General features: G+C 40.3%; 1 protein-coding gene, 5 non-coding genes and 2 pseudogenes across 6 annotated transcripts; 7 read left to right on the top strand and 1 right to left on the bottom strand.

The window, feature by feature from the left end:
• The first annotated feature begins 30,871 nt into the window (after positions 1 to 30,871).
• LOC121793160 lies at positions 30,872 to 30,988 on the top strand. The gene has a single exon (XR_006049003.1). It is a non-coding gene; the product is annotated as a U5 spliceosomal RNA (small nuclear RNA).
• A 191-nt stretch (positions 30,989 to 31,179) lies between these two features.
• On the top strand, positions 31,180 to 31,296 carry LOC121793168. The gene has a single exon (XR_006049010.1). It is a non-coding gene; the product is annotated as a U5 spliceosomal RNA (small nuclear RNA).
• Positions 31,297 to 31,547: 251 nt separating this feature from the next.
• On the top strand, positions 31,548 to 31,704 carry LOC121793242. Its single transcript, XR_006049076.1, has one exon. It is a non-coding gene; the product is annotated as a U1 spliceosomal RNA (small nuclear RNA).
• Positions 31,705 to 31,987: 283 nt separating this feature from the next.
• Positions 31,988 to 32,107, top strand: LOC121793161. The gene has a single exon (XR_006049004.1). It is a non-coding gene; the product is annotated as a U5 spliceosomal RNA (small nuclear RNA).
• A 1,467-nt stretch (positions 32,108 to 33,574) lies between these two features.
• On the top strand, positions 33,575 to 33,721 carry LOC121793250 (annotated as a pseudogene).
• Positions 33,722 to 34,155: 434 nt separating this feature from the next.
• On the top strand, positions 34,156 to 34,272 carry LOC121793158. The gene has a single exon (XR_006049001.1). It is a non-coding gene; the product is annotated as a U5 spliceosomal RNA (small nuclear RNA).
• A 1,375-nt stretch (positions 34,273 to 35,647) lies between these two features.
• LOC121793260 lies at positions 35,648 to 35,779 on the top strand (annotated as a pseudogene).
• A 21,975-nt stretch (positions 35,780 to 57,754) lies between these two features.
• LOC121775023 lies at positions 57,755 to 58,927 on the bottom strand. Its single transcript, XM_042171974.1, has 3 exons — positions 58,355 to 58,927; positions 57,870 to 58,185; positions 57,755 to 57,759 (listed from the first exon to the last, which is right to left on the bottom strand). The coding sequence occupies exons 1-3, from the start codon at positions 58,925 to 58,927 to the stop codon at positions 57,755 to 57,757; spliced, it is 894 nt and encodes a 297-aa protein (XP_042027908.1).
• Between the last annotated feature and the right edge of the window lie 13,162 nt (positions 58,928 to 72,089).

Here is a 72,089-nt window from a genome sequence, read left to right as displayed (position 1 = left end):
TGGCCAGGATGTTGAACCACAAGTCCCAGAGACCGTAGTGAAGGAGCAAGAGGAAGAGAAAGCCGAGGTGCCGGCAACTGCCGAGGAGCCGGCAAAGGATGATGAGAACCAAGCTGGAATGGAGACAGACCAACCGGAGGACCAACCGATAGAACGACCTGCACCACCTGCCCCACGAAGGAGCAGGAGACTCCGATAGACCCCCCCTACTGACCAAGTTAGTTTTTCTTTTTAAGTTTCAGTTTTTCTTTTAACTTTTCGTATTGTTGTTATGAGTTGGTTTTTGTTTAGGTAGTATAATTTGTGTTTGCGCGCAAACCCCACTTCATAACACTTAGCCTATTCCATAGTCTAAGTGTGAAAAGTTAAGGGTTTGTTTCTTTGGAGCATGTTTTCTTTGTTTTGTTTGTTTTGTTTTCTGTGTCGCATGCATGTTAGCTCACACTTAGCCCATTGCATGGTCTAAGTGTGAGGAGTGTGTATATATGTGTTTGTGGTTATGTTTTGTTGATCTCTGTATAGGTGATAAAACCTCTCTCACTTAGCCTATTCCATAGTCTAAGTGTGAGAAGTTTTTATTTTAGTTTTGCTGTTTGTTGTCTGTGTGCCATCGTACTGGCCATTACCTTTTCCACTTCACAGCCTTATCTGAGGGCAGACACTTGTGAAGTGAGAGGGGGGACGCAATGGCCAGTAGGATGTATGTATATATGTGTAGTCTTTGTGTTTGTGCTTTTGTTTTGTTTTGTTAGGTCTAGTTTTATGTTGTGTGTGATTTGGCTTAAAACTCAACCGTCTTGAGCTGAAGGTGAGGGGAATTGAGGGAGATAGGACATGCTGGAAAACCTAAACCATCCCCGTTAGTACCTCCTAGTCAGGATAGATGAGGTGAGTATGAGAGAAAAGTCCATACTTAGAGCCAAACACGAAAGCCCTCTAAAAATGTGAGTTATAAGCCTTAAAGTGGAACCACTTTCCACATATATTGGAAAGAAAAGAGAGGCTGCCACAATTCGCCTAGGGTGAAGTGATCACGGGTAGCAAATACTGAAGGCAGTAGGAACCCCCCCCCCGCAAAAAAAAAAAAAAAAAAAAAAAAAAAAAAAACCGCCTTTAGAACCCTTTCTTCTTAACCTTTTATATACCCAGATAAACACCCCAGCCGACTGGGACTGTGTAAGGCATGAAACAAATGGAGCTTACTGGCCAGGAAGAAGTGCGGAAAAGCAGAAACCAGCTGGGCGAAAAAGTTAGAAGAAAATCGACCAGGGAGTCATTCCCAGTCCAAAAAAGAGAAGAAGGAATAAGGGTGGCGAAGCCACGAAGGAACGGAAAAAAAAAAAAAGAGGGAACCGAGAAAATGAAGAAAATGGTCAGAAAGATTTGACCACAAAAAAAAAGAGATGAATGAAGGAATAAGGGTGGCGAAGCCACAAGATGCTACTGACCAGTGGAGACCAAAGCCAGAAGCGCCAACTAAAGAAAGCAACTGATCAGAAGCCTAATATACACAGTCCCCCCCGCATAAATAAAAATAGAAATTTTGAACCTTAGAGCCTTAGGAACATCCACCGAAAACATTACAAGCCAACAACCCCGTTACAAGCCTATAAGTCCTTCAGTAGCCGCTCGTGGAATCTAAGTCCGAAGCAATTGTGGTGAGCATAATGAGAGAATGCAGTCCTAACATTCCTGGTGAGGTATGAGTGACTGAGCGAACCTAGTGTTGGGCCGAGAGTGTGGGCGATCTTGACAAACAGATATACTGACTGGAAGAGAAAAGGGGGGTGGCAGAAGTTCAAGGCTGTCTAAGGCCGGATTGCACCTGATCCAGAGGGGAGGGATGGTTGAAAATATAGCCCGATCTATGTGTTTTCAGTCTTTTATGTGTTTTTGTTTCTCTGTGTTTGTTTGTGTTTTTCTTTGCGTCATAGTTTAGAGTCTAAGTTAAGTAGAGTTGGTCAGGGGAGTAACCAGGCTAGAATTCGACTTATTCTTTTCTTTGTTTGTTCTTCACGCTTGAGGACAAGCCTGTGGTAAGTGTGAGCAGTTTGATAAGTCGTATTCTAGGCCTTGGTTACGGGTCAGTATGATGTGCTTAATTGATTATATTTGCAAAACAGTTGTTTAAAGTGTGCAGGTTAAGCATTCTAGCCAGTAGGGAAGTTTCAGAATGTTCAGGTGAAGGAGGCGCCAGCATGATCTCATACTGATCAGTATTCGTGCTAAAACAGCTTGAGATGGAGAAGACGGATAGCTGGGACGGATTACCCACAATTAAGGGCAAAGAAGTCAAATTGCAACGAGGATTTACCCTAAAATCAAGGGTAGCCTCCCTATAAAAGGAAGCCAAATTGGAGAGAGAGAGGGAGATTCACTCATTCACCACCATCTTTAGGTGGAAAGTTTTCTCGGTAGTTTCAGTTTTTCAGCCGTGTCCCGCTTCTTGCCTCGTCGTAGCCATGATCACTTGACGTTCAGATGTCCCCAGAATTCCAGTCATCGTCCATTCCAGCCAGCAAGATCGTAGTTTAGAGTCTCATCGCCCGGAGTGGCAAAACACTTTTACATTGCTTTCGTAGTTGTAAATTTCTCGCTTTCCTTACGTTGGATCTTGTTTGCCTTTGGATATTTTCTGCTTTTGAAGTACTTTATTGAAGATCCGAACGTGTTTATGCTATGAAGTTGATTTCCGTTTCGTTTATTGTGGTGTTTCTTTATTCCCTTGCCTAGTTAGCTTAGATCTAAAGTTTCTCGGTGTTTAAAGTGCTGAATCTCTCAATTCCGTTTACGTAACAAATTTCTTTAGGATAGATAAACAAGTACTGTTTGATCGGAAAGTAGATCGTTGCATGCAAAGCTTAGTTTTAATTTCTGAATCGTTCTTTCATGTTGACCAGTATGCAGAAGTCCAGTTTCAGTGTTTGATTTCAGATTTGATTTCTTAGTTTTGGATCTGTGTTGTGAGTTGTTAATCTGAGTTTTCCGTGTTGAATCTGGAATTGTTATCTGAATTTTGGAAGTGTTTGTTGAAGAAGATGATGTCTATTTCAATTGGAGGGGACCACTTACTTTTCGAGATGCTTTTGCTTTTGTCCTTCACTTTTAGTTAAGCCCTGTCAGCCTAGTCATCAAACTTCCACTACACTCTGAATATTCTGTTTAGCCCAAAATAGAAACCCGTACCTTCCAAATATTTTCTGTTACAAAATTGTCTCCCCATTCCACGTACACAGTTACATTCCAAATGTTTTCCTTACCGTCTGACTAGCAGAACACCTCCTTTAAGTTCCAGCCTAGGTAGAAACTCAACCCAAGCGTGGTAGCTAACCAAATCTTCCAATTGTCACCGCGGTAGTTTAAGAACGCACCATCTCTGTGGGATTCGACCCTTACCACCACTATACTGATCAGTAGAAGTGGGTTGAGGAATCTTTGAAACCAAGGTCTAGGTTAGTTAGGATCTCTATCCTGATCAGTAGGATATATCCTTGCTTGAACGACACCTACGCACCTAGGTCCTTTCACCGACGTATATTTAGTTGTCAGGCATTCGACATGTTGGAGGCTCACAATAAGGTTGATGCTAACAAGAGACGAGGAAACACTATCCAGAGATGGGTTGGGTGGGGGTGGCGCAACACTCGCACTTCCTGCAGTAGTTGTCTTCCTCTTCACTTTTCTCTTCGCTGCTTTACTCCCCTTAGGACGGCTCTAGAGTTGGGCGACAAACTGGAGTTATCGGACTTCTCCTTAGCTTAGTTGAGGTCGACAGAAGCAGCTCCACAGATTGTGGAATAGTCTCCAGTGAACAAAGTTATTGTTCTCTTTGGTGCACCACTTTCGGCCTCAAACTTACCCCTGAATTTAGGGATCCTCTATAGAAGTTGTGATCTGCTTCAATTTTGCATGGTTTTAGAGAATAGTCTCGCATGTTTTGATGAGTTAGTCTGTTTTACGAGCCCGGTGACACGTTGGAGGACCGACGCGAGTCAGAGAGTTCTCGTTGCCTCGCTGAGCTCGCCTCTTAGTCGAACCTGGTGAACCGCCAGAAATGACATCAGCTCCTCTTTCTACGCTAAGTTAAGCCCTATGTATAAAATTTAGGGGTGTCAAAATGGGTATCCACATGTACCCACACCTGGTTTCGGCCCCAATGGATGTCCCGATATGTAACACCCTGATCGTCCAACCCAAAAAAATATAATCCAAATATGTTTACTGGCAACTAGTTAAAAACATTTTCTCATGTCGTTTAGGCCAACACTAAAATATTAATAGCAAACCTTGAATAATATATATCAACAGTTAATAGTATCCTCACAATTATTCATGTGTATCACATCATCATTACACAATATCCTGTCATGTTAATAATCTGTTGCACCACAAAACGTCATCATTCTTTTTAATTACTTAATTTCAAGATACATATTTCCATATAGTAACCTAATTTATTCAATTACCAATTATTATTTATTCACACAAATTTTTATCTAATTAAATTTCTAGTTTAACTTATTTTCATTCAATCAATCCTTACAAAAATCATGACAAACATTATTGCAAGTCTAGAATTCATTTCTATAGTTAGTTTTCACAATTCAATCCGTCCGATATATACACATACGGTATAATTCTTTATTAGTTTTCCAAATTATACTAAATCATTACCAATAATTAAAATAAAATTTCATTTAGCATTATATCTCCCCTAAATCCCGTATATGTATTCAAATTCATCAAATAAAATTCATAACATATAGTTCTTTATACAAATTAATTTTCGGTCATCATGTAATATAATTAATTAAAACATTTTCAGTTCCCAAAACAACCACAAAGCATACTTTTAATATCCTAAAATCACATATAATTCATATCAAGAGACAAATCACATGCTTAATCATTCTTAATATTTTCGAAAATCCTAAAATAGAAGACTCATGAATCCATAAATCACTTTGATATAAAAATAGGTTAGATAGATAGAATTACCTTGATTAACCCTCCGATGCAACGATTTCTTCTACCAAATGATACAAAATTAGTGAGAAAAATGAAGAAAAAACCAAGGAGTTCAAGGGTTGGCTGCCGATTTGTCTCCCGGAAGGTGGTGAAAAAATGTGTTCTTAGGTATTTTAATATGCTGTCTTATGATTATTTTATTTGTTTCCACAATATTGTGCCATTTGGCAACAAATTAATCGTTTAAAAATAATCTAGAATCCTCTACTATTGTCTAGACTTAAATTTCGGTAGATAAATTGGTTTATTTTATGTGATTTTACCATTTTCCAGTCAACATTAAATTTTATATTAACACTAATCTAATCCTTAATTTCTTCTACCATTTTCCCGTCAACATTAAATTTTATATTAACACTAATCTAATCCTTAATTTCTTCTTACTTCTTCTACCCACATTATGCTTGTAATACTTAATTATACTGATATTTCAATCCTCTTTAATTAAAATGAAGACTATATACACCTTAATAAAAAAAATTCTTCTAATTTCTTCAGTTTCAATCTTACATTAAATTCACACACTTAATTCTCATACGATTGTATGTTCATATAGATTAATACTATTTGATTTAATTCCACTACAATATTAAATTAATCGCAGAAAACGTCTTATCAATAACTTAGAAATTCTAACATCTCATCATATTTTTAGACTTATAAAAACTATCAACTATATTTAGTAATTATTGCTATTTTTCGATATCAAATTATTCACAAATATCCCTAATTCTCCAATTTCCGAATTGCAAATTCCGTCTAGGGCAATTTTTGGGATGTTACATGATACCCGTCCTGCACTGTGTCGAGTATAACACGATATCCGAGTCGGGTATCCTGCACCTGACGCTGCGGGTACATGACCTGACCATGGTTTTTTTTTTAATCTTATTTTTTGAATTTGTACTAATATTTTAGTACTCCCTCCGTCCGCGAATAGGAGTTTTGTTTTCCATTTTAGTCCGTCCGTAAATAGGAGTCCAGGTTCACTTTTACCATAAATGGTAATAGGGTCTCATATTTAAGTAGCACATTCCACTCACATTTCATTTAAAACAAATATATACAAGTGAGACCCATATTCCATTAACTTTTTTTCACCCACTTTTTTAACATTTCTTAAAACCGTGCTCCCAATGAATGAGATTCCTAATAACGGACGGAGGGAGTACATGACTTGAACACTTCCAAAATCCAAAATGTAATCTATCTAAGATTATATGATCAATTATAAATCTATAATCAATCGTTTAAATTTTTAACATATTTTTATCAAATAATATGCTTATATGGCAGTATTTAATTTTATCAAATAATATACTTCCTGTGGATGTATTCTTATCCTTTTTGTAAATATGGTTCATTTTCCAACCAAATCTCAGCCCCACGATTTGGAGATCTGATGGCCGAAAATTAAGCTTGTTTTCATTATTTAAATTATTCAATTAATTGGAAAAGGGCATTGTTGAGAGTGTTTTTTTGCGGCGGTTATTTTACTTCCTTAATTTTCTCCTCTAAGTTTGGTAATTATATTTTCTAATTTATTTTCCATATTTAGTTTTTCTCTCCTCCATCTTTACAGTTTACATTGCTGCAAATCACTAAATAATGCCATTCATCTGCCACAATTTTGAGATGTTACTATCGATTTCCTTCATTGGTTTTGGTGTTTTCAATTATGGAAGAAGGTTTTTTAGTTTGATTTTATTTCATAATGATCAAACGTAAGTCGCTAGGATTCATTCCAGTTGAACTTATTTTTTACAGACTCCATGTATTGAATGTTCATTCAGATTTATAATTGTATGTATAAGCACCATGTGATTAGGTTATTGATCAGTTAGTTTAGCTTTTATCGCGATGTATGTTTTATGGCAGAATACATACGAAGTTTACAGTTATAAAGTATGTGCTTGTGTTTATAATGTAGATCTTGTGTTTGCGTAATGTAGATAACATGATTCGTGGACAACTCAAAAGTTTGCAATAAATAATGTACGAATTTAGTGATTTAATGTAGATTTACTTTCTGTAAAGATGTAGATTACTTAGTGTGTTCTGTATTCATGAATCTTAAGGTTCGCTAAGGGCCAAAATTTACATCCATTCCCCAAGGGTTTAGTTGTCCATGGGGCTAGGGTGTAATACCCACACGTAAGATGGTTAAGTAAATAATGTAAGATTCACAGTTGTTGAATGTTTGGTGGAGGTTATATGCTTTCCCCAAGGGTTTATCAATCCTTGGGGCTAGGGGTTTGAGGCCATCTATATCCATGTCTCAATACCGTCTCTTAACCGTCTCATCTCTTAACTATTCATGGGTCCCACTGCACTTTTTACCTCATCTCTTAACTAAGAGACAACATTTGCATCCCTCCATCTCTTAACCATCTCATCCCTTAACTATTCATTCAATTTCATTTTTTATTTTTATTTCCAACAAATTCAATTAATATTTCATTGGAATATTAAATTAACACTAATAATTCAGAAAATTATTTAAAATCACGAAAATTACAACATACGAACATACAAAAAATACATAATTGAAATCTTTATATTATAATTTATTGAAATATGCATAATCATGGAAAGTTATGCGGTGATCGTCTTACGGTTGCAAAATTTTGCCCAAATGTGCTCCATTAGATCCTCCTGGAGTTGAGCGTGGGCGATAGAATCACATATCCTTGCCCGAACACACAGCCACTCTTGTAAAGAAGGATGCACTCCACTGCGAGGCGGACTACTTGCGAAAGAGCTTCCCGGGGTTTCAGGGTCGAACCAATTTCCCGCCTCAGGTCCTTCGTCAGCGACAATCATGTTGTGCAAGATTATGCACGTATACATGATGTCGACCATATTCTCCATAAACCACGTACGAGCAGGAGATTTGATAATGTGGAATCGAGCTTGTAGAACCCTGAACGCTCTCTCCACATCCTTGCGAGCAGCCTCTTGCTTTTGTGGAAAAAGAACCTGTTTGTCATCTATCGGCCTGTTGAACGTCTTCACGAAGGTTGGCCACTTCGGATAGATGCCGTCGGCAAGATAGTACCCCATTTTAAAGTGGCGGTTGTTAGCGGTGAATTTGATGGCCGACATTTTACCATTCAAAACTTCAGTGAAGAGGTCGGATTGGTTGAGCACGTTGATGTCGTTGTTCGATCCGGAGACCATGAAAAACGCATGTCAAATCTATAGCCGGTAGTCGGCAACGGCCTCGAGTATAACGGTGGGGTGGGTGCCTTTGTGGCCGCTCGTGTATGATCCCCTCCATGCCACAAGGCAATTCTTCCATTGCCAATGCATGCAATCGACGCTGTCAAGCATCCCGGGGAATCTGTGCACTTGTTCGTGAAGTCGGAGCAGAAACTGACAATCTGCGGTGCTTGGCTTCCGGAGAAATTTGTCGGTAAAGGCTGCCCGGGCGCCTTTGCAGCAGTTCATCAAACACAATCTTCCAGTGCTATCCCAATGTGCAGGTAGTCGTCGAACAAGTCCGTCGCTTGTCTAATAGCAAGCTGACGGATTGCTGCAGTACATTTCTGGAGCGTCGTGAGACTGGGACGGCCAGTAGCGTCGAAACCTTCTTGGAAGTACTCTTCCCGGGCCGCCAATGTATTTGCGATATGCATAAATAGCTCCCGCCGCATGCGGAAACGACGACGGAAATAGGTATCTCCCCATACCGGGTTCTCACAAAAGTAATCTCGTACCAAGCTTGTGGCAGCTTCCTCCCGGTCACGAAGGATGTATTTCCGGGGACGCTTTTGACGGGCCGCGGCTTCCTCCTCCTCCCTAAGTCGGTCTTCTTCTAGCGATTTTTCCATCATTTGCCGCATTTTCTCAAATGGATCCATGAATGGATTAAATTTGGGAGAAGAAATGGAGATGAAAGAGAGATGATATGATAGTGCTGAGAAGAAGAAAAAAGATGAGAGATAGTGTGTTTGTGTGTAAAATGAAAGAGGTTAATAGGAGTATTTTTTTTAACGTTTGAAACGGTAATATTAACGTTAATATTCTTCAGAAAATCAATTTTTTTTAATATTTATTGCGGCAGCCTGACGACGCCCACTCGAATGCCGGCGAGTGGGCGTCATGCCGCTCGCAAGCGCTCGCCACGTCGCGTTGGCGCTTGGCAAGACAGCCCGCCATCCCCTTCCCCCGGGGCTAAGCGACGAGACGGAGTCTCCACATCGGCGTCTCGATGCGGTCTCGTCTCGCCTGAACGAGATCGAGCCTGCACGCCGATGCGAATACTTTAATACCGTCTCTGTAACACAACCGTAGCATAAAACATGTATATTATTTAATCGTTTATCTACATTACTTAGTTTGTAATTAATCTAATTACGTGTATACATCTTTTTACATGCATAATGTACAAAATCAAGCAATTAATGTATACTAATATGTTAATAATGTAACTAAATTAAGAATTAATGTACACATGAAAAAACAGCAACCATACAATTACAACAAATGGTGAACGACAAAAAATTAATTAAACCCCCTCTGAAGTAGAGGAGGTTCCCTTTCTTTGATTTACTAGGCCCTTCACCTACTTCAGCTTGCACTTTAGCGAGCTCCATTTTTTGTTCTGCCATTCTCTATCGGAAACGCTGCGCAATTGCTATCAGAACAACATCCAACACCTCTTCGTAGTCTACCCTTGGCAACTTTGATGTTGTATAAAAGACGTTTTCAAAAATTTTAGAGTGCTATATATAACAGAATATTGTACATGCAACATCATTTAATGAATATGTCATCACATATAATGTACCAAAGTATGTAATGTACACAACGGTATCAATAATGTATCACATTAATCTAATGTACTGTATACATCCTTTTACATGCATTATGTACGAAATCAAGCAATTAATGTATACTAATCTGTTAATAATGTAACTAAATAAAGAATTAATGTACACATAAAAAACAACCATACAATTACAACAAATGGTGAACGACCAAATAATCAATTAAACCCTACTGAAGTAAAGGAGGTTCCCTTTCTTTGATCTATTGGGCCCTTCACCCACTTCAGCTTGCACTTTAGGGGGCTCCTCTTTTGGTTCTGCCATTCTATGCCAGAAACGCGGGGCAATTGCTATCAGAACAACATCATCTAATACCTCTTAGTAATCTACCCTTGGCAGATTTGATGCTGTGTAAAAGACGGTTTCAAAAATTTTAGTGTGCTATATAACATAATATTGTACACGCAACATCAATTAATGAATATGTCATCACATATAATGTAGTACATCAGTAGCAAAAAATGTAACAATTAACCTGAATAACGTAACCTTATAAGTGTAAGAATACAATAGAGACTGCTACACCAAACAAGAAATAATTGAACCCTACGGGAATGACTCTAACTCCCTGCCCTTAGTGAACGTCTACTTGGTTAGTACTACATTCTAGCCCCATGGAATGCTAAACCTTTGGGGGAATTGATATAACTTCTGCCCCTTGGGAAATGGATAGAACATCATAGTGAAGTAATGTACAAATAAATCGTCATAATGTAGCATTTCCTATCAAATTAATGTGACAGTAACATCTAATGTACATCTTTGGCTAAATAATGTAATAGAATACGATGTACATATCCAGCTACATGATGTAATAGAAATAATATATAACACTAGAGTGAAACAATGTACCAATTTTTGTGAATAATGTATATAGAGCAGTGATGTATGAGCATCAATTAAACAATGTAGCAAACCAAAATCGAAATCCATCCCCAAATCGAAAACTGTAAATTGACAAAAGTGCTGATTTACAGAAAAAACCTAACAACAATGAACAAGAAGTGCTGATTTACAGAAAAACCCACCATAATAACTTTGCTAAAAATGTCGAAGCTTCATCACTTACCCGAAATCACCGGCTTTTGTTCAGTTTTCACCAGATCTGCACTGCCAAAGCAACCGTACAACGACGAAGAAGGATGAAACGACTGAGAAACGTAGAGTTTCACTTGGTCGAAAGGTTTTCACGGAGATAAACGGCGTCGAAAACCATTTTGGTGGTCTCTTTCTGTCGGCTAGGTTTTAGACTGGGAGTGGAATTGGGGGAAAGGATTTTGATCGAAATTGGAAATGGAGGAGGCATTTGGAATGACAGAGAGAGAGTGTGGAACAGAATGTCAATCGGTTTTCCTAAAATTCTAGCTTAATTATCGGACCTGCAGTTATTAAACGTGTGATATAAATGCTTTGTTTACATTTCTACCCCTATAATGTACCAATTCCACCTAATAATGTAACGCGGACCATGATCACTCCTCAGCATCTAGGCCGTCCAACATCTTAATCTAATGGTTAATATTAAATTGAAACTTAACACTGTAGAGGCAAGAGGACCATAATGTTCCCCTACTTCTTGTGCCATAGTATACTGAAAGCTTGTTGTGTTTCACTTGTGTTTCTCCACGATGTGTCGTTATTAATCCCTCACGTAAATTGAATCGCAAATAGGTCGTCGTGGATTGATCCAGTCGAAGTACCGAACGGATCCAGCTATTCGATATCTTTTGTTATCTGCAAATGCCTCGTGAACTGATCCAGTAGTAAACCTTAACTGATCAACTCGATTCAACCTACTCTTGTTCTGTGAGTATGCGAACGGAGGAACTCAAGAGGCTTTCGAAATCTTAACCCACATTACTACTCCCTCCATCCCATAGTAGATGTCACACTTGGGAGATGGCACGGAATTTTAGGATATGCTATTCTGTGTGTTAAGTGGTGAGAGAAAATATAATTTTATAATTAATGTGAGAATGAACTTTTTCCAAAAGAGGAAATGTGACATCTTTAGTGAGATAAACTAAAAAGGAATGTTTGACATCTACTATGGGACAGAGGGTGTATAATTTAGTAAAGAGAAGTAAGGATCGAATCCCACAGAGACGATGTGTTCTACATTTGTTGAGGACAGGATGGAGATCGCTGCTGCCACGCATTCAAGTGGGTTAAGTTAAAACTAATTGATTGGGTAAACAGATGGACTAACTATCTAAACGGAGCTACTCGTGAAACTATGACTGCATTGATAAACTCAAACTGATCATTTTGCTTGAACTAAGAAACTTGTACGGTAATTTCCTGAAAAGACCAAAAATAATAAAAGTGAACCAATTGTCACAACCCTGTAAAACGTACGATAAAGCAAAACTTTACTAACAAACTCATCTTCCTCATACAATCGATACAAAGCATAGTATAATCAGATCTGTAGAGATTTCCATGCTAACTGGAAGGCCTCGAGAGGGGCGCGAATTCGGACCAAGTTATATTGAAGATAACCGAACCGATTAGATCAGTTAGCAAATGTTGTTGCCACTTGATCGATGCAAACTCGCTCTCACTCGATTCCTACCAAAGTAATTTATAACTCCTAATTTGCACTACTTTAACAGTAAAGAGGCAAGTTTGGGGTCGATCCCACAGGGAAGTTGGTGTATCAAGTGTGTGAATAGTGAACAGGGGTTGGCTGCTGCCACGCTTTAACTTGGGAGTTTTTAACTACTGATTTTACTCTAGGCAGGATTAAACTTGCTAACTTGATCAAGGTAACTTTAACTACTGGGTCAAGTGCATCGTAACGAAACTGAAACTAAAGCAGTAAATGCTAGGATGAAAACAAAAACAACTTTGATTAAACTAGAACAGTACAGCGTGAAATTTAAACTAAGCTAGCACTTCGGAAAATAAGAAAGCAAGTAAACCGAGAAGATCCTCGGCGGGAAACTTAAGAATACGCCGACAGATAACAAGTATTCTGCAGGGCTTCTTCAATTGCTCTCTCTAACTAAGCAACACGTTATCTAAGCTAACCTAAGCTATCTAGAAAATTGGACTAAGCTAGAGAACTGAACTAAGCTAAACTAAGACGGAAAGTAAAGGATCCCCCCTCCTTGTGGTGGCACATCCTCCATTTATAGGCGCAGCACGACCTCCAGCTGGATAACGATCTTGGCAGGGAATATTCGCTCACGCTGAGAGTGAGCGACTCATTGATTGCTACGTGCTTTCCTTCTAGAATGACGATACTTTTTCTGTAACAGATTTATGACTCAGCTCGTCCTTGCATCTCATATGTAGGCACGTGTCCCCTTCTAGAACGTCGTCCTTGATAACAGAACGGTGCGCCACATCCAGCTCATTTCCTCACATGTTCTTCTTCTAGAAGCCAGCGGTCCCCTCTTAACTGCTTGATCTCTCCCTTTGATCAACTCCCCCGATATCCGACCTTTTTCGCCTTTTGTACTCACATGATCAGTTTGGCCTTGTTGCCTTGGTCAAGTGGCATTCCTACACATTTAACACTTATTTTGCGCGATAAACCGATCAAGTAGCGTACATTTTACCCTTAAACCGATGCATGAAATGAGCCTTATCAAACTGTTCACACTTAAAACATATTTGTCCCTAAGTATTAAGAAAAAAAGAAAAAAAAAGATAAGGCAAATTTCAGGCACGGTTTGATCATTTCAAGAAAGTAAAAAAAAGAAAACGAAAAGAAGACATACACATATATACATGTATGCATTAGACCGAATAAATTTCCAACAATCATACCCGAGGTCGAGGTCAATCCATTTGTCAGTAGCTAATGTTTCTTCTCTTTCGCGTTTGCTTGATCAAGGTGTCAGTTTGTCAAGATTGCTCAATTTAAACCACTGTTGCATTCACTCAGTCACTCATTTCTCACCAGAGATGTTAGGACTGTTCTCTCGGTATTGCCACAATTTTAATACCTCGAATCGGACTGCATAAGATAGTTCCTTAAGGTCTTTGTTTCGGGTGTAATGGGGCTAAAGGGTAGTAGTGTATTGAGGTAGGGTCCTAGGGGTTCTAAGTTTAAAAATTAAAATTGTAAACTGTAAAAAGAAAATCACATGAGTCAAAAGACCAAAGATTTGACTAAACCCTAAAAATTGAGCGCTTTCATCATACTTGCGTCATTCAAACTGATCAAGTTTTTGCAATCAAGTTTTTACATGTAAGCACACTGAATCATTTTTCTTACTCTTCCACAAAGTAATCAAGTCTTTCACTTATCAAATTTCATGTATACTGCCTATTTTTGTTTGTTTTTACTACGTTAAATTTTGTATTTTTGATATATTTTTACAAGCATGACTTATCTGTAACTAACCCTCCCCCCTCCCCACTGCATATGAACTCGTCCTCGAGGGACTGGATGCAGTGGGAAAAGGGTTAGGTACAGGCAACGACACAACAACAAACAAGGAAAACTTCTCACACTTAGACTAGACACTGGGCTAAGTGTGAGACAGTGCCAACAATCAAACATGCCAAATGATAAAACAATAACCAAAACACACATATGGACAGGCAAGCAACAAAATTCGCAAAAACAGGCATTCATACTTCTCACACTTAAACCCAACATAGGTCTAAGTGTGATGTGGAGCAGAATATCAGTTATACATACCATAAACAAATTAAAACTAAAAGAAGTTTTGAGATTAAAATGAGCTGAGATTGGGGGGGTTGTACTTAGGGTTTCCTGGGGGGTTGACTTGGAGATGCGGAGGGTGGCCTGGAAGATGATGGACGTCGGGTTGGAGGAGAGCTTGTAGAGGGAGATTGTGGTTGCATAGTAAGGGTCAGTTGGCGGATAGCCTCCAGAATCCTGGCTTGAGCAACCAGCTGGGCGTGTGAGTTCTCCACCAGCTGCGTAAGCATCTGCTCCATGCGGAGCCTCCATTCGTTGTTCGTTTGCGCAGCCTCCTCTGGGTCTGTTACTGGCATCATTTCCAACCTTTGCCTCTGTGGCCTTGCTGGGCTCGCCGGGCGATCAGCCGGCCTCCTCCTTTTCTCGCATTTTGCCTCCTGCAAATCTTCCTGCCTGGTCTCCTGCTGCTCTATCTGCTTCTCCTTCTGAGCCTTCGAGTTGAAGCGAAGTCTCCCGTCGCGCAGCCGTTCAAGTTCCTGAATTCTTACAAAGAAATCAATGTTAAACAATTCTGGCTTTGGGCAGCGACTGGGAAGCTCCACACCCTCCTGGAATTCCAGGGTCCAATTTCGCCTTAGGTAGGCTCCGAGAAGGTGGCAGACGTTGAGGTGGCGGGCAGGGCGATTGGCAATCTGACTTATTGAGTGAGCAATCCAGTAGCCCAGGTGCACCCTCCTTTGCTCCTTCATGCTCCACATAAAGTAGAGCTCGACCAGAGTAATGATCGCCAATGTATTGGCTTGGCCAAGGAGATTGCAGGCTAGGTAGACTTGGGCAAGGCGGAGGGCCGGATCAGCAATATGGTCCCCTCTGGACTCAGAAGCTTTAAACTTGGGGGCACGTCCGTTGCACAAGGCCTGCCAGACCGCCTGCTGGTCAAAATCCGGTCTCCTCTGAGGAAGGCCAATGTCTCGCCCGAACCATTCTCCACTAGCGACCTGAGCCTTTGTATAGAATCCCAACCTTACAGAAAACTCATTCAGGCTCATCTTCTGCTGACGCCCGAACACCCGGAATGAGACGCTCCTGGCCTCCAAGTTTGTACTCCCGGTAAACCGGAAGGACGTGAAAAATTCCTTAGCCAGGTTCTTTGGCACGAAGGTCTCCTCAATCTCCAGCAGCCAGTCAAAACCAATTCCAGTAATGTACTGGGTAAACTTCTCCTCAACCCGGATAGTCGCCAGGGCTGGCTGGTGGAGTTTCTTGCCGGCCTTCAGCCGCTTTGTGGGCGTCTCCCTCTGGTGGATCTCCTAGTTCCACTTAGGGTTGTCAAATATCAGCATCTGATTGAGGAGAACCGTGGTCAATACCACAGTTTGTTTGGAATAGTTGGCGGCGGGGGGTGGTGCAGGCCTTCCTTGTTGCCTGCGGGAAGTTCGGGTCCATCGGAGCTCCCTCCCCTCTGTATCGATGCCCTTATCTCCTTCTTGTGGAGGGGCAGGTTGGTATGCATCAGAAATCACAATGCCCCGGGTTGCGGGGCTCATCCTCTTCGGATAAGGAAGAACCGTCTCCTTCCCTTTTCTTTTCTTTTCTTCTCGGCTTTCTGGCGGCTGTCCTCAACAGCCCCTCTCTCTTCCACGGCCTCTCCGGCCCCTTGGTTTATCGCCCCAACGGCTCCTAGGGTCTCTGACTCATCCGGCTCATTCAACAGTCGCCGCGCTACGCGGAGTCTCTCCACCCATTCCTCCTCTGCCCTCTGTATGCTGGCCATCCTAGTCTCCACCTCTTCCACCATTCGGTTGATTTCCATTCTGTGCGACCGGCAGCGCAACGGCTCCTCCTCCCTATCCGGGACCGATTCATCCTCTGCATGAGGTAAGAAGTTCCAGTCCGCCTCCCCTTGTTGTAGTATTTCACTGGAGGGGGGGTAGAAAGTCCTCCGCAGAATCGTCGTCAATGTTCACAACCTCGATTGGTTGTGCCGGCCCTCGGAGAGTAGGGGAGTTGGACCCTCCACCACTTGGTGGTGTAGGAGCGTTGGGAGCTGCCGACCCACTTGGCCGGCTGTGCCCCTTCTTCCTCAGAATCATCCCCACTGTACTGTACCAGGGGAACGACGGGTGTAGGTTCAGTGGTGTGAAGGGGGGCTTGTTTTTGGGAGATAGATAGAGGGTTTCGGAGAGGATTTTGGGATGTGGAGTGTGCGGCCTTCTCCTTTGACTGGGTTATTCCAAGTCGGGCCTTAAGGGTGGCGTAAATGGTGGAAATATCCGTATCGGAGGGCATACTCCGGAGGATTCTTGTCAAGCGCCGTTGGGCTTCTTCGTCCACCTCGGGTAGTGCAGCGGCGTTGCTTGTTTGGAGTGAAGCGGTGGTAGGTATAGGTGGGCTAGGGTTTTCTATTTGGGCTTGGGAGGAGGCTTCTTGGCTATCACTGTCGGCATGGGCACTGGAAGATGAGGATAAAGTTGGGATTTGTTCGATCAACATTTTTACTGATAATGTGGGTAGGTCTTGGTAGAGAAGACGATGTTTTGGAGAGAGAGTTTTGAACTTTGGGAGAATTCTTGATGAGAGCAAAGGAATGTACTGTAGGCGGCTTGGGTGAAAGTGGCATACGGATCTGAAATCTTCCTTTTATAATGATATCGCGATTATTGGGATTCTCGACTGTTGAGATCCCTGTGGCTCTTCACGTACAGGTGCGCCTTTTCAGAGTGCCAGCTGGCTTACCTTCCTCGATACGCTTCGTCCCTCTCTCCAGGGCGTCCTTTCATGTGGCAGTTAGCGTCGTCTGACACCCTTCCAATGACTGCACACGTCCTTTCATCACCTGCCCTGATCAACTCAATCACACTACTACCCATTAAATTCAAATTGCACTGATCAAGTGGACAAGTAATTTTAGATAAAAACCCAAATAGTTCCACTTGATCAGTTTTCTTCCTTCCGTCTAACTTTTAATTAACTAAGAAAATAAAACTATCACACGAAAATCTATTTACACTAACTACTAAGGACTTGATCGGGTTCTTTTAGGATGTCACTTGATCAGTTTAATTGATTAAGAATTTGTTGCTTTGATCAAGCAGATTACCTATGAGTACCCGATCACTCCTTTACCTACTCACTGGAGAGAGTTAGGCATGAGTAGTGGAATGTCGTCCACCATAAATGCCTCCATTCCTTCTCTGTACGGCTTCACCCTGTGACCATTCACCATGAAGGAAGGCGAATCTGGATCGCATCCCTGGAGTTCGATTGCTCCATTCGTTCGGATGGCGATAATGGTATAAGGGCCTATCCACCTTGACCTGAGCTTCCCTGGCATCAATTTCAGTCTGGACTGGAACAGCAGTACCCTCTGGCCCACCTTGAGTTCATTCTTGCGAAGGTTCTTATCATGCCACATCTTAGTCATTTCCTTGTACCACATGGCAGAGTCATAGGCATCCAAGCGGAGCTCTTCAAGTTCTTGTAGCTGCATTCTCCTCTCTACAGCTCCAGCCTCAGTATTCATATTCATTTCCTTGACTGCCCAGTAAGCTTGATGCTCCACTCCCACCGGCATATGGCACATCTTCCCAAATACCAGCCGGTATGGGGACATTCCGATAGGTGTTTTAAATACGGTTCTGTAGGCCCAAAGCGAGTCCTCCAGACGACGGCTCCAGTCTTTACTCGTGGGATTGACCGTTTTCTCTAGAATTGCCTTGATTTCTCTGTTTGACACTTCGGCTTGGCCATTTGACTGTGGGTGGTAGGGTGTAGACAAGCGGTGGTGAACTCCGTACTTTCGCATCAAGGCTTCGATGGTTCTGTTGACGAAGTGAGTTCCTTGGTCCGAGATAATAGCCTGTGGCACCCCATATCGGGTAAAGATGTTCGATTTTAAGAACTTCTCCACTTCTCTGGACTCGCATGTTCTCGTTTCCTTTGCTTCTATCCATTTGGACACGTAGTCCACCGACACCAATATGTAGAGATTGCCTTCAGATGCGGGAAAGGGTCCCATGAAATCCATTCCCCATACATCAAATATTTCACAAACAATAATAGGGATCTGAGGCATCTCATCTCTCGTAGATATCCCTCCAGTAAGTTGGCATCTCGGGCACCTTTTGCAGAATTCATAAGCATCTCTATGGATGGAAGGCCAATAGAATCCGTTGTCCAGTACTTTCATAGCTGTTTTCTTTGGTCCAAAGTGATCACCACAAGCTAGTCCGTGGCAGTGGACCATCACATCTTCCTGTTCCCAGTCTGGTATAGAGCACCGGATCACTTGATCCGCTCCCATCTTCCATAGATATGGATCATCCCAATAGAAGTATCGGGAGTCGCTTTTCAGTTTCAGCTTTTGTGCCCTTGTAATCTCATCACTCCCAGGCAGCTCGCTTGTTACCAAGTAGTTGGCCATGTCAGCAAACCATGGCTCTTTCCGCGTGTGTTGTCCCCTGCTTCCTTGCTCGGCTTGATCAACCTCTTCCTCTTGGTTGTCCCATTGATGTTTAGATGATGACTTGACCTGATATAGATGCTCCTCAGAGAAGGCGTCTGGAATGGCTTCACCGTTATCGTCTTGTAAAATTCGGCTTAGGTGATCCGCCACTCTATTCTCACATCCTTTTTTATCTACTCCTTCCCAATCGAACTCCTGTAGGAGGAATACCCATCTGATCAATCGCGGCTTTGATTCCTTCTTCGCCAAGAGGTATTTGATGGCCACATGATCTGTATACACTGTCACTTTGGACCCCAGCAGGTATGGCCTAAACATCTCAAATGCGAAAACCACCGATAGCATCTCCTTTTCAGTAACGTCGTAATTCTTCTGTGCCTGATTCAGAGTTTTGGAGGCGTAGAAGATGACGTAACTCTTTCCTTCGATCTTCTGACCTAACACTGCCCCCACAGCATAGTCACTAGCATCACACATCACCTCAAAGGGGTGATTCCAGTTAGGGGCACGTATTATCGGAGAGCTTATCAATCGGTTCTTCAAAAATTGGAATGCGGCCTTGCAGGCATTTGAGAATTCAAACTTCACATCGTTCTGGAGAAGTTTCGTCAGAGGCTGGGCTATCTTTGCGAAATCTTTGATGAATCATCTATAGAACCCAGCGTGCCCCAAAAAGTCTCTGATCTTCTTCTGGTTGGTAGGATATGGGAGTTTTGCAATGACCGCTACCTTTGCTGGGTCGACCTCGATTCCCCTGCTTGACACTACATGGCCCAGGACTATTCCTTCAGTTACCATAAAATGACATTTTTCGAAATTTAGAACAAAGTCCTTCTGGCGGCATCTTTCCAGCACCCTGTTCAGGCAATGCAGCCCTTGATCAAAATTGTCTCCATAGACAGTGAAATCATCCATGAAGATCTCAATGCAATATTCCAACAGGTCCGAGAAAATGCTCATCATGCATCTCTGGAAAGTGCCTGGGGCGTTACAGAGGCCAAAGGGCATCCTTCTGTAATCATATGTGCGCCAAAGGGGCAGGTGAATGTTGTTTACTCCTGGTCGTCTGGATTCACAGCGATCTGGAAATAGCCATTATAACCATCCAGGAAGCTGAAGTATTGCTTCCCTGCCAACTTCTCCAACATTTGATCAATGAATGGCAGAGGGAAGTGATCCTTCTTCGTGGCTTGGTTCACCTTTCTGTAATCTATGCACATTCTCCACCTAGTAACAGGCCTTGTCGGGATCAATTCGTTCTTTTCATTTTTCACGACTTGGATTCCTCCTTTCTTCGGCACCATGTGCACTGGACTGACCTAGTTACTGTCAGGGATGGAGTAGATAATTCCAATCGAGACCAACTTAACAATTTCCTTCAGCACCTCTTCCCTCATATTAGGGTTAAGATTTCGTTGTTGGTCGCGGTGTGGCTTGGCTCCTTCTTCCAATCGGATGTGGTGCATACACAAGTCTGGGCTGTTGCCCACCAAATCCGTCAGTTTCCATCCAATCGCCTTCTGATTTCTTTTCAATACTTCCAGCAATCTATCTTCCTGCCCCTGGGTCAACTGGATGGTTATAATAACGGGCATTGTTTCTTCCTCCCCCAGGTAGGCGTACTTAAGATGTGCTGGAAGGGGCTTCAACTCCTTCACGGGCTTTGGCTCTCCAGTGGGCAGAGGGTTTTCTGCCGCTTCTTTTTCCAGTGACTTGCCTTGATCAAGCCGCTTCGCTAGGCTAGATACTTGAGTTGTCCCACTTAAGCCAGCTGGCCTCGGACGCTCGCAAAAATCCGTTATTGCCTTTGTGATGGCTTGGTTGTCCATCTCTCCGACCTTCATGGTCTCAAACCATTCTTCTACTTCTTTTTCGACCTCTTTATGTGCAGCAGAATCAGTGAATTCCCTCTTTAAGAATTCCTCCTCCAGAAATTCCTGCACCAATGGTTCAGTTGCGTCCACAGAGTACACGCTCTCGCCGTCGGCTGGCTTCTTCATGGCTTCATCAATATTGAACGTGTACTGCTCTCCCTTGAAATCCAGGCTTATAGTCCCATTTCGGACGTCTATAATAGTTTTGGCTGTGGACAGGAATGGTCGTCCCAGTAGGACTCCACTCTATTCCTTTGTTGCGGGCTCCGTCATCTTGATTACAAAAAAATCAGCTAGGTACAGAAAGTTATTCACCTTTACAATAACGTCCTCCAGAATTCCTTCTGGGTGAATACACGATCTGTCGGCCAACTGTATCATTATGTCAGTGTTGTCGAGTTTGGCTGCTCCCAGTTTCCGATAGATGGAGTATGACAGAACGTTGATAGATGCCCCCAAATCGCACATGGCGTGCTCCACTTGGATATCTCCGATAGGGAGCGTGAACATTCCAGGGTCAGATTTCTTGGAGGGAAGGTCGCTTCTCTGGATCACGGCAGAGGCGTTCTCATCTGTAATTAGTCTCCCTTCCTCGTTGACTTTCCCCGCCAAGTAGTCTTTGATGAATTTACTAATTGGGGGCATTTTTAACGCCGTCAAGAGTGGCACCTTCATCTCCACGTCCTTGAACATGCTTGCCACATCGATTGTGGCATCTTTCTTCCTTGTTACCATTCCACGATACGGATATGGCTTGACCTTTTCATTTTCCTTTTTCTGACTTTCTTCCGAAGCTTCACCTCCCACCTTTTCCTTGCCTTTTTCTTTCGCCTGATCCACTTTGCTGGATCCTCCCTCTTCTTCACGGTTGGGTCCAGAATCAGTTGCTGGAGACATTGCAAGATAACTGGGGCCTTGGTAAATTTTCCTCACCTCAGGGACACTTCGCTGATGTGTTCACGACTAGGCGTCTGTACACTAGCTAGGATATTTCCTTCATTCCCCCTCAGCTCACCCAGCGACATCGCAACTTGAGAAAGCTATTTTGTTAATATCTCCCACGCTGCCTGCTGCTCTTTCTGAGCCTCCTGGATTTCCCACATCACATCATTAGGATGATGCGGTACTATCATATCACCTTGGTTACCGCTGAGGTGGAGGTTATATCTTTGATACGGCGGCCCAACTCCTTGTTTGGGCTGCGGGTAGTCAGATTGCCCGTGGTGTTCCTGCTGGTACGGCGGCTGGTTGTAGAGTTGATTTCTCGGATACTGGTTTCCTCGTTGATGTGGCGGGACATAACTAACCATCTGGTTGTTTGGCTGCCTTCCCTGGTTGTTTGAGTGAGAGCCTTGCTGTCTATACCCCCAATTTCCATCATGTTGTCGGCTTGACCAGTTAGACTGTCCTCCACTTGACTAGTTCCCTTGAGGTCCACTTGACCACCCTGCCTGTCCTCCTTGCATTCTGTTCCCTCCAGTGTTTGGCCTATCCTGGATTCGAGCAGGCAAGATGGGCTGCCCGTCAGAGGGTTGTATCTGCTGTGTCGAGAGTGGTTGGCTTTGATTCTGATCGGTCCACCTAAAGTTTGGGTGGTCCCTCCATGGACCATCTCTCTGCTTCTCTTCGATCCAGTTGCCATTTGCGTTCCAGTGGCCAATGGCATTCACTTGGGCATGCGGTTCTACCTCAGGGGGAATTCACAGTAATAATAATGATGTTCTTCTGGTGGGGACGGTTGCGGTACATACTTTGTCTCCCTTGGTGCAGGTGGTGGTGGCGGCCTGGCCTTCTCCACTGCTTCCAGCAGCTTCTTCTCCATTTACTCGAATCGAGCCTCCAATTTTTTATCGTTGCGTGCCTCTGCTGCGTCCACAGCTCCTCTCCTATACTACCCTCTAGATATCTCGTACGACCGCTTGGCCTCGATCAGCCTCTCCAGTATATTCTTGGCTTGGCTAAATGCGGTTTTCGAGAAATCCCCTTGAGCTACGAGGTTGAGGTCATTCTTGGTATCTACTGTGAGTCCCAGTACTTCTCCTTAAAAGATCGAGTAGATCTCTCGCCCCCCCCAGCTTATGGTTAGGGCATGCTTGAAGCAGCCCTTGGAATCTGTCTCAGTACTACTGAGGGGCTCATCGTACTCCTGTCTGACTTCTGTAATCTCCCTTTTCAGGGCACTCGTCTTTGATGCTGGAAAGAAACGATCGAGAAATATCATGCGGAACTCGACCCATGTCCTGATGGATCCTTCTGGTAGCCTTGACAGCCAGACACCCACTTCGCCCTTCAAAATGAAGGGAATACCTATGAGCCTGTAATCTTCGGATGTGGATCCAGCCGGTACGGGCTGAATATCACAGTATCGGCAGAACTCCTCCAGAAAAGCGTACGGACACTCCTTCGAAAGACCGTAGAAGTGGGACAAAACGGCCAGTACTCCTGACTTAATCGAGATGGTCCGCATCCCAGGAGTAGCGGCGATGGCATGTGTGGGATCCCTGTCGTCATGAGCGTGTAGAGAACCGATTCCCGAGTTGTTATCAGCGAGGGCCATCTCTGCTTCTGTTCGTTCTGGTGGTGGTGGTTGTGTGTTCTGTTCAGTGGCTACTGCTGCTTCTAATGCTGCTCTGTAACGAGTGGTGACAACGCCGGCTTCCTGGACTCTCCAATGAGTGTTAGCGCCTCTGTATATAAGAGGGTGATTCCAGTGGCCGCCGTGGTGGTACCTTCTCATCAACAGCAGGAAAAATAAATAAGAAAAGAGAGAAATAAAATTATATACACCTATGCACTACGCACAAACATAAAATAACACCATGCTTCCCCGGCAATGGCGCCATTTTGGAAGGCCTCGAGAGGGGCACGAATTCGGACCAAGTTATATTGAAGATAACCGAACCGATTGGATCAGTTAGCAAATGTCGTTGCCACTTGATCGATGCAAACTCGCTCTCACTCGTTTCCTACCAATGTAATTTGTAAACTCCCAATTTTGCACTACTTTACCTGTAAAACGGCAAGTTCGGGGTCGATCCCACAGAGAAGTTGGTGTATCAAGTGTGTGAATAGTAAACAGGGGTTGGTTGTTGCCACGCTTTAACTTGAGAGTTTTTAACTACTGATTTTACTCTAGGCATGATTAAACTTGCTAACTTGATCAATGTAACTTTAACTACTGGTCAAGTGCATCGTAATGAAACTGAAACGAAAACAGTAAATGAGAGGATGAAAACAAAAACAACTTTGATTAAACTAGAACAGTACAGCGTGAAATTTAAAATAAAAAAGCAAGTAAACCAAGAAGATCCTCGGCGGGAAACTTAAGAATACGCCAACAGATAACAAGTATTCTGCAGCGCTTCTCCAATCGCCCTCTCTAACTAAGCAACACTCTATCTAAGCTAACCTAAGCTATCTAGAAAATTGGACTAAGCTAGAGAACTGAACTAAGCTAAACTAAGACGGAAAGTAAAGGATCACCCCTCCTTGTGGTGGCACATCATCCATTTATAGGCGCAACACGACCTCCAGCTGGATAATGATCTTGGCAGGGAATATTCGCTCACGCTGAGAGTGAGTGACTCATTGATTGCTACGTGCTTTCCTTCTAGAAAGACGATGCTTTTTCTATAACAGATTTATGACTCAGTTCGTCCTTGCATCTCATATGTAGGCACGTGTCCTCTTCTAGAACGTCGTCCTTGATAACAGAACGGTGCGCCACATCCAGCTCATTTCCTCACGTGTTCTTCTTGTAGAAGCCTGCGGTCCCCTCCTAACTGCTTGATCTCCCCAATTGATCAACTCCCCCGATATCCGGCCTTTTTCGCCTTTTGTACTCACTTGATCAGTTTGGCCTTATTGCCTTGGTCAAGTGGCATTCATGCACATTTAACACTTGTTTTGCACGATAAACCGATCAAGTAACGTACATTTTACCTTTAAACCGATGCATGAAATGAACCTTATCACTAACGAACTACGCAAAATGGAATAAACTTGCAAAATTGAACTTGAGACTCCAGATCTATGCTAAGAAACCAATTACAATCACGTAAACAAACTGACTACGCCATAATCTGATAGGAGTAAAAGGCTCAAGACTAACGAAAGAGAACATATACTAGGAATAAAGGATTAAAAGAACAAGAACTGTAAATAATTGAATGGAAATAACAAAAGGAATACAAGAAAACTAATCCTCACGACGGAGGTCGATCCTCACACAGGAGGCCAGGGTAAAAGCCGTCCAGAATATTGATCTCCCCAAAGATATCAGCTACTCCTACTGGCCGACCTTATATAGGCGGCTAAATAAATCTACAATAATTCAAATAACAATAAAATCTCTGAAATTGAAATAACTAAGCATGTGAGATAATCTTGGGATTTCCCCACTAACTGCTTCCCTATTATTTTGGCCAAATCACTCCACTCCAACCAGATCTTCTCCTTTCAACAAGATAAAATCTCTGAAATTGAAATAACTAATCATGAGGGATTTTTGCACCTGTGTCGTGTGCACGTGTTCCTCCTTTCAACAAGATCTTCTCCAAACAACCAAGTAAAAACATAGCATGGAACAGAACTTCAACACCATTGACGAAATAAAACAAAGCTTGCTTTAAAACGAGACGTAAACATGAAATTCAAGCTAGAATTCCCAGATCTACTCTCCTGGGTCAAGCAAAAAGCGGAATAAACATAGATTAACCTTGCATGCATCATCTAAACTAACAGATCTCAGAAATCGAGCACGTGAACAACTAGATCTCAACCTCTATACTACTGGAAATCATGTACACAGCATGGATCTAAGCATCTAAGCCACCAATTGTGAAAAGCATCCTAGAAACATGAGTAAATAGCATCATCAACATGAAAATAAACACCAAAGCTTCATAAAACTGGAAATAAGTCGAGATCCAAAGGCGGATTCATCAATTCCTCCGATGAAACTCGAGATCCAACTACATCATCTCAAAAGCGGTAAAGAAAGTAAGGATCCAACGTTGGAGTCGTCAATTCCCCCGTCGAGACCATCGAACTGAGCTAAGAAAGCAGTTAACTATCTAAACTAAGCTAAGAAATCAGCAACTCAACTAAACTAAGCTAAGAAAGTGGTGGCGTTAAGCGCCTATGAGAGTTTCATACCTAAACTACGAGAATGGTAGCGTTAAGCGCTGCCTTCTTCATTCATGTTGGTCCCTTTATATAGGGAGGCTTCAAGCTCAAATCCCTAGGGTATGCTCTTCATGATTTGATGTTTATACCCTTAAAATAGGATCTTTTAAAATTGCTCATTTCTTCACTTTTTCTGCTCCATTTTCCCTGCCCCAGGTAATTTGTGTGCATTCCTAGGTCTGGCAGATTTTTCACGCACCTGCTCTCCTGATAATTCTCCTTGACCTAGCGGATTTTTGACTATTTTTACTCTCTTTCTGCTCATTTTGCATATGCTCCGACAATTTGCAGCATCTACTTGACACAACAAATATCTGCACACTTAAGCTTAAATTTGCGCATTCTCCCCCAAAAAGCATGTAATATCACCCAAAACCAATGCATGAAATGAGCCTTATCAATCCGTATCAATTGCCTTACTCTCGAAATAGCCTTTCCCTCAAGGCTAAGTTAAAATTCGAAACACATCATTGTGTCCGGTGGAGGTTCAAACTCATGCTTTAGGGTAGTAGCCAGAGCATCGAACCATAGAAGATTGCCAACTATATGTAGGAATCGCAGCATGACCAGATAGGAGAATGGAGCGCCCCCTGATGAAAATAGGGAATCCGAAAAGGGAACCACCATGGGTGTGGACTGGTGGTCAGCAACAGGAACTAAACACCGCAGCAAGGCTGGGAACGGAGACCAAGTCTGCATAATATCGGGGCTGGCAGACAGCACGGTGCTGTCACCGTGGTGGTGTAGGCAGTGTGGTAGAATGTGGTAGAGTCCTACGGACTGGAGGTAGAAAGGCATGCTGTATTGGAAGGGGCAGGGGCGCGCTATTGGGTGTGATCCGTTGTTAACTTGCTAACTCATCAACATAATGTATTAAAAATGTCAACACGATGATAATGAAATGTCAACATAAACTTAAGTTGATATTTTAATACATTGTGTTGATATTAATATTTAAATGTCAACACAAAATATGTGTTGACATTTTAATGTGACCGTGTTGACATTTTTAATAAACATATGTTGATGAGTTAGCAAATTAGCAATTTAAGAAAAGTTAGCATTATAACGCACCTCATATAAATAAAATGTACATTACTAGTGAGTAAAATGTACATTATTGACGTTTTACATGTAAGATAGATTTTGACACTAACACACTCCCATTACTATATGTATAGCACATTGCCAAGTTGAGCATAGTATGCTGTATTTATTGGTCTTAAAGGTGGGTCGGTACGGTATATCGTACCGAGAACGCCATACCGCATACCGTACCGAAAACTGCGGTATGACAAAATATCATACCGATACCATACTGAATTTGGTATACCGCTGGTTAATTTTTGATACCGCTATCTTACCGTTATTGCGGTATACCGCACTTATACGGTATATAGAAGTACGGTACGGTATACAGTAATACCGTTATGAAAAAAAATCTATTTTATACATAAAATATTTAAAAGTAGAATTTCGATGATTTTTTCTTTTTAATTCTATTTTGTAGTATATAAATATATTAAACATAATATGATATTTATATAAGTTCAACATATACCGATTTTTGGGCATGCACCAAGGATTCGGTACACCGCAGTATACCGAATCTATGGTATATACCGAATATTCGGTATACCACGGTATAGGAAAATTGAGACCATTACTGTACCAAAAGATTTCGGTATGCTATCATACTATACCAAAAATTGCAGTATATCGAAAAATCGGCATTTTCGGTACTGTAAGTGCAATATTTGGTATTTTCTCCACCCCTAATTGTTCTTTCCCTCGTCTTCCTCAGTTGCTATTTTTGTCGTACTTTATGTAGTGCTGTAACTTAATAATCCTTTATGTAGTGCTATTTTTGTCGTACTTTATGTAGTGCTGTAACTTAGTAATCCTTTATAGAAAGGATGGATGAAACCTGTATCACAAAATTATGAGTATTATAATTTGTATCACAAATTTGTGATATGAATAATTTTATTAGATAATGATGATATTGATAAATAGGGATTGTATTAATATGACAATCCTCTTTATTGTAACGTTATACTATTATTTTAGATCATTAGATCTGAATATCGTGTGATTCTCAAGATGTCATGTGACAGCCTATTTTAATTATTATTTTTTTTGTTTTTAATCAAAAATCGCCCTTTGTGGGCGGGGGGTTAAGGCAGATCCCCAACCCGTAAATGAGATCAAAATATAATATTCCAACAGCATGATCTTAGCCCAAAAGTGACTAAGATCGAAACTGGCAGTGTTACTCTATGAATATTGCATTGTTACGCGCCTGCAACATTCGTTATAGTTTTTTACCTTATCGGGTTGCAGTATTACTCTATGAATATTGTAATTTTACCAAGTAGCATTTGCAGTTTACATATTATATTTTTTGGAATTGACTAAAATACACATGCCTGCAATATCAAATACATAAGACTACAATCCGAACTCTATTTCATCAATTCAATCCTGGACGTCCATCTTATAGATTTAAGAGCTAGGATTAGTGTTATGGTGTCATTCTAAACATGGTGTCACCCTAGTGCTCCACTTGATAAATATGCATAAATGCAGACAAAAATATATAAATGCAGTAAGTTTGAAAAACAATGTCAATGTACAGATCCATGTTTTTAATATATTTTTATATTATATAAATGCAGTAAGTTTGAAAAACAATGTCAATGTACATATCCATGTTTTTAATAAATTTTTTATATTTTCTTCATATGCATTTAACTTGTAATCAGATATGCAATTAACTCGGTAGATTTATAGTTTTCAATCAAACCAACTTTTGGTTAACGTGTACTTCTATAATAGAACTTGGACATTCAATTCCACTTGAAATAAAAAAAATAAAAATGCTCAAACTTGTAATTTTTCAATTTACTTACCATTATTACATTATTAATCATTTTCTCAATTATTTTTGGGAATGTAAAAATTCAAAATAAATATATGTAAGGTAAATATTAATTTGTTAATTAATCACACCAATCTCATTATTAAGAATAAATTGGCACACATTAATCTCGTTAGTCAATCACACAACAATTCATCCTTAATCACTAATTGATATTGTTGAGGGTTTAGAGTTTCTTTTATTTTTAGTTCAGTATGACGTTTTGAATTCAATACTCCATAGACGATTAATTCAGTATGACCCTGCAAATCATGGACGATTAATAAAACCAATCTTAATTAACAAAAAAATTTTAAATTAAAATGGCATTCTTGTAAATTTTTCCAAAACTATGTAACAAATGTTTTTTTAATTTAAAAAATAAGTTATTTAAACTATAAAATTTGATTAAATTCATGTTTATCAAGATTTGAAAGCGGAATATAATATCATGAAAATTCATTTTTTTCTCAATTGTTCGTCTATGTACAAAACAACATCTCTTAGTGATACTCAAAATGTCATTGTTTCATTAAAGAGAAAACTGCCAGAAAAATCATGAATTTTGGATGAAATTCTTATTTGCCTCACAAAATTGAAAAAAAATCATAAAAACTATGAATACTAGTAACATTATTCTCAATTTTCGCATGACAAAAAATCCAAATTTCATATTTTTAACATGTTGATTTGACGAATACATGTTTTAAACTGATGATATTGCTGAGTTATTTGTTAAATATATTGAAAAATATTATAAAACCCACATGTGTTGTTATTCTTCTTGAATTTGTCAGATGTTAAAATAAACACTATTTCACCTAAATTAGATCATGTGTAAAAATAAAAAAATTTATATTAAAATTAATGATTTTTGTTACTGTTTTTAAAGTTCTATTGTTAATACACATATTACTAAAACAAACAAATGATCTCCCACCCACCAATTATAGACATATTCTTACATGTAAAAGAAATGGAAATTTGTTGTGGAATGATGCTTTATTAAACAATGAAGTTGATACCAAAAGATATACTATTATTTCAAGATATTAGAGTTGAATGATTATCTTGATTATATATTTATTAACCAAATTTTTAGCTTAATTACTACTACTACTACTATCTTTCTCCGTCTTTAATGACCATGTATACGGCTATGATGGCATATGAAATAATTCATTGCACCTCAACAATTAGCATGATATCAATTTTGTTGTTGATATAAATTATAAAATCATAACCAAATGGGATACTAGTCAATTCTATTATTATAACGGCATTAACCTAAAAATGCATACATGTTGTTTTTTAATTAATGGCTGATTCTGGGGTCGAGACTCGGTCGACTTCACCGCTGATCCCTATGATTAGGAAATTTCATTAAAAATTCAGCTTTTAGATTTGTTGCTGATGAAACCAGACCAACTTTGGTTCTCCCCATCTCTCTTACTTTATCAATTATGAATCAATTTCTGTGTCATCTCAAATGTCCTTATATTTTTTTGGGATGGATGGAGTAATAAATAATAATAGTGATTTTCACAATTTTGATATATAATAGTACAAATCAAAATAGAGGAAGCTAATAAAAGTGTAAATTTAAGTAAACGGACGAAACATTATAGCTAGTTCTTAAATTTGAATTGGAAGTAATAATATTTAACTCATTACTTTCGAAATTCCTATGCCAAAATAGAAGTACCTCACTTAGCCCGAGAGCGACGGAGAGAGTAGTTGTTACAAATTCCAATTGAGATAACAGGTAGTGAACCACCATTGCTGCACTTGTAAGTGTTAATTTAGGAAAACAAACTTAACTCAAAGTTGTATAGTATGAACCCTACTTGTGCATCTGAGAAAGAATCCCACATCGTTACAATAACAAAATAGTACAAAGGCAGCCTTTATAAATATTGAAATTCTTAAGATTACAGACCATGCAGCTGCGCGTTGAGCACATAACAAACTATTTTTTCGCCTTTTACTAAACAATACTGTGTGCTCGTTGCTTTTCAAGCAGCATACACAACTTTTTGGAGGGTGATTTCATTATTGGAAAAACCCCACTACTTCTAGTTTAATTTTATAATTTTATTATTACACTTGCTAAAAATTATACTAATATTCTAAAATTTTCCATAATTAATTATTTTGTTGTGTGAATGAGAAGGAATCCCGTATCATAGAAATAACCAAACAATATTAAGGCGCATTTATAAAAGCTGAAATTCTCAATCTGATAAATCACGTAGTTGTGAGTTGTGTATATAACGAACTATTCTTCTGTCTTTTACTAAATAATATCGTGTGTACGTCGCTATTCAAACAACATGTGCATATTTGGAAAAACCCATTAATTCTATTTTAATTTCATAATATTCGTATTAGGTAATAAAGATGAAGCCAAATTGGTTTGTTGCGAATGCTCTACAATCCTCGCCATATGACCTAATGATCTTAATAAGTTGGCATCTAGTGCTAGGAAAAAAAAAGGCTAAATATGAAGTTGGCAATCCTCATAATGATTAAAGAAAACATATATATCCCACATCGAAAGCCTAATAGTTCAAGAATTGGAATAGTACAAGCATAAAGGAAAGAAAGGAATTGTAGAAATATACTTACCTGGACGGGTCCATGGGCAATCCATAAGACTCATGGCCTAGTTTGGTGACCTCCATTGCACTTTGGAGGGGCGCTCAACTAAGGTTGGCCCGAGTGGTCGAGCCGGCGTCATAATTTGTGTTAGTGGGGGCCTGCGTTTTCCTCCCCTATCCATTTTTAGTCTAATTCTTATATTATTTTTAAAAAAAATAATATATTAATCATCAAATCCTCTATATTTAGACCAATTTGATGCCACTTTTGGTATTAGAATGGTCATCGAGCTAAAAGAGCTGATAACATATATGTGAGGTGTACAGAAAATCCAAGATATCAAAGACAAGGATGATATACAAAAACTAATACTAACAAGAATCCCAAATCGAAGAGAGACCAAACAAGATTGGCTGTAGTGTAAATAAATAGAAGAATATGCGATAAAACAAAATACACATCTGCGCTTTGAGCACATAGCGAACTATTCTTGCGCCTTTTACTAAAGAGTACCGTGTGCTCGTAGCAATTCAAACAGCATATGCCTCTTTTTGGAAGGTTTTTCCTCATTTGGAAAAACCTAACAATTCATAATAATAAACGTTTTACATACTGTGTGTGTGAGTTGGCCAAGCGATAAAGAGATTAATAATGTTCGAGGCCAAAGGTCTCAGGTTCGAGTCCTCCTTGGCGCGGCCTTTAAATTTATGTTCATTTAACTATTAAAAAAATGTTTTACGTAATTACGTTTTTTTACATACTCCCTCAGTCCCAAGGTAGTTTAATCATTTCTTTTTTGTACTCGTTTTGAAAAAATGATAATAAATAGTTAAAATGTAGAGAGAGTAATGTAAGAGAGAGGATAATATAGAGAAGATGAAGACAGAGAGAGTACTATTTTATGATTCAAGCACCGAGGGGAAAAAATTGTATCAGGACAATATAATACATATAAGTAACATTTAAACTATGAAATGCTAGCACAATTAGCTACAATTCTGGCATTTTAATAGTGAAGACCGTGTTCAAGTGTCACCTGGAGCATTTTGATATTTTAGAATCTATTTCTTCTCTTTTGTATTTATTTGTTTTATTAGGTTTATAATTAGTACTCCCTCCGTCCCAAGATATTATACTCATATACCACATTTGGGGTGTCCCAACATACTATTAGTACTTTTGTATAAATAATATTTAGTTATGATAATAATGTATGTTCTAATAAATAGTATTAGTAAATTTGATTTTAAAGTTATACACATAATTCATTTGTGAATTTTTTTATATTAAATTAGTGTTTTTTTGTTAGTTTTCTCATATTCATTTATATTTTATGGATTTTTCACATTAACTTTTATTGATTTTTTTGACTAGTAATTTTTTACATAAATCATTTTAATATTTAATCATTAAAGAATGATTTTCATAATTTAAGATTATAAAATACTTAATTCTTTGATTTCATAAATATTATAAAAGATTACTATATGATATTAATAAAATCAATTTTAATGTGATGCCCTTAATTATAAAAAATCTATAATAGTAGATAATAAATACTAGGAGTACGAAAATATCATAAATTATTAGTAAAAATATGTGCTATGTTCTAAAAAATCTATTCACTAATTAATTTTCTCATCATCCATTTCTCACGCGCGGCTTTTTATACTGCTCATGTTCGAGTTGTTTCCGCATCGTTAGCACTGAACACACTCAAATTTTAATGGCAATTTGGGCCTCCCATCTTTAAAATTCTGGCTCCGCCACTGGCTATGTTACTTAGGTGATGATATCATTGACAATCTTGCTATAAGACTACACAACCATTTCTATCCAAGTCTTATTTATCACACTGTTATATAGTGATATTCTTGAACATGAATTCTCAAATCCTCCATGTAAAAACAAGAAGGCTTAAACTAAAAATAAAGCAATGAATCCTCATAAAGATTAAAGATAAATAAAATTATCCCATATCCAAAGGCTAATAGCTAAAGTAATGGAAAAGCAAATGCATAAATCAAAGAAAGAAATTAAAGAAACATAATTACCTGAACGGGGTCAATGGGCGATCCATAATACCCATGGCCTAGTTTGGCAATCTCCATTGCACTTCGGAGGGGTGTCAGACTAAGGTCGGCCCAAATGATCAAGCCTGCGTCATAATTTGTGTTAGTGGGGCATGCGTTTGTAAAAATAATTTGTGTGGAGTGTATCTACTAAAGTTTTAGCTCATATTCAACATTGAATCTCGCGTCACAATATTTTACATCTGAGATTCTCCAGAAAATGAGTCGATCTACTTATACAATAACTCAATAAGCCAACTGAATTTGTGTCGTATTAGCACCAAATAATTTATGTCCAAGTTTTTCATGTTTGTCCCATATTGATATAATAATTTAAATTATTCAAATATATAAATGAGTCAACTACATATGTATATTGCCGGGCCTTGTAACATTGGCTTATAACCCACATCGTTACAATAACAAAATAGTACAAGGGCAGCCTTTATAAATACTGAAATTCTTAAGATTAAGGAATCCCACATCGTTACAATAACAAAATAGTACAAGGGCAGCCTTTATAAATACTGAAATTCTTAAGATTACAGACCATGCAGCTGCGCGGTGAGCACATAACAAACTATTTTTTCGCCTTTTACTAAAGAATACTGTGTGCTCGTTGCTTTTAAAGCAGCATACACATCTTTTTGGAGGGTGATTTCATTATTGGAAAAACCCCACTACTTCTAGTTTAATTTTATAATTTATTATTACACTTACTAAAAATTATACTAATATTCTAAAATTTTCCATAATTAATTATTTTGTTGTGTGAATGAGAAGGAATCCCGTATCATAGAAATAACCAAACAATGTTAAGGCGCATTTATGAATGCTGAAATTCTCAATCTGATAAATCACGTAGTTGTGAGTTGTGTATATAACGAACTATTCTTCCGTCATTTACTAAATAGTATCGTGTGTACGTCGCTATTCAAACAACATGCGCCTATTTGGAAAAGAGTAGTGCTAAATGGCCACATTATGGCCAGCCATAAAAATAAAAAAATAATAAAACATAGTGTATTTAATGCTATTTCGTTGAAATCAATACTTCTAAAAAGTATCAATTTTATTTGTACAATTGTACCCTTAGTTATGAAATATAAATATGAAGAGACTAGAATTTATTCAATTGAATCATTAGTTAACTCATGTTGCATGAAATTTATATAAATAAAAATTAATATTTATTAAGGTTACATGATAATTAATTTAATTCTTTCTTATATTTATAATACCAACGCATCGTGGTAATACTTTTATTTTTCATATTTACTTAAAATACTCTAAATGTTTGTATATTTACAAATAAGTAAAATTGAACTTTGATCAATATACTTATTTATATTAATAATCATGGGTTAATATTATAAATGATCACTAAACTGCAGAGCATGTATCAAATTAGTTCCAAATAAAGTTATTTAATAACGATTACAAAACTTTGTTGATTCCACCTTGGTATAATAGGAAAACATTTTTAAAAGGACAAAATTTTAATCTTAAATTAAAAAATAGTGTAAAAATAAATTATTGAAAACATAAAATTAAAAAAATGAATGAATCTAATAAAAGAAATACGTATAAATGTGTAAAATTTGGATTAAAGAAATGAAATAAAAAACAACTAGAATTAAGTAAAAGGGTAATAGTGTAAAATTATTTGAGCAGTAAATGACTTATTTGAAACATTAATAGTCATACTATCTAAATTTAATAAAATGCCATTTTATGGCCAGCCATAATGTGGCTGCATAGCATTTCCCTTTGGAAAAACCCATTAATTGTATTTTAATTTCATAATATTCTTATTAGGTAATAAAGATGGAGCCAAATTGGTAGGTTGCGAATGCTCTACAATCCTCGCCATATAACCTAATGATCTTAATAAGTTGGCATCTAGTGCTAGGGAAAAAAAAGGCTAAATATGAAGTTGGCAATCCTCATAATGATTAAAGAAAACATATATATCCCACATCGAAAGCCTAATAGTTCAAGAATTGGAATAGTACAACCATAAAGGAAAGAAAGAAATTAAAGAAATATAATTACCTGAACGGGGTCAATGGGCGATCCATAACACCCATGGCAATCTCCATTGCACTTCGGAGGGGTGTCAGACTAAGGTCGGCCCAAATGGTCGAGCCTGCATCATAATTTGTGTTAGTGGGGCCTGCGTTTGTAAAAATAATTTGTGTGGAGTGTATCTACTAAAGTTTTAGCTCATATTCAACATTGAATCTCGCGTCACAATATTTTACATCTGAGATTCTCTAGAAAATGAGTCGATCTACTTATACAATAACTCAATAAGCCAACTGAATTTGTGTCGTATTAGCACCAAATAATTTATGTCCAAGTTTTTCATGTTTGTCCCATATTGATATAATAATTTAAATTATTCAAATATATAAATGAGTAAACTACATATGTATATTGCCGGGCCTTGTAACATTGGCTTATAACCCAAGTGGGGGCATTAAATTGGTTGGATGTTGGCCCAAACCAACTGACTGGGCCTTGTGGCGCTAATTCTGGCCTGCCCGTTCCAAGCTGTGAGTTGGGCCGTGGATCTTGTGCGAAGGCATGGGTTTCTTGGCCTATAGTGTGGAGGGCATTGCGTCAGGCTGGTTTCACAGAGCAACGACCACCTCCCGCTCTTGGCAGTGGAAGGTTAACGGGACAGTGTGTCGCTAGCCCACTAAAGTTAGATGTGTTGGCCCAATTATACAACTATTTTTGTCAATACTATCTAGAACTTATTAACTGCAGGACCATGTTAAGCTTTGGCATACACAAATATATATGAATTTTAAACTATGTTTTCTCAAATCTGCCACAGTCCAAATTTTGTTCTGAAGTCTGAAGTCAATTTCAAATATAGCGTTGGAAAGCCTGGATGCTAGCATTCTAATATCACTCATAATTTTGGATTTTGGTGGTCAAAAATGGCTTGAAAGTTATTTCATGAAACTCAAATTTTCTTTTTTTTTTTGGAAATTTGAATTTATTACTACTACAGATGTATAGATAAGAACTTCTTAACAATAATTCAAATTCATTGTGAAAATATAATTTTACCCCACGTTAAAAAAAACATACTCCCTCAGTCCCATAAAAATATGGGCGAATGAGTTGGTACGAGAATTAAGATAAAATTGGTAAAGTAAGAGAGAGAAAGATAATGATATGGTAAAGTAAGAGAGAGGAAGATAATGATAGTTAAAGTAGAGTTAGTGGATAGTGGGACCTATATTATTAAATTGATATTTACTTTCCAAAAATGGAATGCACATATTTTTGTGGGACGGACGAAAATGGTAAGTGCACATATTTTTATGGGACGGAGAGAATATTATGTCAAGTTTTGTGCATTTTTCTTTTACACACAAAAAAAAAGAGAAGTGGTACTCATTGAGTCTCGGTTCATTTTCACTATAAATAGTAATAGGGTCCCACATTCAACTAACTCATTCCACTCACATTTCATTTAAAACTAATATACATAAGTGGAGTTCATATTCCATTAGACCACTCACAATGGAGAGCCGATGGAGGAGCCTTCCCCATCGGCCTCCATCGCCCCACCATTGCGGCTAAAAAGCGCCCTCCCATCTCCCCCAAAAGGTCGATGTATCGGCCTTGGCCGATCCAAATGGGGCGTCGATCGGCTCTATGATCTTCTTTTTTCTTTTTTTTTGCTGAAATAGAAAGAGAGAGGAAGAAACGTTGGAAGAAGAAGAAGAAGATTAAGAAGATGGAACCCTAATTTATTTTTAAACTACAAATTAGTGTGCCAATAATTTTATTAAATTAATGGACTATATTTGAGATGGCCTAATTTAGGTTTTCATTTAATTAATTAATAATTTTCACATATTTTAGATAAATTAAAATTTATTTCATATACTATAATATTTTCACATTTTAATTTAATTAAGTTAATAACGTACTCCCTCCGTCCCCAAAGAATATGCACTTTGGGATCGACACGGGTTTTAATGTAAAATTGGTGAAGTAAGAGAGAGGTAGAGAAGAAAAGTAAATAAAGTATTGTTAGTGGAGAATGAGTCTCACCTCATTAGAGAGAGAAGACTTTCCAAAATCAGAAAATGCATATTATTGTAGGACGGACTAAAAAGGAAAGAGTACACATTCTTGAGGGACAGAGGGAGTATTAAATATAGAAGTGCTAAAAAACTAAAACAAAATAATGATGATGTGGAAATTAAATGGAAAGGAAAGGGCACTCCCCTTCCATTGTGGGGAGATAGGCCATTTCAAAAAATGATGATGTGGAAATAATAAAAAAAAAAAGGGCCCTATGGGAGGACCAACCATTGCTAATGCTCTTAACTTTTTCTCATCCACTTTCTTAACATTTCTTAAAATTCGTACCACCAAGAAATGAGACCTCTAATGGTGGACGGAAGGATTATGATTTTTATGGCTTCTTATCTTTATATAATTGTTCCTAGTTTAATTATGATTGGCAAAGAACTTTGTGTTGCTCTAAACATGTAGATGGATAAATCAATCGTGTGATATATTCTATATTTTTCTCTATCTTATGATCGTCTTTACCACAATTTTATTGTTTGGATCTATTACTTTTGGTGTATCAATTGTAGTATTTACTTAATATTATTTAAATGTCTCTTCAACCTTGAATAAGATGGATCATTGTGATAGTGAATCAATTGCAATTGTTTAGATGATAATTTGACAATGGACATCACGTTTTAATAGTAATTGATCTTTAAGTCTCGCGCATCCGTTTGATTCTTAGATAAACAAAAGTTGATTTATGGAATATGTGTTCGGCTATTCTTGAACTATTGAAATATGTCAAGCATGTTCAACGCTAACATCGAGAGTTGATTTTGTAGTCCCACAATTCATAAGATAGAATTGAATATTAGGATGAATCCCTGTATTATCCCGGAGTGTTTGGAATACATCTCTTAATTCGTCTTGCTCTTTTGTACTCCCTCCATCCCTCTGTAGCTGCGTTGTATTTCTTTTTGGGTTGTCTGACTGTAGTTGTAGTTGAGTTATTTCCTTTTTTGGCAAAAAATCATCACATTTCTTCTTTCCTACTTACTCTCTCTTATTTTATTCTTTCTACATCTCTCTACCTTTTTCTTTCATACTTTATTCCCCCTTACTTAACTTAACATAATTTTTCTTAATTCTCGTGTCGATAAGAAACACCTCTACTACAACAGGACCGATGAAGTATCTTTCATTTGTTATTGCAACATATAAACTGAATTGTCAAACTAAAGTTCTTGTTCTAATGTGCATTCTTTAGTTTGAAGTTAAATAATTGTGAAAACGGAAAGATCCTTAGGATCTAATTATTCCGTTATATTGACAATTTTAAAAAACGGATCATAGTATGAGGGCGGTTGGTCAAAGTGGCTCCCATCGTCTAGTGATTTAGGACATCTCTCATTCAAGGAGGCAAGGGGGATTCGTATTCCCCTGGGGTTAGGGTACTAGGAAAGGAATTTGATCATAGATTACCAATAAGCTGATAAAATAATTTAATGGATTCTTCCTGGGTCAATGCTCGAGCGGCTTATGGAGTCGGACTATAAATTCGTCCTTCCCTATGGATAGATACAGTAAATTACTACTCCCTCCGTTTCAACTAAGTTGACAAAAAACTTTTGGGCACGAAGATTAAGAAATTGTGTTGAAAAGTAAGAGAGAGGAATAAAACAGGAGAAATAAAGAGAGAGTAAAATAGGTGGTGGAATAAAGTAAGAGTGATTAGATGTTTTGTTTTTTTTACAAAAAGGAAAATGACTCAACTTAGTTAGGACATCCCAAAAAAGAATACGACTCAAATTAGTTGAGACGGAAGGAGTACATGCGAAGTTGTATTCATGTAGTGAAGTGGTAATATTAGAGATAACTTAGTGAAATTGAGTATTGATTTGAAAAGACCTAAAATTATACTATCAAGACCCGCCGCCATGCGTGGCTTATGGTGAGGATTGATCTATCCTACATAAACTCCATGGAGTGGCGTGCAATATACGTAAAGCGGGTGTAACTTATTCTATATAGCTCTGATTGAAGCGTGCAAGATATCTACGTAAAGATATTTCGAAAACGAAGAGATTGATATCCTTTAGAGACTAATCAGGAATCAGCATTTTAGGCCCTTTTCCTTCAAAACTTATCAAAATAACCAATTGATATATAATTGATGCAAAAACATGATTCAAGCGTCGTTTTGTGAAGGACTTTTCCACCCACATGTCTTTTGTGGGTTATGTTGTGATTAAAGTCATAATAATGCCTTGTTCCCATGTGTGTGCCCTTGTCTTGAATTTGTTAGAGCAATTGCGATGGGCTTATTTTTATAATTTCCTTATGTTAATTGATGTTATGTTTTACAAAATTCACGTGGTGTTTTACAAGGTTCACATGTCGTGAGCATATCCTACATGTTATGCATGATAGTTTTTTTGTCACATTAATCTCATAATAATGATCACTTCTTCAACGTTTTGGAGCAATTAAGTGAGCATCATGTTGACAACATTGATTCTTTACTTGGTATGATTCCTTGTAAGCTTCAAGAAAATTATCTTAAGAATGAGGTCTACATTGTTCTCATTACTAAATTCGATTTTGAATGTGGTAGTGGAAGTTGTTTTGTTGATTGTGATTGTGATAACCATCTCCTTGTTAGTGAAATATCTTTTGGGTTCCGAAGTGAAATCAACCTCTTGTATGGTACTATGGTTTGGACTCGCTCAATTTTGTAGGTATACTTGATCGGGATTTGAGGACAAATCCTTCAAAAGAAGGAGGGGATGATGAGAATTCGGGTGTCCTAAAGAAGAATCGAAGAACCGGATTTGAGGACAAATCCTTTCACAAAGAAGGAGAGGATGATGTGAATTCCGGTATTCACAATTATAGAATACAACGATGTCGAGGTTCATGGGTTGATTGGGGTCCGAGAAGAAGGTGGAGACATGACAAGGAGCCAAGCCGGATTGGGAGGTCTGATTCAAACTGGAATTTGCCTATGAAGACAAAGTTCAAATTCTCTCTTGAGATCATCATTGTCCTCATCGTCGAAAGAGCTTCGTGTGAGTACCTTGCACGCCTCAAGCGGAGCCCGGATGAGGAAGTTATGATCATTTTAAGAAAGTCGCGCAATGCAGAAAGAAACACGCTGGCGGGTGTGTTTTGCCAACCCGAAATCAACCGGTCGAGTGTTTTTGCTGAGAGGTTAATTTTTGTCCAGAAACTTCACGCGGGCGGGTGAAATGAGCAGTGGGAAACACCCGGTCGGGTATTTTGTCCGGAATGTGACTTTTTTGACCAAGAATTGTTTTATTTTGCTTCTTTTTCACTCCTAGTATAAATAGACATTTTAGGGTTTTATCAAGGCAGCTTTGAATGATATTGTAAGAACAAAGACTCAAATTTGAGCACCCCCTTCATCTTTGAAGGTTTATCCAAAATCCCTTGTGGTTGCATTTCAATCTATTGTCGGGCTTAGATTAAATGTTAAGGTATGCAGTTCTAGTTCTTGTGTTGCTAGTTCTTGTGGAGATTAGATTCTTGTTTTGGTGAAAGTTGTCTTGGGTTGTCTTCATTGTTTTGTAGAAGGTCCATAGGTTCTAAGCATCTATCTAAATCATAACACCTTCATCTTCTCTCTTTTCCACCATTTTTATTGTTTCATTTCTTGTTGAGTTTGTTTGAGTTGTTGAAATATTTACAAGAGCAAGTCTGGAAACAAACATATGTATCTTAAATCATTAAGATTCACCTTAGTAGACCTTTTGTGTGAGAGGAAGTGACTATTTTTAACTCAATGTATTATTGAAGATGATCTAATAATAATTACTTTTGTATATTCAAAACTATTAGTGGACGAGGAACTTTACTCTCACAATATATAGTCAAATTTGATGTAAATGATATGTAAACATTTAATTTAATTAATTCATTTTTGCTTTGACCTATCTACGTTCAACTTTATGGATTCAGATATATCTCTCTTGAGTTCAACCCTTTATGGATAGGCACTTTATGGATTCAGATATATCATTCTTGAGTTCAACCCTTTATGGATAGGCGATGTACTAAGACCTTACCTAGTGGAATGGAATGACATTCCTACCTCCATTTCATTCATTTGTTTGATATTTTTTTTAGGAATCATCGTTCCATTGGGAATGACTATTTTTTTAGGAATCACCATTCCATTTGGAATGGCCATTCCATTCCACATGAAAATAGTCATTCCAACCATTTAGCTAAGGAACGGCCATTCCATTCTCATTCTCTTTTTTTCTTAATTTAAATTTTAGCAAAATACTACAATGCTACATATTATACTATATTTAAATTCAATATCACTCAATTTAATAATTTTTAAATTTTATAATAAAATTAAAATGTTAGAATTTTAAATTATTAAAAAAATCCAACTACACACATTGCGCACACACACTTCACACACTATACACACACTACACAAACCACGCACACTACACATAATTTACCCTCACTACACAATTTCATTCCATTTGTATTCCGTACATTCACCAAGCACAAGAATGGAATGGAATCCACATCCCATTCTCATCTCTATTTCATTTCCTCCTTATTTCATTCCATCATACCAAGAAGCCCTTAAATATCGATATATAGTCGAACCACATGACACTATCTTCATTTGCTTTCCAGTTTTAATTTTTTTATTTTGATTTGTTTTTATTAATTGTTTCATTTTATTTTTATTACTATTGATCTTTTGATAGGATATCCCCACATTCTGCTATCCCATTTACTCATATTATATTATTCTCTTTGTCGCATAATAAATTTCACATTTAAATAATAGCACGAGATATTAGGATACTTTGGAGTATATGTTAAGAGGAGAAAGGAAATTGTATATTTATATTAACGTGAGATGGAACTTTTTTAAAAAATAAATAAATAAAACATCTATATAGAACAAACTAAAAAGAAAGTGTGACATTTAATATGAGATGGATGGAGTATAATACTGTTAAGTAGAAATTTGGGCTTCCACATGACTAATTTAATGTGTATGACTATCTTTCACTTGTCCAATTAAAGTCATCTAATAAAGATTAAGTTTGGGCTTTTAGTTGTCCAATTAAAGTCATCCAATAAAGATTAAGTTTGGGCTAAAAGTGTATTTATTCATTATGGAAATAAGTGTAGATATCATATGAAACTTTCTATTTGATGAGGAATCGAATAGAAAATAAAGGGGTTTATATTTTATATAAATGTATGCTAGGGTTATGGTCCCTAGAGACGTCAGGAGAACGTTTCATATCATTGTATTCTCTCGGCAGACTATTGTGAAGAACGTTTTTAATCATCTAGAAGATCCATAGCCGCAGTAAAACGGTTCTGCCTTTCAACTCGATATGGATCAGGGTACGTTTCCGAAGGTCCATAGCCGCAGCAAAGCAATACTGCCTTTCAATTCGTTATGGATCAAGGTACGCTTTTCGCGCTACAATTTCTGCTCTTTCTCTGTTGTTCTTGGTTAATCATCATAGAGAGTTTTATGTAATTGTTCACTCAATTATTACAACAAATACTAATATATAAAAATAAGACTCACATACCACTAATTTTTTCAGTTCAAATTTCTATATACTCCATCTGTCTCACAAAAGATGTCACACTTGTGGGATGACACAAGATTTTAGGAGGTTTTGTTTTATGTGTTAAGTAGAAAGAGAAAATATAATATTTATGTTATTGTGAGAGAGAAATTTTTTCTAAAAATGGAAGTGTGACATTTTTAGTGGGACAAACTAAAAAGGAAAGTGAGACATCTTTTATGGGACGGATGAAGTATTTTTTAAAACTCATGCAAAATCAATATGGGACACATATTAGAGGACAGGGGTAGTACAATATTTTCATGTTCAATCTGGACAAATAAGATACTAGTTCATTATTCAATACTTCTGATAAGGCTCATTTCATGCATCGGTTTAAGGGAAAAATGTACTCTACTTGATCGGTTTATCACGCAAAGCAAGTGTTAAATGTGCAGGAATGCCGCTTGACCAAGGCAACAAGGCCAAACTGATCAAGCGAGTACAATAGGCGAAAAAGGCCAGATTTCGGGGAAAGTTGATCAAGGGGAGTAATCAAGCAGTTAAGGAGGGGACCACTGGATGTCAGAAGAATGACACGCGAGGCTATGAGCTAGATGGTGCGCAACATTCTGTTATCAAGGACAACGTTCTAGAAGGGGACACGTGCTGAAATATGAGACGCAAGGACGGAGCTGAGTCACGATTCTGTTGCTGAAAAGTGTCGTCATTCTAGAAGAAGAACATGTAGCAATCAATGAGTCGTTCACTCTCAGCATGAGCGAATATTCCCTGCCAAGATCGTTATCCAGCTGGAGGTCGTGTCGGGCCTATAAATAGAGGATGTGCCACCACATGAAAAGGATCTGATCCTTTCCTTTCCATCTTAGTTTAGCTTAGTTTAGCTTAGTTCTCTAGCTTAGTTCAGTTCTCTAGAATACTTGATATATGTCGGCGTTTTCTTAAGTTTCCCGCCGAGGATCTCCTCGGTTTTACTTGCTTTCGTAGTTTCTAGAGTGTTAGCTTAGTTTAAATTTCACGTTGTACTGTTCTATTTTAATCGAAGTTGTTTCCGTTTTCATCCTCGCATTTACTGCTTTAGTTTCAGCTTCGTTACGATGCACTTGACCAGTAGTTAAATTTACATTGTTCAAGTTAGCCAGTTTAATTCTGCCTAGAGTAAAACGCAGTAGTTAAAAACTCCCAAGTTAAAGCGTGGCAGCAGCCAACCCCCTGTTCACTACTCACACACTCGATACACTAGCTTCTCTGTGGGATGGACCCCAAACTTGCCGCTTTACTGTTAAAGTAGTGCAAAATTGGGAGTTATAAATTACTTTGGTAGGAATCGAGTGAGAGCGAGATTGCATTGATCAAGTGGCAACGACATTTGCTAACTGATCCAACCGGTTCGGTTATCTTCCATATAACTTGATCTATTCACGCAACCTCCTGTTCGAGGCCTTCCAAAATGGCGCCGTTGCCGGGGAAGCATGGTGTTATTTTATGTGTGTACGTAGTGCGTAGGTGTATATAATTTTATTTCTTTCTTTTCTCATTTGTTTTTTCCTGCTGTTGATGAGAAGGTACCACCGTGGCGGCCACTGGAATTACCCTCTTATATACAGACGCACTAACGCTCATTGGACAGTCTAGGAAGCCGGCGTTGTCACCACTCGTTACAGAGCAACATTAGAAGCAGCAGCAGCCGCTGAACATAACACACAAGTACCACCACCAGAATGAACAAAAGCAGAGATGGACCTCGTCGACAATGATTCTGGAATCGGTTCTCTGCACGCTCATGATGAGAAGGAGCCCACACATGCCATTGCTGCTACTCCTGGGATGCGGGCCATTGCGATCAAGTCAGGAGTGCTGGCCGTTTTATCCCACTTTTACTGCCTTTCAAAGGAATGTCCGTACGCCTTTCTGGAGGAATTTTACCGATACTGTGATATCCAGCTTGTACCGGCTGGATCTACATCTGAGGATTATAGGCTGAAGGCCATCCCTTTCGTTTTGAAGGGCGAAGCTGGAGTATGGCTGTTGAGACTGCCAGAAGGGTCCATCAAAACATGGGCCGAGTTTCGAATGATCTTCCTAGATCGTTTCTTCCCCGCGTCAAAAACGAGTGCCCTCAAGCGGGAGATCACGGAAGCCAGACAGGAGTACGATGAGCCCCTCGGCCAGTACTGGGACAGATTCCAAGGGCTGCTTCAAGCATGCCCTAACCACAAGCTGGGGGAGCGGGAGGTCTACTCGATCTTCTATGGTGGACTGACAGTTGACAGCAAGAACGACCTCAACCTCGCAGCTCAAGCGGATTTCTCGAAAACCCCATTTAGCCAAGCCAAAAATATACTGGAGAGGCTGATCGAGGCTAAGCGGTCGTATGAGACATCTCGAGGGCAGTATAGGAGAGGGGCAGTGCACGCGGCAGAGGCGCGCAACGATGAAAAATTGGAGGCTCGATTTGAGCAAATGGAGAAGAAACTGCTTGAGGCAGTGGAGAAAGCCATACCGTCTCCACCACCTGCACCGAAGGAGACACAGTATGTGTCGTAACCGTCTCCGCCAGAAGAGCATCACTATTACTATTGCGAGTTTACCCCTGAAGCGAAACCGCAAGCCCAAGTGAATGCCGTCGGCCACTGGAATGCGAATGGCAACTGGATCCAGGGTAAACAGAGAGACGCTCCATGGAGAGACCACCCTAACTTCAGGTGGAGTGATTCAAATCAAAACCAATCACCGCAACCAGCGTAACAGTACTTACAACTCACCGAAGGGCAGCCCAACTGGCCTTCTCGGATCCAGGATAGACCAAACACTGGAAGGAACAGAATGCAGGGAAGTTAGGCAGGGTGGTCAAGTGGACCTCAAGGGAACTGGTCCAGTGGAGGACAACCCAACTGGTCAAGCCAACAACATGATGGAAATTGGGGGTACCAACACCAAGGCCCTCAGCCAAGCAGCCAGGGAAGGCAGCCAAGTAATCAACTGGTGAATCATGTCCCGCAGTACCAAAGAGGAAACCAGTACTTCCAAGGGAACCAACAGAACCAGTTCCCTCAGAACCAGCCAGAGCAGTATGGACCTTCTAGCTACTATCAACAAGGCCATGGGGAGGTCGTTTTAATCAGAGATATAGCAAACAACAAAATGAAGGTCCAGGAGATATGATGGTCCCACATCAGCCCCATGATGCAATGCGAGAAATACAAGAGGCCTAGAAGGAACAGAGGGCTGCACTAGATATGCTTACAAAACAGCTATCTCGGGTCGCCATGTCACTGGGCGAGCTGAGAGGAAATGAAGGAAGGATTCCGGCTATAGTGCAGCCACCACCTGAGCGAGAGAATGTCAATGCAGTATCTCTAAAATCGGAAGGAGTTTATCAAAGCCCATCATGAAGAAGGTCTTGAGTCCAGTACCCTTGAACAAGTCACTGAGAAAGGAAGGATGGTCGAAGCAGAAAATGTAGCCGTGGTAATCCAACCTAGTGATCTTCCACCCAAGAAGACTGACCCAGGGTTATTCACACTCCCAATTTCCATCAGAGACGTCCAAATGGAGCACGCAATGTGCGATCTAGGGGCTTCCATCAATATTATGCCGTATTCTATATACGAGAAGCTGGAAGATGCTATGCTTGTCAAAACCAATATGGTGATACAGCTAGCAGACGGATCTTGCATTTACCCCGAGAGAGTTCTGGAAGATGAAATCATCAAGGTGAACAAATTCATGTACCCCGCCGACTTCTTCGGCATAAAGACGAAAGAACCAGGAGCGGAAAAGTCTGTTGGCGTCCTTTTAGGAAGGCCATTCCTATCCACAGCCAGCACAGTCATCGATGTCCGCCATGGGATGATGAAGCTGGGTTTTAATGGAGAACAACTTACATTTGAAATTGATAAGGTTGTGAGAAAGCCACAGGACAGTGAGAGCATGCAATCGGTGGATACTATCAGACCTTCGGAGCAAAAGTGTCTAGAAAATGAACTCTTTGAAAAACCGCCCTCTGATTCCACTGAAAATGAACAACTTAAGAGGGAACCAACTGAATGGTTTGATTCGACGATAACTGGGGAAATGGATGATCAAGCCATCCAAAGGGCAATTATGGATTTCTGTAAACCACCACAACCAACTGAGTCAGAAGAGATCACTCAACCGGAAGGGGTCGAAAAACCACCTGACCAAGCCGCCCCGTTGAAAGGAATGCTGAAGGAAAATCCCTCGCCTACAAGGCAACTATTGTCTCTACCTACATTGCCAGTTACCCTCAAAAGCCTGCCCAACCAGATGTACCAAGAACCAGTCAAACCAAATCTGCAAGGACAGGGGGTGGTCAATAGGAAAACAGCAGACTTGATAGAAATTTACCCAGATTCGTGCATGCATTCCGCCATAATAGAAGGAGTGACATCCCGCCTTGATCGACAAAGCATACTTGACCCCGCCTCGAGGAAGGAAGAGCTCATGGTGGGGCAGAAAAATCTACTCTTCCAGTATCAACCCAAACTGATATCCAGGAGGCGGAGTTCAAAATGGGCAGACCCTCGTACCATCATGGCAGTACACACACAGGAGGTAGACACACGCCAGGAAGACCCCCCAATTCGTTCTCTTTTGTGGTAAAGGGTAATCAGGTTGAGCCCTACAGAGACAAGACCGAAGCGGGTATGGTGGAAGAAATTCCACTGATCCTGCCCAATTTCAACCAGTGACTAGGTAGAAGGAATGATCGGGTACTCATGGGTAGTCTGCTTGATCAATCAACAAATTCTTAATCTATTAAACTGATCAAGTGATATCCCAGGGGAACTCGGTCAAATCCTTGGTAGATAGTGTAAATAATTTTTCGTGTGTTAGTTTTTTTATTTCTTAGTAAATTAAAAGTCGGAAGTAAGGATGGATGCTGATCAAGTGGAACTATTTGAGTTTTCATCTGAAATTAATTGTCCACTTGATCAGTGCAATTCGAATTTAATTAGTGGTACAATGCTTTCGTTGATCAGGACAGGGGATGATAGGACAAATGCAGTCATTGGAGAGGTGTCAGGCGGCGCCAACTATCGCAATGAAGGGACATTCTAGGGAAAAGGAGGAAGCGTATCACGGAAGCTAGGTCAGCTGGCACTCTGAAAAGGCGCACCTATACGAGAAGAGTCGCAGAGTACGTGAATAGTCGCAGGGATCTCAACCGTCAGAGATCCCAACAGTCGCGATATCAGTATAATAGACAGATCTCAGGGTCGTATTTCACTTTCAACCAAAAGCGACAACAGTGCATTCCTTTTACCCTCCTCATACCACTCCAAGTTACGAACCCTTGCCTAGAACATCTTTTCCACCAGCACTCATCACCTTTACCAGCAAGAATGTTGATCAAGCAAATTCCAACTTCATCTTCATCTTCATCTTCATCCTCAGACGCCGGTGCCGACGAAGGCGACCGGAAAACCTCATCCCAAACCCATAAGAAAACACTAGCCCTCCTAAGCCAACCACTGCTCCACTACAAACCAGTACCGCCACTCCACCTCCAGCAGTAGACGAAGAAACCCTGCGTCGCCTCGATAAAATCCTCCGAAATACCCTCCGAGCTGGACTATGCAGCCTCCTACGCCGAACTCAAAGCTAAACTTAGGATTTCCGGGTGCTTCACACTCTAAAACAAAAATCCTTCCTAGTTCTCCTATATCACCTTCACCACCTACCTTCCAACCTTCGCCATCATCTTTTTCTGAAATCGCATCTACCATTCAACGTCCGCCTACATTCCACCTTCCTAGCTCTCCTATATCACCTTCACCTTCCCCCCACCATCCAGCCAATGCAAACCAGCGAGGATACCTCTGACAAAGAAGGTTGGGGGAGGATTATGGGCAGCCGTTTGCTATTCCGTCACCGGGAAGCGGTGGCACCTCCACTTCGATCCATGAACTGTATTTGGCTAAGGGCGGTGACATTAACGACGATGAAGTAGAGGACTTACGCCCATTGTTTGACTATGGGGAGACGGAGAGAGGAGGGGTCGTTGCGCCGTCAGACGCGGCATATGATAATGGACAGGCTTCTTGAGAAAGCTGAAACCCTGAAAACCCGAGGAGATAAGGAAGTGGTGGTGCAGAGACCCCGCACAGTACAGCGACTGGTGGATGAAGAGGAACCGGAAGAGCCTCAAATCCAGGGGGCTGGAGAGGAGAGAGAGGCTGCCGAGGGCAACCTGGTGAGAGGGGAGAGAGAGAGAAAGAGGAAGGGGAAGGGAAGTGTTCTCCCTACTTCCAAGAGAAGCCGCCCCGCCAACACAGGGGTCGTCATGACAGATGCTTCCGCACCCGCTTCCCCACGGCCAAGAGATGAGGGCAGTGATTCGGAGGGACAGGAGTTGCGCTGGACCCGTACGTCCAGGGGGCAACAAGGAAGGCCTGCAACATCTCTTTCCATCACCTACTCCCCTCAGCATGTGGTATTGACCCCAGCTCTTCGCCAACAGATGTTGGGATTCGATGATTCCAAAATGCAGAAGGAGGTTCACCAAATGGTGACCTCCCAGAAGAAGCTAAAGGTTGGGAAGATGTTGCACCAGCCGTCCCTGGAGAAGATAGAGATGAAGGAGAGGTATGCCGTATACATTGCCGGCATCGGTTTTGAATGGTTATTAGAGGTTGATGAGTCCCCCATACCGGAGGACTTGTCCAAGGAGTTTTTCACGTCCTTCCGCTTCACCGGAGGCTCAGACCTGAACGACAAAAGTGTTTCTTTCAGGGATTTTGGCCAGGACCAACTGATGAGCTTAAACGATTTCTCCATCCGGATGGGCCTCTATACAGAGAGCCAGGTGGCCAATGGGGTTTGGGTTGGGCGCGATATCGGTCTCCCTCAGAGGAAACCTGAATCCGATCAGCAGGCCGTCTGGAAGGCCATATGCGGTGGACGCGCCCCAACTTTCAGAGCCTTTGAATCCAGAGGACATCTTATTGCTGATCCTGCCCTCCGCCTAACCCAGGTCTACCTGGCCTGTAATCTCCTCGGACAAACCAATACGTTGACGATCCTCACTCTGGCCGAGCTATACTTTATGTGGAGCATGAGAGATCAGAGGGAAGTCCACCTTGGGTTCTGGCTGGCCTATTCCATGAACCAAATTGCTACCCGTGCTGCCCGCCATTTAAACGTCTGCCACCTCCTCGGGGCTTATCTAAGGAGAAACTGGACCGTGAAGAATGTCAGACGCCCCATCCTTTGCCCTAGTCCTGAATTGTTTGACCTTGATTTCTTTGTTAGAATTCAGGTCCTACAGAAGACGCAAGGAGGGAATTTCCAGTTTTACGCAGCAGGTAGGCGGGAACAACAAAGAAGCCAGCCCAAGAGGAGAACAAAGCCAGAAGAGACCTCAGAAACCCTTGCCGAAGGAGAAAAAGAAGATACACATCAGGCGCCCACCCAAAGGATGGAGCGAGAGGTGGCTGCAAGTGCTGACGAAGAGTGGAAGCTCCGAATGGAGTAGACGCTGATGCAGCTGGCGGAGAATTCAAATACTCAACTGGTTCTGCTGGCCAGGTTGTTGGGAACCACCCACGACCAAACCCCTGCCAGGCAACCATGTCACGACACTTCTAGTCAAATAAAACATACCTCACTTTCATTGGTTGAGCGTGATGCTGTGGATGTTGAGCCTTCATGACACTTCTAGTCAAAAAGGGTTCACTAACTTAGACTCAAAGTAAAAGAAGACTCTCGGACCAGAGCGAAAGAACAAAGCTCTGATACCACTCTGTCACGACCGCCCATACCAGGGGTATCACAAACGCGGCGATCGTGTTCGACATGCATGGACAATAGTTTAAAAGAACAGCTTAAGACTTAAAGAAAGAAAACAACTTAGTTTAAAGAAGTTTAAGGTTTTTTTTTTAAAAGACGTAAAGAAACATACATTTAGAAAGGGCACCGGAAAAATTTGACTTAAGAGATACAACTATATATAAAAAAAACTAAGGTAAAACGAACATTTAACTTAAATCTCAGAAAACACCATTTTCAGAAAGACAACGTAAACACTCGTTTAAACCTAACACCACCATACATGTTCAAACACAACACGAAAAGATTAAGGTCTCAAGACATAATTTAAAACATAGCAGCGGATAAATAAGGTTCAGGGAGAGTCAAGGATCACGCCTATGTATGACGACACAACGTATCCTAGGGTCTTTAGCCAGCTCAACATCCACCGCAACATCCCGCTCAACCTGCACATAAGAAAAATAATATGCAGGGCTGAGTACTTGTTGTACTCAATGGGCTCATGCCGAAAACATTTTAATAAGTTATGTCATCCATACCAGTGATCTCGGGTTTTAAGTAGTAAGAAAAATATCACGAGAAACACAAAAATTCAAGTCTGGCCAGACAATTTATCTCCCCACTTTTCATATCAATCCATCAATCACATCACAGTGCGACAAAAGTGTGGCCACACTATTCGCCCACGAGACCGGCCGACTTGCAAGGACGGCTCACGATCCCACCAGTGTACACAGCCTGATAGGGTTTACGGCCCTACTCAGACCCGAATTCGTTTCACAACACAGCCATATAGCTTAACGCAGTAAACTCATACGAACTAGGCATCAGGCACACAATCTCATAAAAAAAACAAAATGGCATGACATAACAGTTAAACCACCCTTATATCGCCAAATAATATTTTTCGGAAAAGTAAAAAGGTTTGAAAAGAAAACCCACCTCGTTCGCTTAGCAATTCACAATCCAACTTAGCAACTCTCGATCCTCGAGTTCACGAATACACAACACCCTTGTCAATGACAACATAAGTCAGCCTCACACATCAACATATTACTATGCATGTCCTATTGTTTCTCTCTCATCGTCTTTCTCAATTCCCCAACCCAACATACGTCACAAAGGTGTAAAGACACACGCATCGCATTTCAACTTATCACACGTGATCACATAATTTAAACACGCTCCTTGGACATACATGCATCATATAATACTTTTAAACTTGAAACTAGGTGTCATTTTAACAAGGCAGAAAACTGGCAGAACTGCGCGACCGTTTTGTAAAAATCACTATAAATTCACCCGACCTCAAAAGAAGCTAAATTTTGGTCACAATACATAGGACACCTTCAAGTTCATCCATGAAAATTTTCACACCGAAATCACATCATTTGGTCAATCATATCACATATTAAACTCTCTGGTCGGAACATACAATTTCTGACAGTATTGCGCAGTTCATTTGAAAAATTCACCATAAATTCATACGATGCCCGAAAAGGCTGGAAATTTAACACAACTCAGAATATACTTCAAATTTTTATATAGTTCAAGAATCACATCGATCCGAGGTCATTTGTTCAGTCAAACAGAAAACGAAACATTTATGCGAGAACTCAAGTTTCTGGCAGATTTGCGCAGTCAACTTCAAAAATTTATTAAAAATTCATTCTTCGATAAAACAGGCTGAAATTCACACGAGACACAGAAAACACTTTGAAGTTTACTCAGTAAAATTTCATAGCAAAATTCGTTCGTTTGATGGGTCAAATACAGATCATAAGTCACTGGTCGTGCATCACAGATTTCTGGTTCAAGTTCGAAAATAGGGTTTTTAAAACTTCCACAACACAGACACCGTTTTTTTTCCATGTTCGAAAACACATATTTGCACATAACGCATATTATTCACCAAATATTTCAATCCAACACACATGATTTCAATCAACTGCGAAAAATCAAACAAGTTCTTACGAAACACACTTTCCCTCCCGTTAAAATTTGCGATCTATCAAACCTACACCCTCTACATGCATGTAGGACTCAAGAACATGGTCAAAACGGGTAGGGTGATAGAAAGTGAGTAATATACCTTCTTTGACACAAAACGAATCGGTCAAAACGATGAACGAAGCGATTCGTCGGAGACTCTTGAAAATAACTTCAAAGGATTGTAAGAACAAGAGTTGGATGGAGGATTTTTGGAGATGGGAGAGTGGAAGATGAAAAACGTGTGGGAGAGGGAGAGAAGAGAGGGGGCGAAATTTTTGAGGTGAATGGGGGCTAGGGTTTGATTATTTGCTATTTATTTGTTAGGTTTAATCCATGGGTAAATTAAATAAAGAAATTTTGGGGGAAATAAATATAGGCTAATGAATAAAAATCCCACAATTTAAAAGAATAAAATAGGCATGTGGGAGAGTGGAATTTTTGAAAATTCCATGTAGTGCACAACAAAGAATTTACTTGGTATTTACTTGGAGAATATATTCATAACTTAGGAAATAAAAATAATGAATACAAGGGAACAATTAAATTAAATCTCCAAGTACGAAATAAAGGAGGGGGGCCAAAAATTCTTGGGTAATTGCACAAGGAAATTATTTAAATCCCCAATTAAAAGAATAGGATTTAAATTAGGTAATTTATTTATAGGAAAAAGGCTCCCATAAAATAGGCAACAATTAATTAAATTCCCACAAGGAAAATATTGCATAGGGGGGTGTGATATGGAAGAAAAGTAGAAGAAAAATATTCACATCCCCAATTAATTAGACATAGGAATTTATTTGAATAAAAAGGGATTCCACAAATTAGGAAACAAATAAAATATCCTCCAAAATTTAGTGGAGGGGTCGAAAATTGCTAACCAAGGAAATATCCCAACTCTCTATTTATTTTAGGTGAAGAAATAAATTATAACATGATTTAATTGGATTAAATTCAAAGGAAGGGAGTCAATAAAGCACCAATTAAATCAAATGAAAATAATTCTTTCTTCTATAGGAGATTTTCGAAAACTCCCAAGGAAAATAAAATGGAGTTCGAATTTCATGTAGTCCCATCTAGGGGTCATTTGGTTTGGATTTAATTTGGATAAGTATCCCAAAACAATTAATTAAATCCACGAAATGAAATATTATCTCAATAATTAGGGAGGGCCGAAACTTTCAATGAATTGACTCGAAAAAGGATAAATGCATGATCCTATTAATTATTTCCTCGCATTTGAAACAAATATAAAATCTCAAGCTCATCATTCCACATTAACCACGACAATTTATTTCACGCAAAACACTTAATCACATAGAAACAAAAGTTTCATAGTTCCAAAATTCAAAATTCACAAGACCAATAAAAGGGGTCACAAAAGTTTGGGATGTTACATCCTTCCCCTCTAAACAGAAATTTCGTCCCGAAATTTAATCGTCTCACACAAACAATTCGGGAAACTTTTCTTTCATCTTATCTTCTAACTCCCACGTAGCTTCCTCGGGACCATGGTGCTTCCACAACACCTTCACGAACGCTATCGTCTTGTTTCGTAGCTCTTGTACCTTCCGATCTAGGATTGCTTCGGGCTTTTCCTCGTAGCTCATGTCGGGGGTTAGGATCACTTCCTCTTGGTGAATCACATATTTGGGGTCGAACACGTACTTGCGCAACTGCGATATGTGGACCACGTTGTGCACGTTCCCAAAGCTGGGTGGTAACGCCAATCGATATGCTACAGGACCTACTTCGTCGATGATCTCGTACGGTCCCACAAAACGCGGTTTCAGCTTGCCTTTTACTCTAAATCTCACAACTCCTCTTGTCGGAGACACTTTCAAGAACACTTTGTCACCAATGTCGAATTTGATTTCCGTTCGACGCACGTCAGCATATGACTTCTGTCTGTCTTGAACTTCCTTGATCCTTGCGCGGATTTGATGCACAATTTCGGTCATCTCCTTTATAGGGTCGGGTCCTAACATCTTCCTCTCGCCGACTTCATCCCAATAAAGTGGAGATTGACACTTCCTACCATATAAGGCTTCGTACGGAGCCATATCGATCGTCGCTTGATAACTGTTGTTGTAGGCGAATTCAACCAATGGTAGGACAGTTTCCCAACTTTCCCCTCGATCTAGGACAACGGCTTGCAACATATCCTCAAGCGTCTGAATCGTCATCTCTGATTGCCATTCGATTGCGGGTGATAAGCAGTGCTGAAGTGCAATTGTGTGCCCAATTCTCGTTGCAAACTCATCCAAAACTTCGATGTGAACTTCGTATCACGGTCGGACACAATAGTCTTTGGCACTCCATGCAAACGCACAATCTCATTCACGTACAGTTTTGCTAACTTGTCCGCGCCATAAGTAATCTTAATCGGTAAGAAGTGAGTGCTTTTAGTAAGTCGATCAATGATCACCCAAATCGTAGTGTTGCCCTTCTGTGACTTTGGCAAACCCGTCACGAAATCCATAGCTAGTTGCTCCCACTTCCATTCGGGAATTTCAAGCGGTTGTAACTTCCCATATGGCCGTTGGTGTAAGGCCTTCACTTGTTGGCATGCTAGACATCGTTCCACATATGACGCTACGTCCCTTTTCATTCCATTCCACCAAAACCGTTGCTTCAAATCCCGAAACATCTTCATGCTTCCGGGGTGAGCAGTGTAAGGTGTGTCGTGCGCTTCACTCAAAATCTCCTCCTTTAACGTCTCATCGCTCGGCACACACAATCGCCCATCGTACGTCAAGGCATTATCCGCCTCCTCGCGGTAATGATCCAGCTCCTCGGCTCTCACCTTTGCACGTAATTCCTCCAACTTTCCATCACGTCGCTGGGCTTCTATGAGCTTGGTTCTCAAATCTGGCTCAATCACTATCGTCGCCAAGCTTGCACCTACTGTCTCGGGCGCTTCCACTATTTCCAAACTCATCTTGGCGAACTCGTGAATCAACGCTTCCTCTTGCGTTAGGAAATAAGCCAGTTGAGGTTGGTTCTTCCTACTTAAGGCATCGGCGACCACGTTCGCCTTGCCCGGATGATAGTTAATACCACAGTCATAGTCCTTCACAACCTGTAGCCAATGTCGTTGTCGCATGTTTAGCTCCTTCTGCTCGAAGAAATACTTGAGACTCTTGTGGTCCGTATAGATTTCGCATCTCACTCCATAGAGATGGTGTCTCCAAATTTTCAGTGCATGCACCACCGCTGCTAACTCCAAATCATGGGTCGGAAAATTCAGCTCATTCAGTCTCAACTGTCGGGAAGCATACGCTATCACCTTCCCATCTTACATCAACACGCATCCTAGTCCTACCTTCGACGCGTCCGTATAGACGGCGAAGTCCTTGTCGGGTTCGGGTACTGCTAGGACTGGTGCGGTAGTCAACTTCTCCTTCAATAGTTGGAAACTCGCCTCGCACTCTGGCGTCCAAACCACCTTAATTCCTTTCTTTAGTAGTTGCGTCATCGGTCTCGCAATCTTAGAGAATCCTTCAATGAATCGTCGATAATATCCTGCTAATCCCAAGAAACTGCGGATTTCACTTGGCGTTTTCGGCGATTTCCAATTCTGCACGGCCTCGACCTTTGCTGGGTCTACTTGAATTCCATTTGCCGCCACAATATGACCAAGAAAGTTCACTCGAGTCAACCAGAACTCACACTTACTGAACTTGGCGTACAGTTTCTCCTTTCGCAACGTTTCCAACACTGTTTGTAGATGCCATCTATGTTCTTCCTCGTTCTTCGAGTATACCAACACGTCGTCGATGAAGACTAACACAAACTTGTCAAGATACTCGTGGAAAACTCGGTTCATCAAGTCCATTAAAACGGCTGGGGCGTTGGTCAGCCCAAAAGGCATCACGACAAATTCATAATGGCCATATCGAGTGCGAAAAGCAGTCTTAGGCACATCCTCTCGTCGGACCTTTAGTTGATGATACCCTGATCTCAAATCCATTTTCGAGATTACGCCCGCTCCTCGAAGTTGGTCAAACAAATCATCAATCCTCGGCAGTGGGTACTTATTCTTTAAAGTCATCTTGTTGAGCTCACGATAGTCGATGCACATCCTCATCGTGCCATCCTTCTTCTTAACGAACAAAACTGGCACTCCCCATGGTGACACACTGGGTCGAATAAAACCCAAGTCTAACAGTTCTTGCAACTGAACCTTTAACTCGGCCAACTCCTTAGGGGACATTCGGTATGGCGCCCTTGATACTAGCGCTGACCCTGGTTCCAAGTCAAGAGCGAACTCCACTTGTATGTCGGGCGGCGGTCCTGGCAAAGCTTCAGGAAACACATCGGGAAAATCTCGCACCACTGCCACGTCTTCCACTTTCAACTCCTTCTTTTCCTCTCCATTTAAGTACACAAGATACGCCGGACGCCATTTTCTTATCATCGTAGTTGCTTGCAAAGCGGAGATTATGGAGGTTCGTCGATTCATGGAGATCCCGTTCAAGATAGTCGGTTCTTCGCCCGGGGCTTGAAAAGAAAGTTGTCTCTCTTTACAGTGGATCGTTGCGTGGTTCTCGGTAAGCCAATCCATTTCCAAGATTATGTCTACATTCTCCAAAGGTATAACGTGCAAAAGTTGGGCCACTACTCCTAGTTCTCCTAACACAAACTCTATGTTCGAGCAAGTTCTCACAATGTCAATCAATCCTCCAACCGGTGAAGACACATTCAAATTCGATTCAAGCTTAGCAGTAGGAAGTTCTAAGGCATTCACACATGACACGGAAATAAAAGAATGCGAAGCACCCGTATCAAACAGCACAATAATAGGCAGTTGTTGGAGCTTTCCCATACCTGCCAAATTCTCCTTGCCCTTGCTGGCTTGGGGTTCCTGCCCTTGATTCCCCTTGAGTGCGTATGCCCTTGCTTGTTGTGGGGCCACTTGTCGGATTGGTTGAGGCTGTTGTGGTGGTCTCTGTACTTGCCCATTCTTCACTCCACCTTTGTTGTTGTTTGGGCACTCTCGAGACATGTGCCCATTTCCACCGCAGGCGTAACACCGGATGCCTCCAACTCGGCACTCTCCAACATGATGCTTGGAGCACCGATTACAGTAGGGTGTTCTCTGCGGGTTTCCCCTCTGCTGTGGCACAATTTGGCGCCCATGATTCTGCGGTTGCCGAAAAGTGGAGAAGCGCCTCTTATTGTCAAAAGGAGCTCGGTTTCCCCCCCACTTCCATTTGTCTCTAAAGTTCACCGGGGGGTGCAGATGGGGTAGGGTTTGTTGTCCTCTCATTCTTGGGCAGTGCTTTCTCCACATCTAAGGCACAGCCCAACACCTCGGAATAAGGAATTCCCCTGCGACTGGCTACAGCTACCCTTATCTCGGGCCTAAGGCCGGAACGGAACTTCGCAGCCATCTTCTCGTCTGTATCCACCAATTCTGGCGCATAACGAGTCATCTCACATAGGGCGCGGTCGTACTCCGTGACCGTCATACTTCCTTGTTTTAAAGTGTGGAACTCCACTACCTTCGCCCGCCGATAACTCATGGGAACATACTTATTGTAAACTTCTTCCTTAAACTCTTCCCAAGTAAGCGTCTCACGGCGAGCGGGGTCCATGGTTCTCTTCTTCGTTTCCCACCAAAAGTCAGCGGGTCCTGTCAGCTGATACGTCACGCAGGCCAGGCGTTCCATATCCGTGCATCCCATAAACTCAAAGACACGCTCAATGTCGCGTACCCATGCCTCCGCCTTCGGGGGCTCTCCCAATCCATCGAACTTGGGTGGGTTCTCTTTCCGAAAGGCCTTGATGTACTCCCTTTCGTTAGGTTGGGGTAGAGGTGGTGGTGGAGGCAGGGGTGGATTCCCGACACCTCCCTCTGTTTGTTCCCCCACGTTGTTCTCCATATGCGGACCACGTCTACGTCTTGGGGGCATGTTGATCTAAAACACAGGTTAGCATCGTTGTGAGAACATCGTTATTAAAACATCACTACTTTCATGCACGCGTACGATACGATAAAACACAAGCACGTAAAGTTATGCGAAAAGTGGAACTTCCATAGATAACGTGGAAAGGAAAAACATAGTACTCGTTTGGAAACAAAAAGGTACTACTGCCATCGTCATAACAACTTAAGAAAACAAAACGGCATCTAACTATCCATTGTTGTACTCTTCCTCTTCCGGGTCCTCTTCCTCTTCCGGGTCTTCTCCTACGTGATACTCGTCAACCATGCGGAGGGCTTCTTCGATATCCATGCTATCTTCCACATAATCATCCTCAAAACCCGGAACCATCCCTTCTTGTGGTACTGCTTCTCTTTCTGCCGTGGGTTTAAGCTCGATCACGTCTTTGTCTTCCCATACTGTTTCACCTTTCCCTTCTTCTGTCTACGGTGGTCGCTCGGAACGTGAGTCAATCAAAGCACACGTTAGGGCCTTCAAGAAACCTTTCCTGTCGCCGGCCATCATCTGGTTTCTTGGTTCATACCACGTGAACCGACTGGCTGTTGTTTCCATCCAAGACTCCCAATTGTCGGGCATAAACTCAATTAGCCTTCTTATGCCACCATAGGCCGATACATGGTACCCGCAGACATCTCGCCATAGGGTTTCAAAACGGGCGACAACCTCTCTCAAGGCTTTGCCTTCCTCTCTCTCAAAGTGGTAGTAATCGTATATCACTTGTCGCATTCTGCACTATACTGACTGCTCTTAAGCGCGGTTCGTTTCGTTCGTACCATCTACGTAAAGACGAAAGTTTCTTTTAAAACACCAAATTGTATTATTGTTCGCTTGAAAAGGTTCTTAAGTTGGTCGCGTAGTTTGAAAGTTTGTCGTTGTCTTAACGTTTCATATCTTTGCATGCTATTGTTGTAGTATTTTCGCGCATAATTCACATTTAGAAACATCACCAAGTTCATGCTCACACGTATTCATACCACATCGATATCACCTTTGTACATAAAATACATGTCTTAATTATCACGTCAATCATACTCGTATTCCACGCAATCATGCTATTACAACATCATATTTACGCACATAGTACATGCTTAAGTTATCAAGCCAATCATGCTCATATATTCATTCCATTACAACTCATCCTTATGCATATCATTCATTCATATGCATAAACTTGTCAAACGTCATATCATATCGTCATCCATTTCATGCATCTATCTCACATGCCTTCAACAAATAAAACATACCTCACTTTCATTGGTTGAGCGTGATGCTGTGGATGTTGAGCCTTCATGACACTTCTAGTCAAAAAGGGTTCACTAACTTAGACTCAAAGTAAAAGAAGACTCTCGGACCAGAGCGAAAGAACAAAGCTCTGATACCACTCTGTCACGACCGCCCATACTAGGGGTATCACAAACGCGGCGATCGTGACCGACATGCATGGACAATAGTTTAAAAGAACAGCTTAAGACTTAAAGAAAGAAAACAACTTAGTTTAAAGAAGTTTAAGGTTTTTTTTAAAAAAAGACGTAAAGAAATATACATTTACAAAGGGCACCGGAAAAATTTGACTTAAGAGATACAACTATATATAAAAAAAACTAAGGTAAAACGAACATTTAACTTAAATCTCGGAAAACACCATTTTTAGAAAGACAACGTAAACACTCGTTTAAACCTAACACCACCATACATGTTCAAACACAACACGAAAAGATTAAGGTCTTAAGACATAATTTAAAACATAGCAGCGGATAAATAAGGTTCAGGGAGAGTCAAGGATCACGCCTATGTATGACGACACAACGTATCCTACGGTCTTTAGCCAGCTCAACATCCACCGCAACATCCCGCTCAACCTGCACATAAGAAAAATAATATGCAGGGCTGAGTACTTGTTGTACTCTATGGGCTCATGCCGAAAACATTTTAATAAGTTACGTCATCCATACCAGTGATCTCGGGTTTTAAGTAGTAAGAAAAATATCACGAGAAACACAAAAATTCAAGTCTGGCCAGACAATTTATCTCCCCACTTTTCACATCAATCCATCAATCACATCACAGTGCAACGAAAGTGTGGCCACACTATTCGCCCACGAGACCGGCCGACTTGCAAGGACGGCTCACGATCCCACCAGTGTACATAGCCTGATAGGGTTTACGGCCCTACTCAGACCCGAATTCGTTTCACAACACAGCCATATAGCCTAACGCAGTAAACTCATACGAACTAGGCATCAGGCACACAATCTCATAAAAAAAACAACATGGCATGACATAACAGTTAAACCACCCTTATATCGCCACATAATATTTTTTGGAAAAGTAAAAAGGTTTGAAAAGAAAACCCATCTCGTTCGCTTAGCAATTCACAACCCAACTTAGCAACTCTCGATCCTCGAGTTCACGAATACACAACACCCTTGTCAATGACAACATAAGTCAGCCTCACACATCAACATATTACTATGCATGTCCTATTGTTTCTCTCTCATCGTCTTTCTCAATTCCCCAACCCAACATACGTCACAAATGTGTAAAGACACACGCATCGCATTTCAACTTATCACACGTGATCACATAATTTAAACACGCTCCTTGGACATACATGCATCATATAATACTTTTAAACTTGAAACTAGGTGTCATTTTAACAAGGCAGAAAACTGGCAGAACTGCGCGACCGTTTTGTACAAATCACTATAAATTCACCCGACCTCAAAAGAAGCTAAATTTTGGTCACAATACAGAGGACACCTTCAAGTTCATCCATGAAAATTTTCACACCGAAATCACGTCATTTGGTCAGTAATATCACATATTAAACTCTCTGGTCGGAACATACAATTTCTGACAGTATTGCGCAGTTCATTTGAAAAATTCACCATAAATTCATACGATGCCCGAAAAGGCTGGAAATTTAACACAACTCAGAATACACTTCATATTTTCATATAGTTCAAAAATCACATCGATCGGAGGTCATTTGGTCAGTCAAACAGAAAACGAAACATACATGGCGAGAACTCAAGTTTCTGGAAGATTTGCGCAGTCAACTTCAAAAATTTATTAAAAAATCATTCTTCTATAAAACGGGCTGAAATTCACACGCGACACAGAAAACACTTTGAAGTTTACTTAGTAAAAGTTTCATAGCAAAATTCCTTCGTTTGATGGGTCAAATACAGATCATAAGTCACTGGTCGTGCATCACAGATTTCTGTTCAAGTTCGAAAATAGGGTTTTTAAAACTTCCACAACACAGACACCGTTTTTTTTCCATGTTCGAAAACACATAATCATGCTTACACGTTCCTCATACACATATTTGCACATAACTCATATTATTCACCAAATATTTCAATCCAACACACATGATTTCAATCAACCGCGAATAATCAAACAAGTTCTTACGAAACACACTTTCCCTCCCGTTAAAATTTGCTATCTATCAAACCTACACCCTCTACATGCATGTAGGACTCAAGAACATGGTCAAAACGGGTAGGGTGATAGAAAGTGAGCAATATACCTTCTTTGACACAAAACGAATCGGTCGAAACGATGAACGAAGCGATTCGTCGAAGACTCTTGAAAATAACTTCAAAGGATTGTAAGAACAAGAGTTGGATGGAGGATTTTTGGAGATGGGAGAGTGGAAGATGAAAAACGTGTGGGAGAGGGAGAGAAGAGAGGGGGCGAAATTTTTGAGGTGAATGGGGGCTAGGGTTTGATTATTTGCTATTTATTTGTTAGGTTTAATCCATGGGTAAATTAAATAAAGAAATTGTGGGGGAAATAAATATAGGCTAATGAATAAAAATCCCACAATTTAAAAGAATAAAATAGGCATGTGGGAGAGTGGAATTTTCGAAAATTCCATGTAGTGCACAACAAAGAATTTACTTGGTATTTACTTGGAGAATAAATTCATAACTTAGGAAATAAAAATAATGAATACAAGGGAACAATTAAATTAAATCTCCAAGTAGGAAATAAAGGAGGGGGGCCAAAAATTCTTGGGTAATTGCACAAGAAAATTATTTAAATACTCAATTAATAGAATAGGATTTAAATTAGGTAATTTATTTATAGGAAAAAGGTTCTCATAAAATAGGCAACAATTAATTAAATTCCCACAAGGAAAATATTGCATAGGGGGCGTGTGATATGGTAGAAAAGTAGAAGAAAAATATTCACATCCCCAATTAATTAGACATAGGAATTTATTTGAATAAAAAGGGATTCCACAAATTAGGAAACAAATAAAATATCCTCCAAAATTTAGTGGAGGGGCCGAAAATTGCTAACCAAGGAAATATCCCAACTCTCTATTTATTTTAGGTGAAGAAATAAATTATAACATGATTTAATTGGATTAAATTCAAAGGAAGGGAGTCAATAAAGCACCAATTAAATCAAATGAAAATAATTCTTTCTCTTATAGGAGATTTTCGAAAACTCCCAAGGAAAATAAAATGGAGTTCGAATTTCATGTAGTGCCATCTAGGGGTCATTTGGTTCGGATTTAATTTGGATAAGTATCCCAAAACAATTAATTAAACCCACGAAATGAAATATTATCTCAATAATTAGGGAGGGGCCGAAACTTTCAATGAATTGACTCGAAAAAGGATAAATGCATGATCCTATTAATTATTTCCCCGCATTGGAAACAAATATAAAATCTCAAGCTCATCATTCCACATTAACCACGATAATTTATTTCACGCAAAACACTTAATCACATAGAAACAAAAGTTTCATAGTTCCAAAATTCAAAAATTCACAAGACCAATAAAAGGGGTCACAAAAGTTTGGGATGTTACAAACCACCACCTCCCTCTACAAGCTCTCCTCCGACTCGGCACCCTTCGTCTTCCAGGCCACCCTCAGCATCTCCCAATCAACCCCCCAGGAAACATTGAGTAACCCCCCCCCTCCGAATCTCAGCTCATTTCAAGTTCCATAACATTTTTTAATTTTTATTTGTTTATGGTATGTATAACTGATACTCCACTCCACATCACACTTAGACTTGTGTTGGGTCTAAGTGTGAGAAGTATGCATGCTTGTTTTGTTTTCCTTGTTGTTTGCCTATATTTGATATGTTTTGTTGTTTCTCTATGTTTATTGGCATGTTTGATTGTTGCCACTATCTCACACTTAGCCCAGTGTCTGGACTAAGTGTGAGAAGTTTCCTTGGTTGTTGTTGTGCCGTTGCCTATACCTAACCCTTTTTCCACAGCGTCCAGTCCCTCGAGGACGAGTTCATATGCAGTGGGAGGGGGGAGGGTTAGTTACAGTAAAATCATACATGTAAAAAATTTTCAAAAATACAAAATATCAGTTAGTATTAAATAGGTAATAGTCCAGAGCCTTTGTCCTAGCGGCAAGGAGTTTAGACATTATTGCATGAGGTGCCGAGTTCGAGCCCTCTTGACATCAGTTGTAATTTCCTCCTAGCTATAGTATAGGAGTTTATCTGTAATTTCCTCCCTTAAATAAAAAAATAAAATAAATAAATAGGTAATATGTAGACGTCACCACGGTTTAGGAACCGACGGTTCACGGTTCGGAACCGCCGGTTCCGGTTCAAAAAATAAGTGAACCTGAACCGGCCCGGCCAAGGTTCGGCGGTTCCGGTTCCTGAACCGTGAACCTCCGGTTCAAGTGAACTGCCGGAACCGCCGTTGCATGTCCGGTTCCGGGCCGGTTCGTCCGGTTCGGCGGTTCAAATTTTTTTTTTTTATACATTGTGAATTTGTAATTCAAGTAAAAAATGTAAATATATTTGTATAAATAAAATTAGAATAAAGCGATGTACAAATGCAATTTTATTGATACAAATTGCAAATTACAACTTTAAAATTACAAATTACAACTTTAAAACTACAAATTACAACTTAAAATTTACAAATTACAACTTAAAAATTATAAATTACAAAAGACTTAAAGTCTTGATTACAATTTACAAATTACATATTCGAAACAAAGGGGGGAAAAATAAAGGAAAAGGACTTGAGCTCAACTTAAATTTAAAATTTAAGTTGAGATGCATATGTATCCTCAATGCTCAATTGTATTTTGGAATCAAAGTCCACGTAGTTCTCTTACCTTGCTTACCTATTTGGCTTGATCGTAGGAATTGGCGGCGCGCCTACTCTTCTTCGTCGGGGAAGTAGTCTTGGTCGGGTTGTACTACTTGATTGTTCCAATCCGGTTCTTGGTCTCTAATTTCGGCGGAGCACCAATCATCAAGTAACATGGTGCCTTCCATGTTTTGCCCGGTGAGTCTACTTCTTCTGTCGTCCAAGACGTTTCCTCCAACACTAAAGGCGGACTCGACGGCGACAGTGGAAGCAGGAACCGAAAAGATCTCCTTGGCCATTGATGCAAGGATGAGAAAATCTTTCTCGTGTGATCCCCACCAATCTAGGACGTCGATTTGTTGGGGAACGGGACCTCCTTCTTCCTCATTGAATGAAAAGTGTGAGTCAAAATATAAGTCTAACTCACTTGTCGAATTTGTCGTCCTTCCTCCGCTGTTGAAGCCGTATAGGTCCGCCAATTGGGATTGGGCGTCGGGGTCATCAACTTGGAAGAAGCCAAAGTTATGTGTTTGACGGGGGGTCTAGGTCTCACTTGGTGGGTACGGTTGTACTTATCTTCGTAATCATGAAAGAGAGCCCGCAAGCCGAACTCAAAACTTCTTTGGAGGCTTGGGAGGTGGGGGAGGTTTATTTGGAATGTTTGGGCTAGGTTTATGTAGTTGTCGTCCTCGTCAGTTTGCAAAGCTCGGAGTGGTTCAAGATCAATAGAAGCCAAATTGTTGTAATAAAATTCTAAAATTTTGAAAGTACCAACTAGTTTCCACTTTGGATCCAAAACTTTGGCAAGCAAAAAAACCGTGGGGATCTCGTTGAAATACTTGAGCCATTTTTCAACCATGTAATATAAAAAAAATATTAACTCAAGATTGTTTGTGGAATTTTTCATTGCAGTTTTAAAACCAAGTGATATGATCATGCAATGTTCTAAAACACGAACGGATGTGCAATAATACACACCCGATAACTCAATAGTGGCATTTTGAAAACCTTTGAATAACTTAAACAAGCTCATGCATTGATCCCAACAAGAAGATGTTAGATATAAATCATCAACAGGGTAAGTTCTATAAAAATCAACTAAATATTCTATATGCTCCAATGTAGAATGCAACATATCATATGTAGAGTTCCATCTAGTAGACACGTCTAAAGTAAAAGTTGTGTACCTTATTTTCTTCGTGTAGCAATACTTCTTCCACGCCTTGCCAATTTGAGGCTTCCATTGGATCAAGGATACAGTTGTAGTAATAGGTTGAATATGTCTTTGCCATAAAGACAAAGCATCTTGTACACATAAGTTTAAAATATGACAAATACATCGTTGGTGAAAATACTTACCACTTATCGCCTGGGAACAAGCCGCAATTAAATCGGATATACTTGCGGTGTTAGCGGTTGCGTTATCAAAACCAACCGAAAATATCTTGTTGCATAACTCATACTCATTCAAAACTTGAATAATTAAAGATGCAATTGCTTGTGCGGTGTGTGGGGAAGGAAATTGTCTAAAACCAATTAAACGTTTATTTAAAGACCAACTATTGTCTATAAAATGACATGAAATTCCCATGTAAGAATTTCGTTGGAAAGAATCCGTTCACACATCGGAGCAAATATTAACTTTGTGCCCCAAGGTGGATAGAAATTTTCCAACCTCTCTTTTCGTCAGTTAGATCTTTGAGCAGTAGAGGGGGGAATTCTCTTTGTAGCAACATTAAAAGCGGTTTGCATAGTGACTTCATATTTTTTGTCATTAAAAAAATTGAACGGCAAATGTTTCATTGCCGCCCATCTTACCATAGCATCGGTAACATTTTTCGGATCATATTTAAATAGCGGCGTACTTGTTTGAGACGATGAGCCGACGGGGAAGTTTATTTGGCTTTGGGACTTAGAATGCCCATATTCCACGGGGTGTTTTGCCTTCAAATGGCGATGGAGAGTACCATATCCCCCACCGATAACAAATGGATAGACTTTATCGCAATAGTTGCAATATGCTTTGAACTCACTTGTCTCAACGGTAGTGGTCGGATCATTAGGATTTGAAATTACCACCGGGACCTTCTTGAAATGTTTGGTGAAATTCTCGGATTTCAACTTGGGAGGCATCTTTTTCTTTTGTCGTCCTGCGGGAGGAGGAGCATCGACCTCCTCCTCATCATTGTCGCCAACTTGGCCTGTGCTAGAAGGGGGGAATTGATGCGATCCATCATCGCCTTCGTCCGACGATAGATTCACATCGCACTCAAAACGCGAAGCTGAATGTGAATGCCCCCCTTGTTGGTCATCGTCGGCGAGGGCAAGTAAGAAAGGCCGCATTTCGATCTTCTTCCTCCTACGAAAATTATACAACTAAGTAAAAATACTAACACAAAAATAAAAATACATAGACACATAGATGTTGAAAAATGAAATTATGAATTTAATAAAAATGAATTAATAAAAAATTAAAATATATTATAACTTACTTGAGCTCGAAGAGCGGCTAGCCTTCCCACCTCCTCCGCAACTTGTGCTCTAGAAGGGGCACGTCGACGACGAGTATCACTTTGATCTTGGGCAATTCCCTTGCCCCGATCACCACCACGACGAGATGAAGACATGATATAAATATTTATGGAAATTGAAAGTGGAGAATAGAGAGTAGTGTGATTGTGTGAAGATGATAACGTGAACAACGTGAGTAAATTATGAGCGCAAATAACGTAAACAACTTGAGAGAATGAGGATGGAGAATAGAGAAATTGAGATTGAAGGAGAAATTCTTATTAACACAAGAATGGGGTGAGTAGAAATGAAGAGGATGGGGGTATTTATAGGGGAAAATTGTGATTAAAAAGAATTTTAATTTTTGAAAATAACGGCCGAACTGCCGGTTTACCGCCGAAACCGCCGGTTTTCGGTGGAAACCGGCAATTTTTCGTCAATTTCAAATTTCAAATTTTTTAAAACCACGGCGGAACCGCCGGAACCACCGGAACCGGTGGTTTTTCGGTCGAAACCGGTGGTTTCCGTCAACGGTTTCTGCCCAAACCGGCGGCCGCGGGAGCGGTTTCTGAAAAGGCTAGGAAGTAGGCCTGAAAAGGTGTCGGGAGTTGTCGGGAACCGCCGAACCGGCGATTTCGGCGAGACCGGCGGTTCGGAACCGCCGGTTACGGTTCTTCAAATTCGCAAACCTGAACCGGCCCGTCGGAACCGGCGGTCCCGGTCCCGGTTCAAACCGCCGCCGACGGTTCCGGTTCCGGTTCGGAACCGCCGGTGACGGTTCCGGGCTGGTTCGTCCGGTTCGGTTCGGTTTGGAGACCTCTAGTAATATGCAAGAAAATTGTATAAGTGGAAGACTTGATTACTTTTTGGAAAAGTAAGAAAAAGGACTCGGTATGCTTACATCTAAAAACTTGATCAGTTTGAACGACGCAAGTATGATGGGAACGCTCAATTTTTAACCAACTGTGAAGCCTCTCTATATGTGAGTTATAAGCCAAAAGTAGAACACTTTCTACTGTTTTTACAAAGAAAATTTTTACGAGAGGCTACATTTTAATATTTAGATGAAAATTGCACAAGTAGTAAGGACTAAATGCATTAGGACTTAACCCTTTGAGCCTTTTCTTCTTTAGCTCCACAAACCCGCCTCGTCAAGAAGGGCACCCCCTTAGTTAGCCACTTTGAGCCCATATACACTTCTACCCGTTTCTTGAAGCCTTAAAACCAAAACTTACGTTTTTTATCACGTGAGGAAAGAGGTCAAATAAATGAAGTTTTTCAAGGGAAACGAAAGGGGATAGCAATAGAAGAGTCAAAATAAAACGGTAGTCGGGTTGATCAAGTTGAGCAATCAGGTTGATCAAGTTCAAAAAAAAATTATGTTGAGAAAAGTTTGAGAAAAAACGGGCAGGACAAGTTGTAACCTGACCCAGGAAATCGAAAGTTAGGAAATAAGCCAAAAATTTAAAAGGCTGAAGGTCGAATTTTGACCAAGTATCCAGTAGAAAAATAAATATCCCACTCTGATCCAGCGAGTTTAGTCAAATCTTTAGTCTTTTGACTCATGTGATTTTCTTTTTACAGTTTATAATTTTAATTTTTAAACTTAGAACCCCTAGGACCCTATCTCAATACACCACTACCCTTAAGCCCCATTACACCCGAAACAGAGACTTTAAGGAACTATCTTGTGAAGTCCGATTCAAGGTATTAAAATTGTGGCAATACCGAGTGAACAGTCCTAACATCTCTGGTGAGAAATGAGTGACTGAGTGAATCCAACAGTGGTTTAAATTAAGCAATCTTGACAAACTGACACCTTGATCAAGCAAACGCAAAAGAGAAGAAACATAAGCTGCTGGCAAATGGATTGACCTCGACCTCGGGTATGATTGTTGGAAATTTATTCGGTCTAATGCATACTTGTGAATATGTGTTTTTGTTTCGAGTCTTGTTTTCCTTTTTTCATTTTGTTTTACTTTCTTGAAATGAGTAAACCATGCCTGAAATTTGCCTTATCTTTTTTTTTCTTTTTCTTTATACTTGAGAACAAGTATGTTTTAAGTGTGAGCAGTTTGATAAGGCTCATTTCATGCATCGGTTTAAGGGTAAAATGTACTCTACTTGATCGGTTTATCGTGCAAAGTAAGTGTTAAATGTACAGGAATGCCGCATGACCAAGGCAACAAGGCCAAACTGATCAAGCGAGTACAATAGGCGAAAAAGGCCAGATTTCGGGGGAAGTTGATCAAGGGGAGTAATCAAGAAGTTAAGGAGGGGACCACTGGATATCAGAAGAAGGACATGCGAGGCTATGAGCTGGATGGTGCGCAACATTCTGTTATCAAGGACAACGTTCTAGAAGGGGACACGTGCTGAAATATGAGAAGCAAGGACGGAGCTGAGTCACGATTCTATTGCTGAAAAGCGTCGTCATTCTAGAAGAAGAGCACGTAGCAATCAATGAGTCGCTCACTCTCAGCATGAGCGAATATTCCCTGCCAAGATCGTTATCCAGCTGGAGGTCGTGCCGGGCCTATAAATAGAGGATGTGCCACCACATGAAAATGATCCGATCCTTTCCTTTCCGTCTTAGTTTAGCTTAGTTTAGCTTAGTTCAGTTCTCTATAATATCTTAGCTTAGCTTAGATAAAGTAATGCTTAGTTATAAAGGGCGATCGAAGGAGCGCTGCATAATACTTGATATCTGTCGGCGTTTTCTTATGTTTCCCGCCGAGGATCTCCTCGGTTTTACTTGCTTTCGTAGTTTATAGAGTGTTAGCTTAGTTTAAATTTCACATTGTACTGTTCTAGTCTAATCGAAGTTGTTTTCGTTTTCATCCTCGCATTTACTGCTTTAGTTTCAGTTTCGTTACGATGCACTTGACCAGTAGTTAAATTTACATTGTTCAAGTTAGCCAGTTTAATTCTGCCTAGAGTAAAATCAGTAGTTAAAAACTCCCAAGTTAAATCGTGGAAACAACCAACCCCATGTTCACTACTCACACACTCGATACACTAGCTTCTCTGTGGGATCGACCCCGAACTTGCCGTTTTACTGTTAAAGTAGTGCAAATTAGGAGTTATAAATTACTTTGGTAGGAATCGAGTGAGAGCGAGATTGCATTGATCAAGTGGCAACGACATTTGCTAACTGATCCAACCGGTTCGGTTATCTTCCATATAACTTGATCCATTCACGCAACCTCCCGTTCAAGGCCTTCCAACTCCCTCCGTCCACAAAAAATAGATCACATTTGTCATTTTTGGGTGTCCAAGAAAAATATAGCACATTTACAAAAAGGAAAGTTTTCAACAACTTCTCTTTTACTTTTTTCCCTTTTCTCTTACTAATAATATGGACATCACATTCCACTAACACTACTTATGTCTTACTTTTTTCTCTTCTCTCTTACTTTACCAATTCCACTTTAAAACCGTGTCATACACAATGTGTCCTACTTTTCGTGGATGGAGGGAGTATACTATAATTCATTACTTCAAACAACAGTATCTCAGAAATCATATACTCCCTCGGTCCCCGGAAAGTAATCCGGTTTTTTTATTTAGTATGTCAGTGAATAAAAGTCCCGGTTCATTTTTACTATAAATGTTAATCGGGTCTCACACTCCACTAACTCATTCCACTCACGTTTCATTTAAAACTAATACTGAGATCCATATTTCACTAACTTTTTTCCGCACATTTTCCTTGCCATCTCTTAAAACTTGCTGTCAAAAATTGAGAAAAATGAGACTCTTAATGTCAAACGGATAGATATAATTCATTATTTGAAAGAATAGTACATTTGTAACTTAGAAATCTGATTTGATCCACAAAGGATCGTCAATCTCAGAGCATCTCCAATGGCGGTGAGCGGACAGGCTAGCCGATTCCCGGCGCTGGCCGGTCCGCTCGCCGAAGCATTGGAACCGACGAGCGCCATTTCGGCGAAAAAATCGGCAACCCGACGCCGATTTTCGGGCGCTGGCCGATCCGCTCGCCAGTCGGCTGGCCGCCATTGCAGGCTCCCGATCGGTGAGCGATCGGCCAGCTCAATTTTTTTTTTCGAAACACTATATATACGCGATTTACACGTCATTTTCATTTCTGTACAAGAGCAATAAAGCAAAATGGAGAACAACAACGAGTCTACTCCAGTGACGAGCGTGTCTCAAACTCCCATGGTACCCCTGGGAGGTGGATGGGGTCGGCGAGTCGTCGCAGACGGCAGATGACGACAGCCCGGCACGGAGGAAGTGGACGGATGCGGAGAACGTCGCGCTGTCCAAGGCTTGGGTGAGTGTTTGCGATGATCCCCTCCATTCGAACAATCAGAGGATCGTCAACTTGTGGGCTAAAATATCAGCAGCCTACAAGGCATTTTGCCCGGAGAGGAGGCCACACAGCGGGGAGGAGTGCCGGAAGGGGTGGGATCGAATCAGGGCTGCGGTCTCCTGATTTTCGGGCTTGTACACCAATGCCCTCCACT

The sequence above is a fragment of the Salvia splendens genome, chromosome 2, assembly GCF_004379255.2.
Source record: "Salvia splendens isolate huo1 chromosome 2, SspV2, whole genome shotgun sequence".
Lineage (NCBI taxonomy): Eukaryota > Viridiplantae > Streptophyta > Magnoliopsida > Lamiales > Lamiaceae > Salvia > Salvia splendens.
Note: the sequence above shows the minus strand (reverse complement) of the source record. Positions and strands in the feature narration are given on the sequence as shown.

Excerpts from the sequence above, each read along its gene's own strand:
- LOC121775023 (XM_042171974.1), bottom strand. The coding sequence starts at position 58,927 with ATGGAGAACAACGTGGGGGAACAAACAGAGGGAGGTGTCGGGAATCCA. Across the intron at positions 58,186-58,354 it reads GGGGAATTCCTTATTCCGAG|AATCATGGGCGCCAAATTGT; the intron begins GTGTTGGGCTGT and ends CGGCAACCGCAG.